We start from the raw sequence: 72,089 nt of genomic DNA, 5'->3' as shown, positions 1-72,089 counted from the left end.
ATGTTATATAATTTTAACTGAAGACAATTTTAACATTTTAAAAAAAATCTGATTTTACACGAAATGTACTCCAAGCATCGTAGAATACCTACCCTATAAATTTCAACCCATTTCGCCATGGATCTTTGTAAATTGTATAATTTGGAAGAAAAATCTAAATAAAAATTGAAATAAATTAAGAGTATTTCAAATGTTCTATATAAAATTGTCTGAAATTTACAGTGTGAGTTAAATGATTTAAAATCTAGAGACGCAATGGATTCCAGATCCCAATACGACATATATATATATCTGAATACCGAAAAAAATATCCGGAACAAAATGACATGATAAAAAAATACCTGACATTACTTATTTATTTTAAAAGTAAACCTTTTCCTAATTAATTTTTTAAATAAGGAATGCAGATTCAATGCTTTTCGGAAATTAAAAAAATGCTTACAAAAGGGGGGAAATTTTTATATTTTACAATGCATTTGATTCCGGGCTTTATATACTTAATGTAAATCAATATTATATTAAATAAAAATATATTTAGAAAGAAATGATTATTTCTCTTTAAAGCAAAAAAATTGGTGTATTTTTTTTGTCTGTTGTATTTTATTCCAAGAACGTTTTTGCCCCGTCCGAGTTTTATTTGTCTTATGTCTTTTTGCCCAAGACATTTTTATCCGGTATTTATTAGAAGAAAAATTTAAGTGGACATGCATTATATGACATCTGGTTAACATGTTTGGATTTCATTTGACTGTGATCTAACCCTCTTATATGCCTTATTAATTTTTTTTTAACTTAAGTTATTGTCTAAAATTTTCGCTAAGGTATTTTTTTTTCCAATAATACTCCATATCGTTTTTTAATTTTAAATATCGTGTTGCTGCTCTGAAGCCTATGTATTACTAATATTCATATTTGTCACAAGATCTAGTTGAGATGTCATATTGACCTTAACTTACCTATTCCTTAAATTAAAGAAATTTAATGACTCATTAGTCAAGTTAATACCAAAAATTGTAGTTCCGCTAATTGATTTTTGCTCTTGAGAAAAATATATATCTCGGGCAATTTAAGTTTGAAGTGTTTCTATAAAATTTGGATAAATTTTGTCGATTGTGACCACACAATTTGTCTGAAAAAATAACTTAAACATGTTTAATTGTTATTTATACCAAATTTTAACTTATTCCAATTTCTCTTGCTTATAATTATGGTTTTGTTATGGTATTTATTTTATTGTTTTACGTTGTCACGGGAATCGTGACGAAAATAAGAGGAATATAAGAATTCATTAATGTCGAATTATTTATTAATAATTATTTTAATTCTTGTATATCTCATAATCGAGGTAAATATTCTTTACTTAATATTCTAATCAGATTTAATTAAATTTAGCATAGTTTTTTTTTTGATATTTAAATATAATTGAATATTATATGGGTAGTAAGAATTTTAGAAGATCGCCTCTAATTTTGAAAACAATGGGCGATGTATGAGTAATTTCAGATTTGAAAATTACTCAACTATCATTATTCCGTCTTATTAGCATTATTTAGAAGAACATTGGTAAATAAAATGAACTTCTAGCACAAGCAGCTCCAAAGCTCAAGAAAATTGAATAATATTTAATCAGAAGCTAGTGACTACAATCCTTTGGCCTAGGGTTAATTTATATTATGTTTACATCAATATAAAAAAGGGATACAATAATATTTTAATTGTTATGTTAAAAAGCGTATTTAGGTCATTAACGAAGTTCAATTATTTCTAGCCTCATGTCTTAATTGGATTAAATTTTAAAATAAATGGATACTCCTTGAATGAGCGAGTTTAGTTTATGCACTTTTATACCACGATATAAGACCAATTGATGTGGAAGAGTTATCAGAAATATCTAATCTAATCAAATGATTAAATTAGCCTGAGATCCCTTATTGTTTTATCATATCAAACGAATTTATTTTTTACAGCTTCATGTTTGTTCACAGAAGTTCAATGAACAAGAAAACTTTATCTTATTGCTTATGTCATAAAAAATTGATTTATATTTATAATACTACTAGAATCCGGGCCATGCATAAACTTTTGGCGACTTCCAAAAAAATATGGTTAAGCCTTTATCAAAATTGTTCCTCTATTTCGATATTTGGAAGAAGTTTTCATGAAAAATACTATGTCCTTAAGATCCCTTTATTTTATTTTATTTTAATTGTTTGTTACACACTGCTATAGATTTTTCCCAGCTTAGGGCATTTTAATATAAAAATAAATATAATGCTATTTCCTATCTTTGACTTTTAATTTTTAAAACAATTTGTAGATACATAATATAGTCGATAGCATAATTCTATTTAAGCCAAGTTGTAAGGAATGGCCAGACTTTAAATATTTTTGGTAAACAATGTATAAAAAAAATATTTATACTAAACAAAGAGGTAAATATTAACTTAAGTCAAAAATAAAATACGTTAAGATAAATTATATTTGTATTAAAAATTTTTTTATATCAAATCAATCTAGCTTTATTTAAAAACTTTAAGTCTTTAGTTATCTTTTGTAATAAAGGGCTTAACTTGGATTTAAAATTTAATGATTGATTTGTTTTATTTAATATAAATTTCCATTTACACACATTTATTAAGGCAATATTATAAGCAAGATATTTTTGATATTTAAATAATAATTTTAAACTTTTGGAGGAAATAAGAGGTGAAAATAAATTATGAAATTTATTGGATATATGCTATAATGGCTAACTTACTAATAAACTTGGTCCTGGGTTTCTAGCTATTATAGGAGATTCGTCAGAGCAATTTAGTTAATACCCCCAGCCCCAGGTGCCGGGCTATACCGCAATCGGTAAAGTGGAAAATAAAAGAGAATAAACTGCAAAACATTAATTTTGATTTTTTCAAGACTATAATTCTATAGATTAAAAGCATTATGAATAACAAGAATCCTAATTATAATATGGCCCAAATATTTGGTCTAATAAAATTTTGTCAATTGTTATTTTTGTTTTTTAATATTGAATAATTATCCAAAAAATATTTTGTGTTTCTTATAAAAATGTATAATACATTTCCCAATAAAACCGAGTTTTTTAAATTTGAAAATAACTCACTAAATGGTTTGAAATAGAGAAATTCCTCTCACAACAAGAGGATTCATAATGGTGGTATTCCATCATGACTTATTATTACTACATGTATACATAAATAAGGGCTAGATAAAATAATAAACCTTTTTTAAAATTCTCAATTTATTTTGTTGGGGAACTTAAAAAGTTATAGAAAATTGATAGATAAAAATGACGGTTATTTTTTACTTTAAAAATTATCAAATGATGGATACAAAAGTTAAATTCAATTCATGAGAAGAATTTATTTTTATTACTTCTCTAAAAAGTATTTTTAATAAATTACTTAAACCATATATAAATCTTGATTAAATTTGCAATTTATTTTATTACTGCTTTCCTTTAAAGAGCTTTCAGTTAATTTATGATAATTAAACATGGGGTAGGTATAATAAACTAAAACAAAAGTGTTTTTATCTACTTTTAAAATTTTTTATGATCATTAATTGATCAGAAATGATTAGATGATATATACTTTGATGTAATAATTATGAGAATTTTTCTTACGATATCAGGAATCAATGAGCCGCGGAATTTTAAAAGCTGATCTTAATAAAATTGAAAAAATAAATTGAACATTATATTTAAAACAGCATATCATAAGTATGATTTTATGAGCGAATTTATTGAATCGTAAAATGTAAAATATAAAAAGAGGTTTTCAAATATATGGTATCAATAATATAGTCATATTTAGTAATTTAAGGGTGAGAGGGGTGAAAATGGGGGTGTTATATGCCCTTCCACACAAATAATATAATTTAAGCCAAAATAAATTTTAAAAGATCATTAAGATATGCAAATGAAATGTATTTCTTTATTCAAATTATTTGTTTATAACCCCCCCCCCCCCTCCTGAAGTAAAGATCTTGAATAGAGTAGGAGAAACTGATCAAGAACGACTATGAATATTTCACCCTTATACCTAATTATATCAAATTTGGTTATGAATGTATTTCTTTTTTTACATATATATATTACAAATAAATTTGGAAGTGGCTATCCAAGTGAAAAGTAAACAAAATATCAATTAGATAGGTACAGTCTTCAATCTTTATAAACCTTTATTTATTGGATAATTTTTATTTGGCTATTATTGTTAAATGATTTAGCCGATTTGACTTAGCCGTGATTCGATTTAACTTTTTGGTCAAAAAATTGATTCAGCTTGAGTTGACTTGATGAATAGTATAATATAGAGTCGCGAATAGACATTTGAACCGGATTTGTGAGTCAGACGATGACAAATTTTTTATTAAAATGTAAAAACTTGCTTGGGGGGGGGGCTCTCAAGTTCCTTGGTTACACAATGTTTGAATAAAAAACATTTAATAATATAACTGACTTAAACCAATTTCTAATTGTGTTCTAAAATTAATAAACAATCGAATATATTAGGATTTAGACTCGTTTTTTTCATCCAAATTGCGGTCCATAGGTATAATCTTGTTAAACGACAAATCTAAGTTGACTAAGCTACTACTCGAATCGAGTTTCTGGTCAAAAACTTTACTCCGGCCTAAGTCTTCTGGGAAATAAAAAATTGATAACTATTTTTTGGCTAAGCTCAACTCTTGTTTCTTAAATTCTCAATTTTATTTGTCTTCAATTAATTATTCGGCTAGCTTATGTCATCGGGCCAGATCGAAACAGGTTAGATCGAATTTGGCTCGGGCTAATACAAAGTAAGACTGCTTCTATTTAATAATATTTGATATTCTTTATTTAATATTAACATACTCTCCTATAATTATAATTCTTTATCTAGTAATTCTCTTCTATAATCCTAATAACAATATTAAATATTCTTTTCTAATGTTTAACCTTCGTCATGCACGATCCCCCCCTCCCTCAGAATCACTTTAAAATTATTGAAAGAAATATTGTAATATATAAGAAAGAGATTTCTTTAAAACTAATTTTAAAAAAAATCTAAACTGTTAGGGTGCGTCCAAAATCAAAATTTTATTTTTAAAAAATTGTTTTTATTTGAAATTTACGAAATCGATTTTAGAGGTGCGCATAATGTATAAATGCGAGAATCACTTATATATTTTTTTAATCTTTTGACCATGGACGTACCCTTAATTATGTTATTATAAACACAGATTTCCCAATTAATTAGGGGAAATTTTTTTTAAATTAGGGAAAAACTGTTAAATTATGAGAAACAGAAATACAATTCCGTTTATTTATCCTTTCTCCTGAAAAAAATCTTTATATTTAAGTTGGTATTATTGAAGTATCAAATAATTAAATTATGGTGAAATATTGAATTTTAAGATTTTATGCACGATAACTTATATTACCTGAATAGTTTTTTTAATCTTAAAAACATTTTAAAATAGATTTTTAAATTTCAAAATTACTTCCTTTTACATAAAATTAAATATTATTTATAATATATCCGACAATTATATTAACACAGTATGATGAGTATATGACTATGAGGTCTTTATTAAAATACTATTAATAATTATTTTTAAAAGAAAAAAATGAATGCTACATTATAATTATTTTTCACGTTAAGATAATATTTTCCCAGGTACTTGTTATTATTGGATGTGGGGATGGAGACTAAACTTAATTTATAATTAAATAAAATAAAAAATTTTAAATTGTAATGTAGCATCATCCGTATTATGGTATAGTTTTTATTTTGCCCTTATGATATTTTAAATATGATTTGTAAAATTTTTTAATTTTTTTTGTAAATTTATATCCTAAATATATTTTATTTGTATTTCATTTGGTAAAAAATTATAAGATTTACTAACTTATAAAGAGGAAACTGAGATTAAATAATAATCACTAAATTATTTATGTGATTTATATTAATAATATTTGACATGGATTTTTTTGAAATTAAATTGTGGTATTTATATGAATATTCTTTATTCATTAAGAATAAAAGAGTGTATAATATGTCGCATTATATATGGAATCCATGGGGATTCGGACTCTCAATTTTAAATTATTGAGGGAGATTCTTAAATTTTAAAATCTAACTTGTCTGGGAAAGTATTTCAGCTAAGAAATGCTATCCACACTGTAAATTTCAGACAATCTTACCATGAAATTTTGAACTAGTCGTAATTTATATTGATTTTTATATATTTTTCATATAAATTAATATATACTCAAAAGTTTAAGGCGAAAATTGTCTTAAATTAATAGGTGGATACTATAAATATGCTGAAATACATTTCCGGTTAAATGGGGTTTTTTAAAAAAAATCTACCGGTAAATGATTTAAAATCAAGAAATAATCAATTTCCATGAATTCCATATTGCAATACGACATATCATAGGCGTAGCGGGAAGGGGGGGGTTGCCTGTTTGCGGAAATATTATTTTAAGCTAGTAAAAATTTTCCTCTACACACCTCTAACCCCCCCCCTCTCCTTTCTATAAATAAGAGTTTCAAGGAAAAATTATTAAAGGTTAACAACTTATAAAATATAGACTATACTTCAAAATTTAAAAAAAAGCATTTTTATGAAGAAGGATCAATACCAAAATTAATTATATAAAAAATAATATAGCTAAAGACCTCCAATAAGTGGACCTAAACATCTCTAAAAAAATTTATGGAGAAAAGTCCATCTAAAAGTGCCCACCCTCTTCGCAAAATTCTAGCTCCGCTGAGTCATATCTTATCCTTATTTCTGGACAAAAAGTGCTGGATAAAAAATGCCTCGATTATTTTTCTTTAAAAAAATTTATATTTTCCTTTTTCTATATTTTTAAATATTTTATTTAAATTCACTATTTTTCTCCAATTACCTTTATTATACAGAAGAAATTAACATTTTTCCCACTTCAATATACATGTCGTTTAAAATTTTCATATAATATTTTTGTATGATATCATACCAATGACTCGAGCCTAGTGTTGTTGAATGGCTCTATTTGAGCCGATTTTTAAAAATGGCTAACTCAATATTCTAGGCAGAAAAATAGTGCATAAGCCTCAAGTTTTTGCAATAGATATCCAAACCTTTGTGCCACCTATGAGAAAAATCTTTAAACTTGATTAATATTTATCCTGATAAAATATTGAGTAAGCCGTTTTAAAAAATGCAAATTGAGGCGTTTAACAACACTACTTGAGTCTAACATCGATATTTGGTATTAACCCTGAAGTGATAATAATGAAAACCTTTTTTCAGCATCATCAACTTTTTTTTTATTGTGAATTTAATCCATGTTTAGCTTAAGTAGTTCATCCTTATTACCTAATACTTCTAACCCCATTAAAAAAAAATTCAAATTATAATCCTTTAAAAAAAATTAAAATAGAATATAAGGTATAAAAGTGGTAATCCTCCCCTTTAATCTCGTATTTCGTTTTATGAGGTGTTGCAAATCATTCACATTTATGAATATAATTTTTAAATCACATTTTATTAATTCTAAAAATAATTAATACCCTTATTAGTTATTACTATTATATTAATATTTATTAATAACAGCAATAAGCTACATTTAATAAATAAAAAATTTATTTTTACTTTTATACTTTATAAAAATCGTCTTTGTAGATTAACTTTAATTACAAAAATTGATGTCATCTCATCTAACATACATAATCATATTGTAATCTTATAGTTTTTTTTTTCAAATGTATTGAGGGGGTGAAGGGGAGGGGTGGGGGATATGAAATTGTTTTATTTTAAAGTTTTATCATCTTATAATTAGTAAAATCTTCCATTATTATTAATATATACTAAAAGTAAAATTAAACCCCCTGTTTTTTTAACAATTTATTTTTACATAACGGCGTTTATAAGTGTTTTTTTTTACATATTAGCGCATTTGGAGAAAAGGGGTGGTGTGGGTAGAACAGTATTTAATTTTTTTAAAAGTTAGCCACATTTAAATGCTAGAGTAAAATGCCTCAAACAAAAAGACAGAAAATGTATACCGGACATAAATATCTCATTAATTATAATTAAAAAAAATCTTTATATATTTTGTTAAAATCAAAGGATTTCTGTTTGATATCTTTTTTCAGTGTTATCTTTATCCGACTACGAGTTTGATATCATGTCGGGCAAAATGTCCCGAAAAGACGGATGGGACAAAAATACTTTTAACAAAATAATACTAGACACAAAACCTTTAATTAAAAACATACATGATAATACACCCAAATTAATTTATTTCAAATATAAATTGACCTTTCCCAACAATTTAAAATCTCTTTGATTCTATTTATCCAATATACTATTTTTAAACGATAATCGAATCAATATTAGTTTTTCATATTTGCAACTCCAACCTCATCTCATAAAAAATTTATTTTTATCAACAATATACCAATGTGTCATATTTTTTTAAAAAAAGATGCTAATGGCAAACGTGTAAATCATACTGGAGACTTTTGCCATTACTATACAATAATTTAATATAATAATTCGAGTCTATTTTTTTATATTCAATTTTCATCAGCTAATTTTATATTGAAGTTGAGATAAATATAATATAGAAATAGATAACAACGCATATAGTTTATTAAATATTCCCTTTATAATATATATTTTAAAATTATTTTTGACATATTATATTCTATTCTATTATAATTTTATTACAGATTCTATTGTTAAAAAATTTATGCTTTACTCAAAAAATAAAAATATATATAATATTAAATTCAGAAGATACAACAATTAAAAAAATGGTCATCAATATATTAAGTTTTCATCAAAATTTATTTTTAAGTTTTGAGTGTATAAAATAAACATTGGTATAAACGTTTAAACCAAATCAAATACCACCATATTAAATAAGTAATGAAATGGTAATACATACATACATGTTTATATAATAAAATTAAAATATTTAAGAAAGATAATAGAAATTGTATTTATTAAAATCTATTCTATTACATGGCAGATTTGTTAAAAGATACTTTTTCAAATGTATCTAGATAAAGATGTAGGCCAAAAAATATATATCCTTAATAGTTAATACCATTTAGATTTATCATTTTCGTCATCCATTGTGTTAAAATATAATTTGTCTTGTTTTAAATTTGATACAAAAAATAGAAATAGATTTAAATATTTTAATATAATAAAAAACGTAAAATAAAATTGTTTCTTTTTTTTATATCTTATAGTAGTTTTGAGACAGCTAAGGATTTATCGTGATACAAATACTTTTTTTATTAATATGTATCTTCGCAAAATTTAGATACAATATTTTTGTGTCCATATATATTCACCAACTCAGATCTATGGTCAGGATAGAAATCCACTATTTTGAGATAAAATATTTAAAATGCGTAGAACTGGGATTTTAAATTGTCAGTTAGGATTGGTCTACTTTTGAAATAAATTAATTAAGATATTTTTGTCCGGTGTATTTTTTGCCCAGCTTCATTATTTAATTAGTTCTGATTTTTTGTTCGATTATTTGCTTCACATTAATCGTGTTTTATTGATATGATCAATTATTATTTATTTTAATAATACAACATATGCAAAGGAATTTTTTAGTTTTTGCATATTCTGTAATTATGAAGAAAATTTTTTGAAGGCGACAAAGAAAGTTAAATAATTCCTAGAGAAAGGTAGGGAAGACCGGGATAAAACTATTGACATTTTGCATTTCTGCCATAAAAATTTAAAACAAATCAAAATAAATTATAGATTTATACATAGCCCAATCCTAAAACTACTGAATAAAAAAAAGTGTAGCTCTTTACCCACAATGCTTTAGGAGATATGATTAAATATTTGGAGTGTGTCATTTGCTAAATTAATCCATACCCAGGAAAATGGTTTAACACCAGTGTAATTGAATATTGGGGCTTATTTAAGATATTCCTTTATTTGATTGTTTTGTAAAGTGGTTATAATAAAATTGAAATCAACTTTATTATTTTACTAAAAAAATGCAATTTTGACATTATTTATTACTTTTAAGCAGAGGTGCGAACCCGACTAAAATTGTATCTAGGCTCGGTTCGTAAAATAAAAATTTTATATTTAAATCATAATTAAAAAACTAGACATAAATTTAAAAATAAAATTTTTATTTTATTTATAGGCAAAATATATTTAAAAATACAAAGCTCACTAATGTATCAATTTTAAAAATTTTATTTAGACGTATTAGCATATCTTCCAAGAGTTGTTTGCTCATCTTCGATCTATGCAGTGAAAGAATGAATTTCAAATGTAAGATCTTTCAACGCTAATCTCTATTAAATATATTAATATGAAAATATAAAATATAAAAAAATTTAACTTGGGTTGCAGGAATAGCAAATAAGATTTTGGATAAAATATATAAATCAGGGTACTGCAGCTTATCAGACTCTCAAAAATGCAAATATTTTTTCTTATCCAATCTTTTAAAATTGCCAAATTCAATAATTATCGTTCCAATACTTTTCTCTGCAATTGTTGGCCCCCTCTTTTATTCTCCTGCCTTTCTTTTAGTTGTATCAATCTCTAAATCTTTCTCAATAACTTCATCCGAACTATTATCATCAGATAAAATGGGCATGCATATGGGTTTAATACTACCCTACAAATTAAAAAGATGCCTTTACAAATCTATTTATCATAACTAAGTAATATCTGTAATATTTAAGGATTTATACTATTTATATTAAAATAAATTGAAAATAATAAAAATCTCATTAAATTATTATTAATATTTGTATTTAGAATTTTACAAATATATGATTTTAAACAGTATTCACTGAACCCGGTTGAAGGTTCTAAAAAATTTCCGAGTTCGGTTCGGGGTTTTGGAAATTTTATAAACGGAGTTAAGGTTCGGTTCGGGTTCAGATTTTTTTTTAAAAACCCGGGTTTTTTCTCAGAGTTCGGGTTCTGTTCAAATCCTTGCTTTTAAGTATAAACTAATCAATACAATAAGGGAATGTAAATAGATTTCACATTTTGAGTGTGCCCATTTTAGACACATCATGCATTTCTTATTATTCCTTAGTTTTGAATGGCTTGATTTAAGCCTATTTTTAAAAACAGCTAACTCAACATTTTAACCAGAAACTATGCTATGAGATTTCGCTAATAAATATTCAAATCTTTCTGCCAACTATGAGCAAATCCTTCAAGCTTGATGTTATTTTTCTGGATATACTGTTGAGTAAGTCGTTTTTAAAAATCGCCTCAAAGCGAGGCGTTTAACAACACTTTTATTCCTCTTTACGGCTTATTTTGTTCCAAATTGCATACAAACTATCTATTAATGTTCCCTTTTGCTCAATATTTTTTAATATGGTGTTGACGTTAATACTGAAAGATTATCGTTTTACAGCTTTTATCAGATCGTACATTTTAACCGTTTTACCCATAAACCCCAAGGTGATAAAGCTATAAACCTCTGATAAACTATATTTTATATTTAAGTAAAATAAACTAGAGAGTGATTTTATAATTTTTGGGTAAAAAATGATTTTTGACAAAATATGTCAAATCAGGAAATTTTTTCAAAAGATGAGCATAGGTAAAAAATTAGTTATAAAGATAAATTTAAATGCTCAAGAGTTAAAATATTCGATTTAATAATGGTATATCGTCAATCGCTTTACCCCGGTCTCCCCTAATCAGACAAAACTGTTTATAGAAATTTTAAAGCTAGAGCTTAGCGTTTGACCTATTTATACAGGTCTGGCTCATAATCCGATAGGTCCAACTTTAAGATACGAGTTCAATCCTGTCAGAAGAACTATTTTAAGAAATTGGTCCAATTCTGTCTGACTTAAAATAAGATCCGATCCCCAAAAAATTAAAGAAGTTATAAAATAAAATTACCATTTTTTTACAAGGAGTGGTAAAATTCTAAGTGCTATTGGAATCCAAAAATTTCCTATTTAAAAATTAAATTATGGATCATGGCTGTTAAAAAATCCGAAGAAAATGTTGATCGGGCAGGTTCGTGTAGGGAACTGAGCTTTTTAGATCCCTAAAATCCAAATACGGGGAGCCCTTCCCCGATCAATAAATAAAAAATAGATACTGATATGTATATTAACCCCCCCCCCCTCCACATTGAGATTTCAAAGACGTCATTTCACTACCTTTCATGTTGGAGATCCTTTTCATATAATATTAATAATATTATAATTTTTATAGCTTAATGTTTAATGAAATAAGAATCTAGCGGAAATCATTTTATTCTTATTAATTAATTTCAATTTATATAAAAATTCGTTTCGGTCATTCATTATGCATAACAAACCAACCATCCCACACATATGCAGTGTTGTGCAGATTTAAAAATAGTTAAAATATATTTAACATTTATATATTCTTATAAATTTTTACAAATTAAATAATTTTATTTACAAACCAATTATAAAATATGGAAATGTTTAATTTAATTCTGCCCAACACTTTAATTTGTTCGATATATGGTATTATCCTGTAACAAAATATCTTTTGATATATTTTTTTTAATATCCCATACTTTATTTAAAACATTATGACCTCATTAAAATGAATTCAACGATTTTTTTAATGATAAATATCAATATTTTCATTGATTTTTTTTCATATTTAATTTAATTAATTTAGATGCTCAATGTGCATAATATGTATAATTATATGATTTTTCCAATCGTGAGGGTTAGTTTATTCATAGAGCTTTTCATTAATGAACACTGTTTTATCTTTAATTTTAATAAAAACTATTTTAAAAAAATATTATATTTATACTGTGATTGTGATTAATAAATTGCATTTAGGTAGCACGCGAGGCTTTAAAGATCATTTCTTATTTGTAGCCAGTTTTAAAAGCATGTTATATAATATCACGTTTTAATATCTTTAAAAAAATTAAAATTTGTGACAACCATACTATAAATAACCTATAATTATTTAAATATTAATGGACACATCTTTGATTAATTAATACTTTAAGTATATATTATAATTCTATTCTCATAGAATTGATAGTTCTATTTGTACACAAACTAAAACTTATACAAATGATAGTTTATCATTTCATCTCTTATAACCAGGGTGTAATTAAAAACTAGCGACTAGTGTATTCTTTCCCCGTTGGAATGGGATCATGTTCGTGAAAAACATGTTGTGGTAGTGATATTTTTATAATTTTATGTGGAATCCTTATCATTATTAATTATGGTAATATTAAACGTTATGCAGAATGCCACTCACTAACTCCATTTGAAGTGAAAATGAATTGAAAAGAAATAATAAAAATGAAATGAGAAATTAAATGAATAGGGGCAACATTTTTAGTATATATTTTTTCTTTGAAAATACAAAAATTAAATAACTAATGTAACGAGTAAAGCTGAAACACGTACTTTAGCCAATCCCCTCTAAACAATCTGTAATTTAAAATTTAAAAAAATTGCAACTATGTTTTATTAATGTTTTAAGTAAAATAATATCCCATAAATTGGATTGATTAGATGTAATGCAATTTACAGTTTATAACAAAACAGTGCTTGCTAATCCTATAAAATTAGGGTTTATTAAATTGATTAATTTATTAGTATAATATATAACGTGTCGTTAAACCCAAATATTGGAATTAAAATGAGAAATAATTAATATTATGAATATAACATTTTATTATTAAATTCCATTTTTTTTGAAAAAATAGAGAAATTTTGACATTTTATATATTTCAAAAATTTAATAATTTTTTTACAATCTACAAATCTGCATATTATTTAAAGGTTGGATTTTTTTTTATACTATACAATTAAATTTACATAATGCAAAAATAATGCAATGGCAAATTTTTGAAACAAAATAACATTAACATAAAATATTAATCTGTCGTAAACTTGCATATTTGTAAATTATGGAATTAATTTTTGTTCAAGATTATATATATTATGGCTTCAATTTAATAAGACTTAAAAGTAATATTTACCCTTTCCTAAATTAAGTTTTTGAATAAGTAATAATAAATTGAAATTACCAGGTATGCGAACCCTCGATCTAAAAAGGGTTCAGGTAATTATAAAATTTAGTTACAGGGCTGAGAACCCGAACCCTTGCAACCCTAGAGATTTTACGGAACCCGAACCCAAACTTGAATTATTCTTATTGAATTTGGTGTTTCGGGTTCAACTAGTTCTTTATTTATTCTTTCAAAGAGGATATTTTGGTAGACAATATGATAATTTCCTTAAATAAAATTTTTAAAATACAAATATATTATTAAAATTTAAATCGTATTTATATTATTATTATGATGATAAACTATTTTTATAGTAAATAATGCAAAATATAGTAAAATAAATTTTAAAAAAACTGATGTTTCTATTATTTTAACTAAATTTTTAAAGTTTGTATTTTTCTGGACTCCGAACTATATTTATAAAATCACCAATAAAATCGAATAATTGCATTATTTGTATTCCATTCGTTCTGTATTATTCCATTCATACAGATATGAGAAAATATTATGAATTGATAGGAATCTATTCACTTTCATGTGCGTTAATTTTCTTCATTTAAAGAGTTACTTTTCAAAATCATCATAATATTGAAAATAAATAAAACAATTTTTGAACCCTAAATTTAAATTGAAAAAGGATTCAGATTCGGGTTCGATAAAAGCTAGAGAACCAGAAAGGTTTCGGGTTCGGTTACTCCTAAAAATTACGATTAAAATACATATTTTGATATAAGTTTGTAACAAATTATAGTAGTCCCTTGATAAATTATATTTTAATAGTAATAACTGGTAGATAGAGAACACAAATCAGGGTCATAACCAGGAATTTTCGGTGGGGAGGGGGGTTGGATATTAAAAATTTCACTATTTAGATAATTGAAAAATCTAAGAAAGAATAAGAAAATCTTCCTCCTGTCATTTGTAGGTGTTCATAAATATCAATTTAAGATAATAATATGTTTATAATAAATAATAAAATAAAATAATAAATATTAAGTATTAATTATCAACAGTTGATTTAATAAAACGTTATTATAAGATTATAAAATTTTGCTTCTGGTGGTAGCAAAAAGAATTTTTACTTGATAATATTTATAGTAATAAAATCCTATTCTAATTCTCCAATTATACCCGCTTTTAGCATTATGACTGTTGGTAGAGAACTGCAGGGACTGTCCGTAATCCGACCCGAGCCTCCATTATAAAATATTTTTCGGATTCGGGCTCGGGTCGGGTTGTAAGAGTTGTCCGACCTGAAACCTAACCCGACCCGAAAAAAATATTTATATAAATTTTCTAAATTATCATTATAATTCATAATGACAATTAGAAAACCATATCATATTTTATTTATTACATTTTATTCTTAAAATATCAATAAGAATAACATATCATTTTCAATTATTATTTTATAATTTATATAACAACCATATCCTAAACTATTTGATGTGATTACATTTTAGTACATTGCATTACATAGTTAGAGATACTATTAAATATTTTACTTTCATCATATTCTATCAAGTTAAATAAAATATAATTTACTAATATCTATTTAATTAAATAGCCTCATATTTTCATATTAAAAATATTATTTCAATGGATGCCAAATTAAAAAAATTTGGTGAAAAGATTAAAAGCAAGGAATATGAAGTAAGGGAAAATGCCAATGGAAAATCTGCGGTCTGGAAAACGTTTTCATTTATATATGATGAAAACAAAGAAAAACTTAATTATGTAAGTTGCATTTGCAACTTATAATTCTATAAAACATACATAAAATATATGATATTTTGAAATTATTTTAAGCATAAATGCGTATTTACAATAGAGAGTAAAATTACTCAATTAACAATTGATAGCCTTTTTGGTACTGATCCCAAAAAACTCAAAAGTTGTGCCAAATTTAAAAAAAAGATCATCTTTTGGGGACATGATTTGAGATCATTTGATGCAATCATGGGGAAGGCTTTGTTTATTGTTGCCAATATTTTGCCAAAATGGGTTCAATATATGGAAATATTGATGTTAAATCATCATTCTAAATCTCACGACAATTCCTAGAAATTTAATAGAAACTGTTGTGGTATACGCAATAAATTATTTCCAAAATTAAACGCATATATGAAAAAGGGTCGATGTACTGAGAACAAATATATGAAAATATGGTTAAATTATTTATAATTTAAAGATTCGTTGTATTTAACTTTTTTATAATATTTTATACAAATTAAATAAAATGCAACTTAATATATATCTTGATTAGATTATGGCGTCAAATAAACTTTTATTTAAGGTGGCGATGATAAATACACATAATTTTTTTTTAATTATAATATTCAAACACAAATTGTAAAATTTTATTCAGGCTCGGGTCTGGTTGGACTAAAAAATGTGTGCTCGGGCAAAAAAGTTTTTCGGGCTCGGACTGCGAAAATATTACCTTGCAGACCTCTAACTATTGGTCCCAATACCTTTTCATATATTTGTTGAAATTTATTTATAGTGAAAACTATTAATTTCATAAAAAGTGGGAATTTTGTCAATATATTTGAATTTGCCACGAGATGAGACAACATGAAATAATATTTAAGGGGTTATGCTGAAAACTTCCTGCGAATATTCGATAACTCTCAAATGCTCTTATAATTCCGATTTAATCATAGAGGAGGGGTGGGGATAATAAGAGAATTATGCAAATTATAATTTGTTAGGAAAATTCTATCCTTTTTTCTAAATTGTAATACTAAAAAATTAATAAAGAATTAGCTTATCAATTAAAATTTATAAAATTAAAGGAACCTATCTATAATAAAATAATTACTATCTTTTAAATTTCCATTCATATAATTAAGTGTTATTATAATTTGGGTTTGTGATGTAGCTCAGATTCAATCTTTCAGATTAGTTTTTGGTTTTAATGTAGTAAATTTGATTTTGAAAAAGGTTTTACTCTTTATTAAAACAGGAGAATTCTCTAATTTGTAGATCACTATATTGCATAGTATACGATGCACAAAAAGGGACAAGGTTGTCCATAAACCTTATCTTAAGGATTTATTTTATCCTTTTCGTGGCTATAGGGTAGGTGGTGTAAAAAGGTAAAGGTCTATAACTTTTTTATCTTTAGTACAAATTGTTTCAAATTTATTAAGAATTTCTTTATATTCTATCTACCATGTATTCATCTAATGGTGGGAGCTCCGCATTCAAAGGCTATCAAATACGCATCGTTTTTAATATATTTAATGTTTATAATGATAATTTCATTATATTAACTAGATGAAGTTAAAATCAGGGATGTGAACCAGAACCCGGACCCTGAACCCTCCTGGACCCTCGTATTTTGGCTGAACCCGGACCCGGACCCTTTTTAAAAGTGTGGGGTCCAAGGGTTCTAGGTGTCATAAAAATTTAAAAAAATAAAAATAATATAAATGTTTTTAAATTTTATTAACTATTTTTGTGGAATCATTTATTTTATCTTCGCCTTTTTCTTTCAATTTTCTTCCTGGACTTCCATTTTATTTAGAGATTGATATCATTAGTGTAGACAATAATATTTTATCATGTGAAACGAAGGAATTTAGTCTGGGGGGGGGATAATAAATTTTTTTAAGAAATATTATTGTTAAAAATATCAAGCATAAATTTATTAGGACTAATAACTATTTCTAATACACAATTTTAAATTATATGAATTATAAAAAAATTATATATATAAACCGGCACATAAAAAACTAAAAAATAAATGTGAATTAAAAAATATAAAGTAAATATAACCACCATATGAATCACTTAAATTACCCAAAATAAAAATTAGAATTTTTTGAGCCTTTAAAATTTATATATAAAGTATAAAAATTTAATGTTGGAAATATAAATATTAATACACAAAAAGTCTCTTAGGAATAATTGTATTTTGTATTATATTTACAATGTAAAATCCACAATCTTCGTTGGGATTGAACTTATTCTTCAATTACTCATCCTTGCTTGGCGTCAAATGCTTATAAATATTTAAAAGATCCAAACCATTCAATCCACTTTCAGAAGTTGTACTTCTTAGGTATGTTTTCAGAGAACTGCAGGCCCAGTTCCCGGGTCGGATCGTATTTTAATTTTTTAAATACACCCGGGCAGGGCCTGATTTTTAAAAAAAAATTATCCGGGCTCGGCTATATATTTTAAAACCAAATATTTGAAATTAGCTATAAAAATCAAAAATAAATATAATTTCTTTAAAAAAAACCCGGGCCGGACCGAAAAAAAATTTTGAAAAAAAATCTAGGCCGTGCCCTGCAAATTGTATCTCTGCAGGGCTCTGTTATTCTTCTTAAAAAAAAATGTTCTCTCATTAGTTTACTAATGGGAAGAGTTGCTAATATATATAATATATATAATCATTTTAATACATTGGGAATAAAATCTAAAATGTGTTTGAAATTAAACAAAGCATCCATAGCATTTTTTGGGACTATATCTTAGTTAATCTTTTAAACATAGTTATTCAGCTAATAAGGCATCAAAAAATATTATTTTTTTTCTATCACCATCTGAAAAAGATTGAGAAGGCTTTTGTGGAAGTACTGCAGATTGGTAAGTGCTGCATGATGAATTAAAAACCATTCATTTATTTGGATTATAGTTTTATAATACTTTTCTACTGATCTTATACTAATGTTTTAACGCTGAGCTTGCCTTGTTGCAAATCGAGTGAGACAAATATTAAACACGTATAGCTCTCCTTTTGACTCAACGATAACATATAAAATTGAAATTCTTCATCAACATTAGCCCTAATTTCCTTGAGTTCTAATAAAATGCTCTCCGCCACATTTTCTTAATTAAGTCAATGTCATGTTTTTGAAAAGTATTACATAAAATAGTTGTTTAATTAAATAATACATTCTAATGAGAAAAAAAATTGATATAAGTATTGAATCTGAGGAAATATTTCTTTCAGGCCATTGTGATATTTCAGTAATAGCATTAATAATCGGTTATTCTAACTCCATAAAAGCTGTTACTGCTTGATGGAGGAGACTCCATCTCGTTGGACAAGCTTGCACTTTCTTTCTCCCTGTTGGACAAGGAGTTCAGAAATAATTATTATTTACTAGAAATTTGAAAATGATGGATAAATATTACGCCACTAGTAATTTGAAAATAATAGGTAAATATAAGGAAAACTTGAAATCAAAATTAATTGATAAAATAACTTAATAGATGAATGTGATAAATAAATGTAATTAAATATATATTTAATATGAGATAGGAATAAATATTAACAAATATAAATTAATATAAACATTAATATTTTTGAAAAATATATCCGGCATCTGCATTTTTTGGCTTTGGGGGTGGGGGGAGGATTTGTCCCCCTGCTTCCCCCCGCTGCGTACGCCAATGTGTGAATTTTTTAATATGCTATGTTATAGAAATACGTTGATTATTTTTAAAGTGAATTGTGTAATAATTTAATTTAAATGATAACGCACAACAAGTTGGTCCTCAATTTGTATGATGCTAGAACGATTATTAAGTTTGAAAAATTTCTGTAATGATTTTATTATAGGAGCATGTGAAGTCATTTTGTCGGAAGATGATTGGTGCCAAATAAAGGACCTTACTAGTGTATTAGTTCCTTTAAAAATAACAATATTAAGATTACAATCAGAACAATTATGCTTATTTGATTTTTATGGCATATGGATTAGATGCCGATCAGATTTAGAAAAATTTACAGTCCTTTTTATATGATTAGAAAACATGAAAATTCGAGAGCAACAATATTTGCAAAATAGTGTTGTATACGCTTCTATATATTTAGACCCTCGATATCAAGTTTTATTGAATTTTGAGCAAAAACAAATGGCTAAAGACCATCTTAAGGATTTATGGCATACGCAAAACTCTATTATTTACAATATATTGGAGGCTACGACAATACCTAGTTGTAGTGATCATAATAATAATGATAGCAACATTGATGATCTTGAAATTTTACTTTTAGATAGAGAAAAAAAATCAAATTATCATCAAATAGAAAGGAAGATCAAAAAATGCCTATTGTATCTTTAATAGAAAAGTTCTCAGAAGTTAAGAGAATAAATAAGGATACCCAATATTTTAAAATTCTTGAAAATTCTTCAATATATCCAGAATTATATATCTTGTCTAGAATCTTCATAGCTGTACCGGCTACGCAAGTACAATAATTTTATAAAGATAACTATTTATTTTAGGTAAGGGTAGAACGTGAATTTTCATCTTTGTAATATATATTGTCTACTTTACGTGGAAATCCCAGGGATGATATTTTAGAAGATATTACGATTGTGCGAAATCATTTAAATATAAATTATTTCATTATAAAGTTTTTCATTTTGTAAATTATGAATATATATAATTGAAGTATAATAATAAATGAATGAAAAAAAATCTTATTTTGAGTCATTATTTTTATGTTCCTTGAACATGAACCCGAACCCTGAACCCGGGTTCTTTTCAAATTTTATTCCTGTACCCGAACCCTAACCTGGATCCTTTTTTTTCGAAGGGTTCACACCCCTGGGTAAAATGAGTGAAAAGATGTATCGATATCAAAGCTAAATGGGGATTGCAATAAAATTGGAGTCATTATTTGCATTTTTTTAAGAGGGAGCATAAATAATATTCTAATTAGGAATTTTTAAATTCAGCTCGAAAATTAGTGCAAATAATATTAAGGACGAAGTAACTAATTTTAATTTTATAGAGGTAGATATTTGGTTTTATTTACGCCGGCATAAACATAATCAAGGCTTTTATCGAAACACTTAAACAAATATAATACAGTTCACTAAATATTTTACCTCGATAACAAAGAGTTTTTGATACTCTTATCCAAAAAAGTAATAAATATGCCCCTCTCTCCAATAATAAAGTTTAAGGGTACGCTTGAATACATGGATACCATTTTGTAGTGTTGGTAAGGTTATTTTTCGTTACAGTTTCTTTTATAAAAATGTAACTAGTTATATTAACCTTACTATTTTGTTTTATCAAAACTTTTCATTTATAATTGCTGAGAAAAAAATTAAGAAATTAGTTTAATATTTAATTGAAATGATTTTTTTATTGATTCCATTACCATCATATCTCGCCGCGAAAATGGTTTAAAATTATATAAAATTGTTTAGATTTTGATTTTCCATTAATAATTTTGCAATTAATTATATTATAATTTAAAACATAATATTTAGTTAGGTTTTGTTTTCTGTTAGAAATACCTTTTATCTTATTACATATATAATTATAAAAAGCAAGGCACATGAAGAATACATAATTAATAAATAATACAATAGCACATCTGTAATATTTACATATCATATTTGTTTAGTGATTCAATGATTTCATTCTGTAATATAAATATTATCAATAGATATCGCGGGGGTCATAAGTTTGATTAAATATTTATATTATAAAAAAATGATTTAAAATTAAATTTTTTGATCATTGTAATACATAAAGCATGAAGCCAAATTATGTCGTTATCTTGATGATTATTGATTCGTAGAAAAATTATAAATGCTTTTCCAGTTTTTGATAAAATATTTTTATCAGATATTAGTGTTGTTAATTGGTTGGTTGTGTAGAGCCCAGACCCGGGGTTTGGGTCGAAAATATCGACTAAACCAGCTCTGAGCACGAACCCCGAGCACAGACCCGGGGTTCAGACCCGGAATCCAGACCTGGGGTTCAGACCCGGGGTTCAGACCTGGGGACCCGGCACAAAAACCCATTTATTTTTAACTTTTTTTTTGAACTTAGTAGAAAAGTAAACATAAGATTTATTCATTAAAAGAACAAGCGTTCCCTATCGGTCTCGATAGGCTAATAGGGCTAGGTGTGTTAATTGTATACTGTAGTCTACTAGTAATCATAATTATTATTCTAGATGGGTGGGTCCAAGAGGTTATCAATATTTTTAACAACATGATGATATAGATATTATGGGCGTCAAATAAAAGGTGTTTTAATTAAATTTTGACTTTAATACTTATTATTAATATTCTAATTAGACGGGTCTACTAGGTCTTATGAGGTCAGAAATATTTTTAACAATGGAAAATATTGATATGGGCGTCAAATAAAAGGGAATTTAATTATATCTTGATTGTAATCTAAATTATTATTCAAAGTGGGCGGGTATAGGAAGGCACAGGAATATTTTTAACAATGCACTATTTATCCGCAATTTGAAAATTTTGACCTGAAAACCCTGTTCACATTATTTAATAAATATATATTTTATTATATCATATTTGATATTCCCGGCACAAAAACCCATTTATTTTTTTCCCCAAAATTATATATAAGATTTATTCATTAGGAGATCAGGCGTTCCCTCTCTACTTTGTACTGTAGGCTAATGTATAGGGCTTAGAAGGGGCAGGAATATTTTTATCCAAAATAATAATATAGGTAGTCCTGGGGAGTCAGGAATATTATTATCAAAGCAAAATATTGACTGACAAAACTGATTATGACTTACGATAAACTCTATTGTGTTTATGAATATATTTTAACATTTTATTTTTAGTAAATTTACCAACCATGGGCATCCTCCTACTATAAATAGTAGGATTTTTTTGATTTCCTTTTAAAAAGTTCTGTTGTTGTAAATTTAACTAGAATATAATTTAAATAATTATAAACAATTAATTCTTTAAAATAATTATTGTTTAAAAAATAAGAATATATTTTTAATATTTCTACTATTAATAACTTTCTTTCACATCCGTTTTTTTGATTTATAAATATTTATCCTTATTAAAAAATAAAACTATATTTCCATTCCCCCTTACATCTGTTTTCTTCCAAAAAATTATTATTTTTCATGATAATAATTTTTTTATTTAAAATCATTTAAGTAAAGATTAAAAATGTCCTCCATGAGATTTCAACATTTATAATTCCAAAGTGCCGATAACTGAGAATTTTGCCGTCGGAAGAAATTAATTAAGTAAGTTATTTTAATGATATACTGGCCATCCGTCAAGATAAAAAAAATAAAACAGATATATTTTGACAAAGTAACCGCTAAGTATTTAGTATCTAGGTGACAATTGACAAACTTAAGAAATTTTGATATATATTTTTGGTTAGGGTACCTTTTCAGGGGCAATTATTTTTGTTATTTTTTAATGTTATTTTTTGTTATTTTTTTATGCGATTTTTTGTTATTTTTTTATGCGATTTTTTTTATGTAATTTTTTTATGAAAACTATTGTTTTTATGTTATTTTTTTATGATTGGTTCATTTTCTTATTGGTTAATTTTTTATTTAAGATATTTTTAAATTAATATATCTTTTTTTATTTAAGATATTTTAAAATAATTTTTTCTAAAATTTAAAATTCGTACAATTATTTAAAGGAAGTGATGGGGGCAAATAAGGGGGAAGGCTAGGGGTAAGATTTTTGGTAGACGAAACTTTCCATTTTTAATTAGACATGGGGATCGGGATAATATTCATGAATATCTTCTTGAATATAGATATTTTCGAAAATATAGATTATTAAATCGTTTTGATGTTTTTATTCATTTTATTAATGATTGTATAAATTTTAATAGTATATTTCAATTTAATGAATAAATTATTTCGATTGTTATGCTTAAATTTTATTTATTTTTAGAATCTTCCTTTAATTATAGTGTTATCACTAAAAAAAATTAAATTCTTTATACAAATTTTAAAAAAATAGAAGGAATCATATTAAGTTTGTATAGAAGGAATCATATTAAGTTTGTATAGAAGGAATCATATTAAGTTTGTATAGAGGGAATCATATTAAGTTTGTATAGAAGGAATCGTATTAAGTTTGTTTAGAAAAAATCATATTAAGTTTGTATAGAAAGAATCAACCAAATAAATTTTAAATAGCGAAGTTTCATCTATCAAAAATTTAACCCCAAACCTACCCGCATTGTACATAATCTAATAATTTTACCCCTTACCCCTAGCCTTCCCCCTTATTTGCCCCCATCACTTCCTTTAAATAATTGTACGAATTTTAAATTTTAGAAAAAATTATTTTAAAATATCTTAAATAAAAAAAGATATATTAATTTAAAAATATCTTAAATAAAAAATTAACCAATAAGAAAATGAACCAATCATAAAAAAATAACATAAAAACAATAGTTTTCATAAAAAAATTACATAAAAAAAATCGCATAAAAAAATAACAAAAAATAATAAAATTTTTCTATACGTATCATTATTAATACATAAAAATGCAATTTAATTTATTATGGCCTAAAAAACCAATGGTTTAGGAAGCCCTTTAAAGTGGTCTGCCTCACCCCGCTATTGGGGCTTGTTGGACAAAATTTTCACTTTTACAAAAAATAAAACTTAAAAAAAAATAATTATATTCTTAAATTTTTTTATAAGGCACCTTTAAAGAGCATAGTTTTAAGTATCTAATCATATAATATTTTTTATATTATCTAAAAAAAACCAGGAGCTATAGCCAATTTTGTAAAATTCGGTTCAACTAACCCCAGTCTCCCCTACTTACATTATTTATATATAGTACATAATTATTTACATCACTCCTAATCGAAAGATTTTTTTAAAAAAAACTAAAAATGGTCCCTCAAAAAACATTTCTTAAGTTAGGCAGCATGCCCTTTTTTTTGGGGGGGGGGGGGGAGCTAAAATAATATTTTTGGTTCCTGGAAAATATTTTTGGATAAATATTTAAAAAATAATTATGTAATAGGAGAGAAATAACTAAGGTTCAAATCACTATCAGTTTTAAAAAAACTATTCATTCATGTCTGCTCAAATTAGTATTGTTAAAAAGCCCGATTTGGTTCGATTTTTAAAAACGGCTTGATTAAGATTTTAGCCAAAATAAAATTATGTAAGCCTCAGGATTGTCAAATATAGGTCCAAACCCTGTTGCCATCTATTGAGCAAAATCTCCAAACTATTACATAATATTTTGGTTAAAATTTTATTCGGGTATAAATCGACCCAATCAGGCTCCTTAACTAATACATAATAGGGCCAACCACACCTTATTTTGCAATGAGGAACAAGGAGAAGGTGTAAATATAGCTAATTTGGTGAATAAACGTGAAAATGATAAAGGTGCCAAGATTCAGAAAAAGGGGAATGAACCTGAGCTTCCGAAAACAAAATGAAAAGGTTAGATAGTTATTATTATTTCAAATATTTTTTAGAACCAACTGATCTAAATCAAGTATTGCCAAATAGGCCAACATTACTCAAAAAGTCAGCTACTAATAATGGAAGGAAATTTCCTTCAAATTCTTATAAATATGAATGTGAGCCGATGCAGTCTTTTGCTTTCCTTGTAGGATCTACAGTGTTGTGCTGATTTAATGGAAAACATTACCATATTTTTTAATTCGTTTGTAAATAAAATTATTTTACTTGCAAAAAATTGTTATTTATTTCCATCAGATCTGGTTAACACTGTATTACTTAAACAAAAATGAATTAATCTATATCAAAATGGGTTTTATGGAAGAAAGTTTCTGAAAAAAGGATTGAAAAATATGATAAGCAGAATACATAGAAGAAAAGTAGACCAAAAGATTTTTCTAATTTTTTTTTGTATAAACAAATTATAAATTTGAAAAAAAATTTAAATCAAGATGACCATTTTAATTCTCTACTTATAAATAAATTAAAGCCATTTTGAAAACAATATTACTGAAGAGAGATTAGTAAATGAAATTGAGGTTGTTAAAAAATTATTTGTTAAAAGTTTAGAAAAAGATTATGTTACATCATATTTTGCAAATTTTTATACCCATACAAAAATGCATATCCAAGTGTTTTTCAAATATTCTGCATTAGTTTAGATCACCCACATCGAGTTGTGAATCAACTTTTTCATCATTTAAGAGAATTGTTAAATAAGATAAACATTCGAATAGTGATATAAGAAAGGGTTGGTTTTACATATACATGAAAAAATACATTGAAACTATTAACTTTGGAAATGTTTTTAAGGCATTTAAAATTAGTCTCAGCCAAAATTATATTGTTAATGCTTTATTTTTATTAGTTTTAGGCTGCATTCAAAGTGGGTTTTTTACATCCGTTCCGTCAAAAGTCAATCTCATAAAAAATTATATATGTATTGATTTTCATTTTTTAAATTATAAGTAACGTTATAACGCTCTATAAAATTTGCCGGATCAAAAAGTCAAAATGTTTTGATTTCAAAATTTGCCGGATCCATTTTTAAAACGGAAGGTATCGGAACGGACGCACTTTGAACATATATATCATTTTTAATGAGATTGACCTTTGACCGAACGGATGTAAAAAACGGATCCGTCTCCACTTTGAATGCAGCCTTAATTTTCTTAATCACATATATTTTATAATTGCATCCCTAAGTATCATACAAACACAATTAAACAATATCAACGTTATTACATAATATTTGTAAAATAATTAAATCAACTTATTTCTTTTCAGCTATAATGTCAATTCTCATTTCCTTTCTAATTTTATAAACACAGTTGATCATATAATTATATTTTTATATGTGACATTTTTCAAATAAAATTATTTTATATTTCAATTTTGTATTCAAATAATTCAAATATTCGTTATATGATGTTAAATAAATTTATTAACTACCCCTCCAGAATTTTTGTCTGCCTTCCACCCTTACACACATATGGATGAAGCTAGTATCGGGCCTGGAAGATAACATATTTTATTTATTTAGCCAGGTCAATCTGTATATATGGGGGAATATTTTAAATAAAAATAGCTAAATTCCTAGATCTGAGTTCCAAGGAAAAGAATAGGATAGAATGTCTGATTATAAATGTTGATATAAATTTCAAGTTAGAAGTAATATGAAGAATGAGAATTTGATATAGGACACAGAGGTAGTTTAATCAAGAATAAGTTATTTATTTTATTGATTATGTTATAAAGTTTATTCATATTAAAGTATGTTAAGTAAATATTATATGAGAAATTTTAAAAGTATAGATAAAAAATGGAAACAAGGAGCTTGATGTTAGAATTAATAAAATTATGGTAAATGATTATAATTATAAAAATAGAATTCTTAAGACACTTAATCATTAATTTGATTTCACCCAACTAGCAGTCTGGGGCGTCACTAGCTTTTACAAATTGAAAGGGCTTCATCAACTAAGAAATTTTTATGAAAGCTACGCCCCCATACTCCTTATTTTTCGGGGCTTATCCAGCTTTTTCCTGGCCTTTGGCCTGGTTTTAAAAAAATATATTATACTTTTTAAATTGTAATATGCAAACTTTTAATAATATTTAAATTTTATATTTTGTCATTTATTCATGATACTAATACTAGCATATAATATAAAGTAAACAATACAAGACATTTCGGTTAGCTAAAGATAATATATTTTAATACAAAATATTTATCTAACAGCATTAAATATTTGCGATTGCAGAATATATATATTATAATTTATAATATCAAAGAGCATTAAATATTGTGATTTCGAATATAAAAAAATTAGCAAGTAAAGAATTATAGTGATAAAAAAATAATCTTTTTTCCTTCATTATCCAATATGTTTTTATATGGATCTACGGATAATCAGGCTATACTATCCTCATCACAATCCTTGCCTATATTTAATTTTATCTTTTAACATTAAAAAATTTAATACCATAAAAGATATCTTCAGATTGAGCCCCACATAAATATCTTATATATGAATTAATTTTTTCTTTTTCTTAAATTTTTTGCTTTCAATGTTTATACTTCTCAGAACTACAATTACTCTTCTTTTATTATCTGAAGTATAGTTTGAAATCGAAATATTTTATTTTAAATGTACTATGTTAAACTCCAACGTTTTAAATGTACTATGTTAAACTCCAACATTTTCAATGCCTCCTCTTCTTTTGTCTAAAATATTATCAATATTGCTTCTATTTCCACTATTTAATTCATCTCAAAATCAATCTCTTCTTTCTTCAGAAAATAAATGAGTAAAAGATGTTTTAATTAGATATACTTAGAGTTTTAACAAAGTTTCGTATACTGGTTTGGATCTTATAAATTTTCTTAGGAAGAGGTAGAGTAAATTAAATTTAAAAATGAGTAATATTGATTAGTCATTTTGAACTCAGCTAACACAGATCACAATATCAAATTGGATTTATTATTTTCAATTAATAAATGAATGATTATATTTATTTAATTAGGGTTATAAAATAATTTAATTTAAATAATAAAAATCAATGAAACTTCAACTGTTAATGCTTGATTGATATTTAGAAATTATTATTGCGAATAGAATAACTTTTTATTTGTTATATAATCTGTCAAATAATAATTCTATAATATTAAAATAGAATGTATAACTCTAAGATAATAATATACATATAAATAATATAATATAAAATCATTATATCCAAGAGTGATATTTTAACACAGAGTTTGATTGCAATTGTTAAGATAGTGAAAATATAATTTATAGTATTAATCTAGTAATTGAAATAGCATTCATTTAATAAAAATCTATACAGTCTTATCTATTTTATAAAGATAATATCAAATCTATATACAATACATAATAAAATTATAAAAAAAATCGTTCAGAGGGCTATTTAAGAAACCATTAAAAAATTTCGTTCAGAGGGCTATTCATATTTTTGAGGGAGCTCAAGTCTATGCACCCCCCTCTCCCCAGTGACGTTACTGCTAACAGCTAATAAACGTTTTTTGTTATTATGTATTCATCTAAAATCATTTCTTTGGTTGTGCCCTTTTAATAACTATAATATTTAAACCTCAGCATGTGCAATCTATAACTGATAGTATTTCTGTTTATCTTATATTATGAAATAGTGTTTTATTTTGTTTATTTTTTTGGTTGGCACAATCAATTGAAAGTAAAGAATTGTTCCCAAAGACACTACATTTTGTGAATTATAAATTTCCATATATAACGAGCAGATCCTCATGAATGATGGGGGAATCTAAATTTTCTCCTTTATTTGATAATATGTTAATCAGAAATTTTTCTATCTTGTGTTATGAGGTGTGAGTCAAAAATTTACTTTTATTTAGATGAGGGTGAATCCGAATTTTTCCATTATTTTTATAAAATATGTTAATGAAATATATATTTAGTACCTTTAATAGGAACAAATAAATTGAAACATATTTGTAGCAGGGTTGTGCATTTGACCGGTCAAATACAATTCGGTCAATTGACCGATATTTGACCGGTCAAATATGGTCAAATTCAAATAAATGTTTTTTACACCAATATTAACTTTATTTTGCATTTATATAATATTATAATAAATCTATGTATAATAATAAATATCATAATATTTTTTAATTCATTCTATAGTCAATGTTTCACCCTCCGTGGCAGAGTCTTGTTCCGATTCATATTCAATATCATTATTTTCTTTAATATTTTTAATCAATCTTAAATTATGATACACTCTTACTAATTTTCCTGCTGTAGAAGCCTTTAATCTATTTCTGTTTTTCGTGTGAATATTGCCCCAAACCGACCAATTTCTTTCAGAAGAAGAAGTCGAACTAGGAAATGTTAGTAAAATATTAGCGACTTCTCTTAATGGGCAAGGTGGGCAAAATGCATTCCACCAACTTGAGGCCGAAATTTGATTGTTTCTTATGGAAGTTACAACTTTCCACATATTATGGCTATTAAATATACCGCTTTTGCTTCTGAAATTTACTATATTACTCAAAATATTTTGATTATCACCACCTTGTAAAATACCCAATTCTTGTATTATATTACATGCTTCATCAAATTCAGTATTAGTAAGATGCTCCCCTTGATATTGGGGGTCCAATAAATAAGCAGCATTGTGAGCACATGTATTTATATCAGTTTTTCTCTTTTCAAACATAACCTTAATTTTTTTTTCTTGAGATGGAGAAAATATAGAATCATGGCATGATTGTATTATGTGTTTTTCCAAATTAAGCATCTCGTTTTTTACTTGGGCCAAAGTACATTTATCCCCTTGCACTTTTAACAATGAGGTAGCTAAAGGTTGGAGTATAGCTAAAAATTTTAAATTTTTCGTCCAAAATTCTTCGTTTAATATATTATTGGTAATTTCTATGGGACAATTATCACAAACAGCTTCTTCAACAACTGATGCTTTTAGAACTTTCTTGCATATTTGAATTTGCTCCATACATTTTATTGACGATGCCCATCTTGTTTGGCTAATTGTACTTAATGTAGATGGTATGCCATGAAGATTCTTATTACGGGAAAATACTGCAGCTGGTATGTGTTTATTCTTGAAAAATTTAACAATTTTTTTAATTATTGAAATATGGTCACTGAAGGCGTCCAATCGTTCAAAATCGTGAAAGAATAACTGCAATGTATGCGCTGCACAACCATAACATTGTATATGATTATAAATAGATTCAGATTTTAGAATTCTCCAGGCTGCTTTCATGTTAGCGGCATTATCAGTAACTAAAGAATATACTTTCACCGGATTCAATTCATGAATTACATTTTTAAATTCCTGGGCAATATAATCTGCCGTATGGCGATTTTCCTCAGTATTTAGAAATTTGTAGAACACTGGAACAGGCGTCATCACCATAAAATTAATAATACTCTCGTTTCTAATGTTGCTCCAGCCATCTGATACAATTGATAAGTAAGGAGCTTTATCTATTATATCTGCAACTCTCACCTCCATATCACCTGACGCTTTGTCTAGAAGATATCCAGCCAGCTGCCTTCTTCTGGGTAATGTGTAAATAGGACGTATTTTTTTAAAAAATTCTTGGATGTAGGGATTTTCAGTGATGTGGAAAGGTAAATTGCTCGCATATACAGCCTTTGCAAACAATTGATCCAGCTCATTTTTTTCTTTGGGATTAATTCTATCTATGAAACCGGTTATACAAGATTGAGATTTATATTTAATCGCCTTGCTTGTAGATTGATTAGAAATAAGGGAATCAAATTCTCCTGAGTCACAAGACAAAATATTGTTTATTTGATAATCATTCTCACTAATTTCACCCAATTCTTCATTAGAGTTAGACTTAGAAGTATTACAAATTACATTTGTGATATTTTTTGTAGAGGTTGATATTTTGGAATTTGAATAAAATTTTTCCTTAATTATAACAGGGCACATAGTACAGCTGCTTAAGAAATGTTTGACCATTCTATCAACGTGGGTGATATAGGACATCTTGCAAAACTTGCACACCGCTTTAACTGATTTACCATCGCGTACTTCTTGAAAATGTTTCCAAACATGATGCTTTGGTTTGACCATAATCCCTAATATATTAAAATTTAACAAAAAATGATTTTGATTATTGTAAAGTTAATCAATCTTAACTATTTTATAATTATCGACCAATTATTCCAATAATTTCTTAATATTATAAATATAATATAATAAACTTTTACCAGAATTGAATAATATTCCGTAAATCTGACCAGAACAATTAAAATGAAAATTAATTTTAAAAACCAAATATAGCAAGTGTAAGTAAAACAAATGAGAATTAATATAATTTATACTCGGCTAAATATTAAATAAAATTTAAATTTATTAAAAAATAAGAATGAAAAAATTATATTATGATTATAATAAATCGGGTATTTTTATTTTTTTTAAGAAAAATGAATTGAAAAAAATAAAGAAGGCGAGAAACGGCAATGATTAGGCAAAAAAATAACTAAAAATATTACTATATTTAGAAAAATTACATATTTATATTTTAATAAAAAAATAATAAGATTGATAAACATGCTTTTAATGCATACTAGTTAATTATATCAAAATATTTATTCGCCATTAATATTTTAGAGTATTTGACCGTATTTGACCAGTCAATTGACCGAATTTGACCGGTCAATTGACCGACATGCCAACCCTGATTTGTAGTACTAAAAAAACAATTTTCCAGATGTTATGAAGTCTATATATTAAAAATTTCCTATTCACCCATCATCAAATAAAAGAGAAAATTCTGCTGTTATTCATGATGAGCAATGTCTAAAAAAATTCATATGCATAATATCTAAGACTAAATTTTTATACATAGGAATTTATAATTTATGGCCTAAAAAAATTATTTTTACTTGTTAATATATTTTTTATATTATCCATGCAGGACAGCAAAACACTTTTCTTCTCCGATTCCTGAGATAAAAAAAATATCCAAAAATTAAAAATTTTTCCATCAAAACTATGTTACCTATGCTTCAAGACTTCTGAATAATATATCAGCTTTCAATGCATTCGCATTTGTAGCCATATAAAAAAAGAAAATAATGTAATAAAATTTAATATGTAATCAATATAAAATTTGATATCAAAAAAATATATTTAAAAAAACATTTATTTTTTAATATTTAAGTATAAAATTTCATTATTCAAAAATGTTTTGGATTCTTTATATTTATTTATGAAATTAAATTTATTATTTCAACAACATGAATCATTAATTTATCATTCATTATCTTCATATCTCCTTTACAAATCTGTCCCTCATGTCATAGTACAAATTAGAAAAGATGGATGCTTACAAGTTCATGGACCTACTTCATTCATATGTCCACATTCTGACTTTGTTCCTTTATCCCTTATCAATCAATCGATTATCCCTCCAGAAAATTCTGTTCCACCTCTTCACAATTCAAATTCCAGTTTCTCAGGTTTTTTTTCTTGTCCATCCCAAACCAAATATGATTTTAAGGATCCCCAAAGGTGCAAGATTGTTAGTTGCTAAATCTTTCGCTGACTGTCTATCCTCCCTATTGCTAAACTTTAGCAATGAGCATGTATGGCTAAAATTCCTATTCTATGGATATAATACCTTCAGGATGCCTGACAAAACGTCACATAATTCCTTTACCCAGCAAATCAAGGATGCTGCTTCGATTAAGACTCCTCATCTTCTTGAATTCAAAATGTTATTGCCTGTCATAAATAAAAGAAAATACTCACCATTTGAGATGAAGGCCAATCTGATTTGCAAGAAAATTGACCATCTCAATATAAAAAGAGCACTCAGATTGATGTCCACACATGACTTTCTGGCTGAGCCTTCCATGGCCACTTATATAAAACTCTGTAAAAAACACTCCACAGCAAACATTATCCCAATTTCCTCTCAACCTCACTCAACTTGTGCTTCTATTTTTACTTCAGAAGGAGTGAGGATTTCCTTTAATCGTGATTCTGCCCATGGCCTTGATGGCATCCGCCTCATTTTTATCCAGGACATCACTTCCCCCTCTACATGCTCACAAACTCCCATTTTTTCTAAATTAACAAACCTCTGCAATAAAATTTTAAAAGGTGAAGCACCAAGCTTTGTTTCTCCTATCCTCTTCGGTGCTAAGCTAATCGCACTTCAAAAGCCCATTGATGATATTAGACCAATTACCATCGGTTCTACCTTTCGTTGCTTAGTTTACAAGATGATATCATCTCGAATAAAGCATGATGCTTCACGTCTCTTAAGCCCCTTCCAACTTGGTGTTGGGATCCCCGGTGGCTGTGAAGCGGTTGTACATATGACTAGATTGCATTTAGAAAATCTACCCTTCAATGAATCTTTATTCAAAATAGACTTCTCTAATGTCCAATACACTCTCCCGGAATTCCTTCCTGAGTTCTTCTCGTACTCTTTTCCCTGGTTACACAAAATTCTTTCATTATTATTATCAACTGCCTTCCACCCTGCAATTTGATACTTATAAAAGTCCTCCCATTCGTGACATACAACAGATCCTCTAGGTTCCCTATTTTTCTAGTTAAATCCATTAACACGACTTGCTCACTATCCTTACATGCTTGGTATATTGATGATGGTATCCTTGGTGGTTTCAAAGATGAGGTCAATAAAGCTGTGAATTTGATCAAGGAGACTGGGTCTGCTATTGGACTCTCTATCAATCTTGATAAATCTGAATTCATCACTATCAATTCAATAGAACCAAATTCTAACAACTTCAAACTAACCACCCTTGATAAACTATATCATTTAGGTGCCTCTGTTGGTGGTAACACTGTAATATCTTCCTTCCTTCAGTCCACACTTGAAACACTTTTTAAGTTAGCTGATTTATTTTCCCTTATCCTCTTGAAATTTTTTTCAATATTCTTCATACTCTTTATGCCCTTCGATCAACTCCCATTTTTAAATTCCCCATTCCTCTCGGAGTTTATAAAAATGGGATTAAAGTCCTAATCGAAAATACTCTAAACCTTAAATTCGATGAAATTGCATGGACACAAGCCTCTTTACCCACTAAGATGTGAGGACTTGGTATCAGATCTCCGTCAAATCTCGCCTTAACAGCCTTCATATCCAGTTTTTTTTAACAAAAAATATAGTAAATTCTCATTTGATAAAACCCGACTCTTCCTATAATGATGCTATCATCGAGTGGAAAGCACGAATTGTTGCTGATCACCCTCTTCCTGAAACAAATAATCAGAAGGACTGGATTAGGCCTATTATCGGAATCTGCGTTGAATCACTCCTTTCCAGAATGCAATTATCTGACCGTCCTTTATTCTCCTAACTGCTTAATGGTTCAGGCCATGAGTTCCTTGAAGCAATTCCCTCAGTTAATTTTCAATTACAACTGAACCAAAACGACGCGATTGGTATTTGTTTAAACTGCCTTATAACCCAATTCCACACATGTTCAGGATGCAGTTCAGCCGTTTTGGGTAATGGAAGACATAGCCTCCACTGCCGTTCGTGTAAAGGTCGTATCGTTGTAATCTATGCAATTCAATCATCCTTAGAGCTTTAAGATCTGCTCAAATTCCCTCTATTCTTGAACCTTCCGATCTTTTCAGATCTGATGGGAAACGGCCTGACGGGATTTCTCAAATTCCTTGGAGCGTGGTCAATTCTTGATCTGGGATTACTCGTGTATTGATCGACTTGCACCATCCAACAAAGCCTTAACATTCTTGAGAATAAGGAGTCACCTAAAATAGCGAAATATTCCGAAAATGCATATTCATTCCCATCATTTCCACTACCCTTACAACTTTTGGGAAAATGTGCTTTATCTTTTTTTAAGGAACTTGGCTCTCACATATGCAAACTTACGGACGAACCTCGCGAAGGCTTCTTAAGACAAAGACTCGCCATAGCGATACACAAGGCTAATTACGTTTGCTTTATAGGCAGCCGCATCCCACAAGATGATTATTTTTAACTTCAATACTTTTTATGCCCCCCTCCCCATCTTTTTTCTCTCTTTGTTTCCTTTTCTTCTTCTTATTACTAATATATGTATATTGTTTATTGTATATTATTTGTAATTTTATATATATTTGTTTTTATAACACTTACCTAAATAATTATTAAAATATTTAATTTGATTTCGAGAACCTTAATAAAAAATATTTGTAAAATTTTATATATACATATACTGTTGTTCCTATTAAACTGATACCTTTTTTGTTTTGTCAATAAATCTGTCAATCAGAAATAATATTAAAAATTTTACTAAAAAAGTGTAAAATAGATATTTCCAAAACTGAGAAATAAGCAAAATTTTTAAGAATTAATCTAAAATTTAGCCGTAAGAATTCCCTATTGCCCAAATAAAGTAATCAAAGACTTAAATTGATTTTGAATTCATAAAAATATCTAGTACTTTTATAAAAGAATATCTCGGGGATATTTTTATTGTATATTTTATTTTAACATAATTCTTGCTTTACACTAGCCTTTTAATTTCCACAAAATGTGACATGGCTTTTATTATATAGCGCAATCCAAAAAAATAGCTTAAAAAACAACATTAAAGATTGTATGAAAGGATATAAGTGAGAAAATATTGTGATCAGTATTGACGCTTATTTAAAAAAATCATCAAAGGAAAGTTTATTCGTTTCCGGTTTCTTTTAGTTTCCAAACCATTTGACTCAAATCAGCCACATAAATATTTTTATCATTAGAATTAGCGATATCTTCTACCGTTAAATCATGGGGTCTTGAAGATATCTATTATAAAATTAATTTTAAAGTGACTTAAAATATATAGAGATTATAGATCTAACATATATAAATATAGAAAGATTTATAAATTATTTAATTATAAATTTATTTTATAAATATAATTAAATGGATCAATAAAAATCTAAGTTGGCTAACAAATATACGCATTTATTTATTACTGGAAATTGGTACCAAGACACTGAATTCAAAGTATCGTCTTGTAATGAGAGCTCGCCACTTAACGCGATAAATGGAGTATTTTCGTTGTCAGATTGGCATAGAACATACATTTTACCATCTAAATAAACATAAAATATTTGGAATAATGCATAATGTATTAGGAATAATTATAATATTGGTTTTTAAGGAATTTTTGTAAACTCTATTTAATTGTCCCAAGTAAAATATTTTACATTTCACTAAAGGCAATTTGACATTAAAGGCTTACTCATATTAATCAATATCAATTTTCTAATTATAATATTGCTTCTCCAAATTATTTTAACATTAAAACTTTACTTAAAGTGTATATTATTTTTTAAATTTGAAAGTATACACAAATTTTTTTGGTTTGATTACTTAATTTAAAATCATTGGTGGAAGGGGGATAAAACAATATACCTTTTGTACAGTAACTAATAGCGTATGGACGGTAATTGTGACCTTTATTGTCAACAATTTTATAACTAAAGCGGGGTAGAAAGTTGGTCAGTCGTGGATTGTTATAAGCAGAATATATGTCCAAATTATCCATATTTAAAACGCCAGCCTTCAAGCACAGGATTCTACTATTTTCTCTATCAGCAACACATATTAAATCCAAATTTTGGATCAATGCCAAACTGTGGGGAGTCATTAAAAAATTTTGCCTTTGAGATCCTAACCAATACGAATCACCTTATACAATAATTCAAATTAATTTTATTCACATATTATTATAATTATTTATTATATATTTAATGCATACTTTTGCCAAATATGCTAATTATGTTGCCATTTGCATCGTATTTAATGATTCTATGATTGCAATACCTGTATAATATTTTTTAAAAAGTTAAATTTAAAATTTATATTCTTTTGCTAAATAATTTTAATAATAAATGGTATAATAATTATGACAGTAGAGGTCCCGCTGCAGATGGGCCCTCCTCTTTTGGGACCCGTTTAAAAACTGTTAGGAGCTTATAAATGAAAAAAATTTTGTTCATCGAAGTTATCATTGATATTATGCAAAAGTAAATAGTTTTTCGATAGATAAATAAATACAAGGAAGTGGGCCTCATTTTTTAATTATCCATACGCGTTGTTCTATTATAGCCATTATATATCATGGTAAAAATATTTCACTATGCTACAATTTGCTTTGAAAATACAAAATGTGCATTTATTGATTATATTTTTCCACAACAAGCTACGCTATGGATAAATGAGTTGTTTTTAAAATTTTAAGGTGGGATGGGGGGGGGGGGATTAAATGTAATTTATCATTTGGTAACATTGCGAATATTTCTCGAAATTTTTGTGGCTTCAAATAATGATCAATTTAGACGAATCAATTAAACAATTTTAAAAAACTCTTATAAATGAGAATTTATCTAGGGGCAATAGCTCCTGAATTAAATACCGTTACTTTGTCTAAAATAATGAAAAATGTATTATCGTTACTCTTTTTAAGAAACTCTTTAAAGTTACATTAATTAGGGATATTATTTATATTTTAAGATTAATTAACAATAAAAACCAGTCTTGTTAACGCTCCTTTTTAAAAGTAGCGACTCCCGCTTCCGCTCCTACCTTCTCAAAAGGAGCGAACTCCCGCTCCCGCTACTACATATTAAAAGGAGCGCTCCCGCTCCAACTAATGGAGTGCCGCTCCATAACCGCTCCTTTGATTTTCATTTTTTTAGAAGGTACACGAAACAAAATCATATTTTTTTATCAAAACGTTTTATTTATATTATATGATATATCAAAATATTTATAATCTTTTATTAGCTTTTAAAAGTAATAAATTTTCTAAATTAGAATCTAACAAACACACACGCTTCTCCCCTAAGACCTGTTTTGCGATATTAAATAGGCGCTCCACAGGAGCACTCGAGGGAAGCGGGGTATTGTATTTAATATAAATATTTTTTAATTCATGGAATTGTTCAAAAATAGTAATTTTGCTATCATTATTTAAAAAATATCTATCCAATATATTATTTTCATGGTAATCGATTTCATGGAATCAAAGAAATCTTCCAAATCCTTACAGGGTTCCCGTGAACTAGTTGTAGCTATTTTTCCTTCGGGTATTTGTTTCCCTAAAAAATTAATTAATCTGGCTTTTAGTTCCATATTTTTTGGATCTTTTATCCATTCCCAATTCAATTTAAATGCAGGATGGACAATCGCTGCAATTATATTATCATCATTATAAATATTTGGAAATCTGCAATAAGGTTATTTAAATAGATATAATTTATGTTTTATTATAAACCTTTTATTAATACCGCTGATGAGAGACTTTACAAGAGGTTGGCAAAACTCTAAATCTGATAATTCATTTAATTTTGAAATGAGTTTAAAAATGGTAGGACTTAGGAAACCCATGTCCATATTAAGCTCCCCTTCAAGGATTTTCAGAGCTTATCTCATAGGTTCCATAACCTAAAATTTATTTATACCACTAAGATAACGATTATATTAATATTTACTTGACTATACTCTTTAATAAATTTACGTTCTTGGGAGTTAAAACGTATAAGCCCATGGTTATCACACAACTCATCAAGGTCCTTTTGTTTTTCATCTAATATTTTATCTAGCAAAACCATAGATTCATAATACGAATTCCACCTAATGGAATTTGGGCATATTAGATACCTACCCAACTTTCTGATAATTTCGTCCGCCATATTTGTAGACATATTTTGTTTATTCCACAAAGATTGACACTTTTGGAATAAACTTTGAGATACTATTTGAAAGCTTCTATCCCCTAAAGCTTTCTCTGCATCAACTGTTGCCACCAAATTAAGATTGTGACAAGCACATCTTGAATGTTGAGGGAGATAATCAAAGCTTTCTGCCCTATTATTTAGGATATCATCAATATCCACAAATTGGAAATCATCATCAATCTCAGAACTTTTATCTTCAAACATTCTAAAAAATAAAAGGAAAGTTATAATTTTAAAATAAATATTTGAGATTACCTGAATGCCTTCACAAAGTTTCTACCATTATCAGTAATGGTTTTTATCACTTTATTCTGAATTTTAAAACTTTTATGTATATCAATTATCATCTTAGCCAAAACATCAAAAGTATGCTTGCCTTGAACACGTCTTAGGGTTAAAGCTGCTGATTTTAGAGAAAGAAATCATTTTGTTGTTAATGCACAATAGGCATTTGGCCTTTAAGTTGACTTTATCATCTGTATCATCTATAAGCTTGAAATATTTTTTGTATGGTGGAAATGGAAATTCGGTTTCTTCTTCTAAAATCTCTAAATCCATAATATCTAAAACTATTTTTTATTATATATCTATAAAATGAATATTAATATGACTTACAAGATTTTTCAAAAAATTTTCAATATAAAAAGGAAAAACTGATGTTTAATGTTTCAAATGATTAGATGAAAAATCAATATAAAACTCGGCTCAACATTTAATAATGAATAAATTTAAATAAAATAAAATTTTATTTTCATTAAATTTTAATTAACAAATATATTATTAATATTTAAAAAAAAGGAGCTACTCCCGCTTCTCATTTTTAAAAAGGAGGGGCGCTCCAGTTTTTTTTGAAAAAATATAGCGGCGCTCCGGAGCGCCGCTCCTTAACAAGACTGATAAAAACCTATTTAGGAAATTTTAATATTTTAGGATGACCAATTGAAATCGTATATTTTTTATCCTTGTTATTCAAATGCTTTAATTCGGATTTTCTTAATATAAATCTTTATTGGTAATGGAATTTATATAGCAGGCAAACAATTTTAACTGTTATAATTTTTTAAATCCTACCACCGTTAAAAAATTAAGGTTGATTTCAATGGATAAAAATATAAAGAAATTTTAGAAAATTAGCTATAATGGAAAGGCAAAATAATCGCTATATATACCTCTAGCTATTTGTTTCCATTAAAATATATTCTCAAGTGATAAAAATAGAATTTGAACTTATCATAACCAAAGAAGCTTAAGATTGTTTGAAACTATATATTAATGTTACAATAATGAAGATAATTCTGATTCACACCTCATAAGATTTTCTTCTTCTTTTTATCATCCAAAATGTACCTTTGATTTTTCATAACGGAACTATAAGATAGAAATTTTGAATAATCTAGAAACTATTGTAAGCATGGCGAAAAAGGAAGGGCCAATATCATTATCGATTTTTAAAAGATCAGTGAATTATTAGTATTTTGATAGACGATAATGCAATAGTGAGTGTTTGGAAATTCTATAGTGAGGCATTAGCAGGTAGTACCTTTATATCCTTTATACAATAGTTCCAGATTCTCGTAAGATTCATCAAATTTTTAAATTGATATGCCTCGTAAAATAAATCACCTCCTCGCCCCCCCCCATTTTTCCCGGGGGAATTAACCTCCGCTTACCCGAAAGATAACACTTATAAAAATCCTCTAAGGATACAAGTGTAGGGCTCTCCAGTTAGTTTTTATTACCAAATAAAATACCTAAAAATACTTGTGGATATTATATAACAACAATTACTGACGGATCAAGATAGGATGAAATATTTTATTTATCATCATAATCATAATATTAAATATACATATATAATGGTGCATATAAACAAAAATCTGTTTTAAAAAAAGGTTGAATATGTCAAGAGTTATAGCAAAAACAAAATTATCATTTTGATATATGGATATAACACATAATAATAATTTAGAAACGAAAACCGGCGTTATTTTTAATTTTGGGTAAATATATCAATAAATTTCGGAATTTTATAAATTTTAATATTATTTTGTTCCTATACATACAAATTATCCTATTTTTATACTATCAATGGTCAAGGTTACAGATGTGCGACGGTTCCGATTTACTATTTAGGATTATTTTTTAGGACAATTTTTTTAGAATTTCTTAAAGACTTATAGTTGGGAATGGTTTAGTTATGGCCACTTCCAACTAAGCAGTAGTTTATAAAAAAATAACTAGAGCTATTTATTAGTCGCACTCGCTGTCTTAAAAAACAAGACTAATAATCATAGTCAATTTAAATAGCTTTGACTAATAATTATTTTTATAATTATTCATTTTCTTTTATCTAATGTTTTTTTTTAAAATATGGGATCATTAGTAATATGGCGATTTAAGGAACAAAAATAAAAAAAATTAGCAGCTAAAGCAGTTTAAAATTGACTCTGATTGATCGTTTGATCGTATCGACTACGACAAATAGTTAGTTATTTTTGTTGGCTAGTCGGCTAAATTTAGTCGTTTTCCTATCTTGACCATTAATGGGTTAATACGTAAGTGAATCATAAAACGAATTTGTATTACCCATCGGATACAAAAAATTGACCATTGGTAGAAGATACTGCAACGTCAGTTGGCTGGCAAAAATGATAATTATCATGACCGGCCTTGAATTTTGTTCCAAGCACAAGCGATGGCTTTGCAAAGTTTCCCATTTCGTATTTAAATACCTTGGGAATTCATAAAATATTTTTCATTTGTTAGGTTTTATCATTTTAAAAAACAAATATTAAAAGAATCGATTAAATAAAGATTTTACCTGATGCATGGCCACATCAGTAATCCAAACATTATCTTCCTGGTCTATTGTCAAACCATGTGGCATGTAAAATCTAAATTTAGATATAAATTATTTTTGGAAATAGAATTTTATTCGGTTATGGAATTAAAGTGGATTCGGAATTTATCAATTCAAAATAATTTCTTGATTATAATCTTTAAATTTAAAATTTTTTATTTAACAGAAAATGAATATCAGTATGCATATGTATGTATTACCCAGACTGTCAATTTCTGATAATTTTGGAATGAACTTTAAGAAGTGCTTTTAAGTTTATATTTTTCGCATAAATTAATATAAACAAAGGTTCATGGCGAAAAATTTCCGAAATATATCAGGTATGCACTCTATACTAGAGATCTGCGATGCCCGGCCCGGTTAACGTCTAAAAATGATTTTATTTCTGCCGGGCCAGGTTGACTGGATTATTAATAAATTCTGATATTAGATAGAAGTGATAATCCATAAAGTGTAGTGTTTTAAATTTAACCACTCTCCACTCTCCAATATTAAATATTTGTTTATTTTGGTGTTCAACCACATGTAATTCGGGTTAGGTCTTGTATTTAATAAAAAACTCAATTGGGCAAAGTAATCTTAGTAAAAAATTGAAAACGGGCCGGATGGGGTAAAGATTTAAGAAAGCCAAGCAAAAGCTAAATTCTAACCTAGACCGGGTCGAACCTAAAAATTTCCCATTTTCTGACCTTTACTCTATATATTTCTAAACAAATCAGAATTCAAATTCAAAAAATGGCTCTCACTAAATAAATGATTTAAAATTGAGAGATTTTGTATCTCCAGAGATTCCATGTTCCTAATATGACTAGTATAGTTATTAGTTATTATTGAATCTGAATTCCGGGTAAAAATTGTCTATAGTAAAAAGATTTTGACACATCTCAGAAAAAGATATCGGAATAAAAATAAATACCCCCTGTTAAAAAATAAACCGTGGAAATCCAAATTTCTTTACCTATTTTTAAAGATAAGTCAACCTTAACTTCAAATCTAATATTTCGTTAAATTTGGTGCAATTTTTATCCAGCATATTTTGATTCTGGTGTCCTTTTATCAAAGTATACCCGGATTTTTTTCCGATTACCAATAAATCTATATATCAACATCTAGTAAATATATCAGACACCCCGGCCCGGGTTTTATATTTTCAGGCCCGGTCCGGATTTTTCTAAAATATAATACATTTATTCTTAATTTTTATAGCTAAGGATGACGATTTTAAATATTCGGTTTTGCTTGGTCTGGGTATTTTAAAAAAATTTTCCTGGCCAGGGTCACGGGCCGGGTCTGTAGGTTTATGAAAAATATTTAAGTCTTTTTTTAAAAACTTTTTAGAAAAATAGGAATCGACAATCTTTCCATCTTTGGGATTTAATTTCAACAAAGTCTTTTCCTTGATAGGGCCATCATTTATATGATTGAAGTGAGAGTGATTGAAAGAACTTTTGAGATTATGAAAGTTTAATAACAAAAATGAAGTTAAATAACGAAATATGATTCTTTAAAATAATTTTGGCTTTAGGGGGAAAAGAATAATTACTAAAAAATTATAAAATTAGCATTCAACTTAGAACTTCACAAGAAATACTTAAATAATGTAATCCCAGATATTTTTGCTTCTTAATTACAAAACTCTTTTTCTTAAAAACTCTAAATGTATTTACAATTGTATATCAACTATACTAACAATTCTCATAATTTAGTTAGAAAATATTTGAAATGCAACAGGGTTAAAAACTATCTCTTAAAAGTAAAAAAAAAATATTTAGAAAATGGTAAGAAGACAACCAATCTTAAAATGGTCTAATATATTCGAACCATATAATAAATGTAAATAAATAGCATAGGACATAAAACTTGATATCCCAAATGCGCTTTCCTCTGTGCAACACGTAAAGATCACCTTTGTTGTCAAAAGATATTCCACTGCATTCACCAAATACATTTTTCCCCACTTTTCCACCTATCACCCATTCTTTTATCAAATGAGATTCACCGTTTTCTAATTCATCACGATTTACTTTATTAAACAATGTAGGTTTAGGGAGTGTATCCTTGAAATATGCATTGTTTTTAAAATAAAATTGATATTAAAAGAAATTCTTACGCGAAAAATGACTATATTCCTTTAAGATTAAATCTATAGATTTTTAGAATGTTTCATGTAATATCTTTAGAGTCCGACAAGTCTGCCCAACAGGGGCCCCTACAACGGGGTGGGGGGGGGTCCGAAGCAACTGCTTCAGTAAATTTGAGTGGGGGTACTTTTTTTTTACATCCATCATGATCATGTGATTTCTGGTTTATAAATGTAACAATAAGACCCCCCCCCCCCACTTAATTTTTAATTTAATATATTGACGGAAATTTTGGTCGATGTTTAGTAAATTTGTTATCCGAAATTTCTTGTCATAAATTATTTTTCCAATTTTAAAATATGCCAAAAAATATTAACCAATATTGACAATAGCAAAATTCCTAGAAATTGGATTACTTATAGTATTAAAATGTATAAAGTTTTTTGCTTAACATGTCTCTTATTTGGTGGTCCACACGCAAATTCAAAATGGACATGTGAAGGTCTAGATAAATGGCAAAATATTAATTGTGATATTATTCTGCATGAATCTTCACAGGGACATATGATGGCCGATTATGGAAGGCTTTCTCATAATAAAAATTCGATATTAAAATTTAAAACACCTCAGAAAGAATGTGTAGATAATAACCGTTCTATTATAAGAATGATAATAAGATGTTTAGATTATTTAATATCTCGTAACCAAGCCTTCTGGGGGAACAGGCAACAAGGCAATATGATGGCCCTTATTAAGCTTATTGCAGATTTCTGAACCTATACTAAAAATGTATACACAGCAAAATGAAGAAAGAAAAAGGGATAAAAAAAATAAAGGATTAAAAACGAAATTATATTCAAACCTATTATCATATAATAACATAAACATTCTCATTGAAACCATGAAAAATATGGTTATAAAAAAAATTTAAAATGAGATTATATTTAACAGGTGCTTTTCAATCATAGTTGATGGCACATGCGATGTTTCGAAATCAGAAGCAATAGCTTTGATAGTAAGATATGATGAAAATAGTGAGACGTCGAAGCCTGTTGAAAGACTGATTGACATATATTGTACGGAAAATACCACAGGTCTCGATATAAAGCATAATATAATATTCAAACTTGGCTCGATGAATTTACCCCTTGAATATCTAGTTGGGCAAAGTTATGATGGAGCCTCAAACATGAGTGGAAGAATCAATGGTGTGCAAGCCTTGATTAGAGCAGAGGCGCCAAAGGCAGCTTTTATTTGGTGTTATTATCGATTAAATTTAATCGTTGTTCAATTATGCCAATCAATTAAAGAACTTCGAAATGTTATAGGAATACTAGATGAGATTTATGTCTATTTTAATGGTGTAAAAAGATATGAGGTACTCAAAAAATTTCAGTGTAATGATCTGAAAAAATCGCAACGATTTCTACGCGTCAAGAATACCACTCGGTAATAGTTCCTTATTTATTTAAATTTTAAATGTTTTTTTTATTTAGAAGCTGGCTATCGTCATATAAAGCTATTGTAGATTTTTTTCAACTTTATGATGCCTTGAGGGCAGCTTTAACAAATTTAAAGGATTCTGAAGATCATGCCACTTCCACTATGGCTAGTGCTATAGTCTTTAGAATATAAAAATTTGATTTTATCTTATCACTTTGTGTTTTGGATAAAATATTGTTGATAACAAGTTTGGCTTATACAAAATTGCAAACCATTTCGAAGGATATAGGGTATGCAATAAATCAAATTCAATTGACAAAAGATTGCTTGATTAATTTGAGAAGTATAATATAAATTATTGTCTTAATTATTTTTTAATCTAATCGATAATAACATAACACTGAATTTTTGGATGTTTTTTTAAAGGCGCAAGATTTTATGAAGGAGAGAAATCTAAATTTTGATTTTGAAAGTTCTAGACTTCAAACATTACAATCCAAAAAGGAGAGGTATATATACTTTCATCATTAAATATATAAATTTTTTTTAGCTTTAAAATAGGTGTGTTTTATGCTGCACTCGATTTAATTATTATGCAGTTTAACGAAAGATTTAATGATGATTTCATGAAATTTTTACATCAAACATCATTTTTTACGCCAAAGGGAATGGCAGAAAAATCAATTATTAAAGAAGATATCGAGGATATCTGTGAATTTTACAATTTAAATTCAAGTCAAATTTTCGAAGAAATGTTGAAGTTTATAAATATTTATAAGATGGCCAAAATGGGGAATGTAATTATTACTCATGACCTAGAGGTTCAAGAATCTAAAGATTTGTCAGATTCTGAGAATTGTAAATTTATTTAATTAAAATATTTTTACCAATACATTATTTAGCTTCTTCTGATGATGATGATAATTCAGGGACTTACGATTCAGATTGGAAAAACTATTCATTTATTTTACCTTATCGTTTACTTTTAAATTTTTCTGCTTTCCCTAATTTAAGAATTTTATATAAATATTTATTAACCATTCCCACAACCTCATGTACTGCCGAAAGAGTTATGAGTAAAATTAAATTAATTAAAACAAGACTGCGCAGTATCATGAAAGATTCTTTTCTCAATAATTTAACCATATTATCAATGGAAAAATTTTATTTAAACAATTAAATACTGATGAAATTATAAATTCTTTCCCCTAATTTATCTAAATTATAAATTTAAAAATAATATTTATAAAGTTATAAAAATGAATTTTAGATAGAGATAGATACTTGTATCTTTTACTTAATTAGAGTATCTTAAATAAATTAGAATAGCTTATAAAATACAGTTTTTACTATTTATTTGTGAAGAACATAACATACACATTAATAAGAATGAATATTTACAATAATTAATAAAACATTTAAAGATGAGTTAATTATAATAATCAGGCATTTTAATATGTATTAGCCCATCCTTAGCATAAAATGAGAAGAGAGACTCGTATTTTTAATGGGAGTTGAAATATTAATTTGCAAAATATTTAAAATACATTTATTATAAAAATCAAATCTTTGAAATAATTTATCATTAGACCTTTGACATTTCGGCATATTTAAAATTGTACCAAAACTAAATAACCTTAATTGGAGCTGATAAAAGTATTAAAATGTATAAAAAATTTCCTTAATGGAAGAATAATAATTAAGTATTTATAATATATTTCGACTTAATATAATTTAAAACGTCCAGCTCAATGCTATTTGTATTACTGAACTTAGCACCATTTGTTTCACCAAAAGAAAAATAAACATCATTTTCTATATTAGATGTTAATTTATTGGTTTTATAGTTTGAACTTGATTATATACTCTGGTACTACATTTAGGGCTTCTTTTATTATTATTTTTTTTAAATTATTTTTTTATTATCCAACTCATTCCATAAGTCCTTAAAATATGGATGTGATATTGATGTCAAAAAAGCCACATTATATTCAAATCATAGGAAAATATTTTCTTAAAATCTTTTGCCTATAACATCTTGGGCAGCTTTTAAAAAAGGTAGACAATATTGTAAACTTGAATATTTAAGATAACCTATGTCCCTTTTAACTACACATAAATAATATACTTTATAATGTTTAACAAAATTGTGTTTAACCCTTTATCATTTTTTTGTTTATACAGGTTTTACATCTAGCCTGTAAATTGTCTTTTGTAAGTTTTATTTTAAAAAAAATTTCCATATAAATTTTAGATTGGGATATAATTCAGGGGAACTTATTTCTTTAAATTAAATTTCACTACAATGATTGTTAATCATCCTACAAATTATTAATATTACATAAAATTGGTAATGATATTCTATCGAGTTACATTTATATATAACATATAATATATACTTATTTCGTTTTGGTGTTGTTATTTTTTTTTCTACCTTAATATGAGGAAAAAAAATAAGGAAACAAATACAAGATTCTCGAAGAAAATAAAATATATACTGTGATGTGTAAAATTTTAAACATGAATATTAAAAAGAATCTGTATCTGTATCTTTTGTCAAGAAAATAAAAATGAAAAAGATTCAAGATTCTTTAGAGAATAAAGAATCTTAGATACAGATACTAGTATCATACAGATACTAGTATTACAGATACTAGTATCTTATTAGAAATATCAAAAAGATACTGACTACGTGATACAAAAGGATCTTGTATCTTAGATACAAGTATTCGCGGTACTGCCCAACTCTGGTTACGCCAATGTTTCATATAGTAGACGAGCCGAATGTGTGAAAACTACGGTCAGATTATGGGAATCGCCATTAAAATCTTAGAAAGAGACAGCACACTTTAAACTTTACTCACATACAATTCTAGTGTCTAAATTAAAGCGACGGTATCGATCTTGTACAAACTCAAATAGGCAGGTCATTCCTGAAAAACCACAAGCCAACAGGGAAATTCTTTCTGCTATACTATTAAAAAAATTATAAGCAGAAGTATTAATAATTTTTTTTTCAAAATTATTAACAGAAATAATATAATAACTCGACTAAAGGCCTGTAAAAAGCATAATACTTTTCAATACAATTTATGGAAGGGGGGTCACCTCAAATGATTAGTCAATATGTTCTTAATTGGACACAGATATTTTTTAAATGATTTTTATTTATAAATAATTTAAATTTTATGAAAATTTTGAAGAGTTTGCATACCCGACTGTTAGTGATAATGCCAAACCTCGAGGCTTACAAAATATTATTTTGGCTAAAATCTCAATCGAGTCGTTTATAAAAATTGGGCATTTTAATAAAACTAGTCGGAAAAAAGCTTGCCAATTTAAATTAAAGGAGATTTCTTTAGCTATTTAGATTTGAACTGAAAATATATAATAAAATATTTTCCAAATTAATTTGAATAGCATTTTAAAAAGATATAATAATTTATAAACACAAAAATATAAGTATATTTTAAAAGAATTTGAAAATCTAAAGTTTACTTATTATTTCAAAGTGATATACAACCATTTTTTATTTATTAAGAGGATTACGCAATTTCTCATAATTGGATCTATGTTGGAAGATTCTCGACTCTTTTATAAGCAGCTTAGGATCAGGGCCACCCGATATTTGGTTATATATAATTTTAGTTTCACAAAATAAGAAAGATTAAATGCTTTTTAGTATGTCTCTCCTATTCAAATTTCACTTTTTATCAAACGCTCACATATGCCCACTTTATGATTCCTATTTTTGAACATCATCAGTATGTATACACATATTTACACTAATAGAACCCAATTATTTATAAGTAATTAATTTATAAATCATCGAATACATGAGGCTGATACAAGTATTATAAAATTAAAATTACATTGCTAAATTCCAATGTTAAAAATATTATAAGAATTGGCCCATAATTTTACATAACTTCACGTTATATTCATTTTTTAATACTTAATCAGGTTGAGTACTTGTTGAATAATATTACAATTATTATCATACAATAACTTTCCTCCTGTATTACATCCTTAATATTAGATATAAGTACCCGACGTTTAGATTAATTTGAAAATAATTAGGATAATTTTTTGACCATAACATTTTTACTTAAATAAATTAATAGATAAGAATAAATATAAAACTTCAAAATGAGATAGAATAAAAACACTATAAATGATAATGAATATAAAATTTTACCTTGTAATCATATGAATCCACGAGTGCTGGATATTCATAGTTCCAACTATAAGTAATTTGTAAGCAAGATGATAATATTAGTAGCAAGGTAATTAAATTGAATATATTTAGAAATGAATGCTCAATTTTTGGCATTATTTCATGATAAAAGTTTTTTTAAACATTTCAAACAAACATTTTTTTCAAATACCATATTTGGTTAATATTAAAGAGAAAAATAGATGTCTTATCTATGGCCGAATTAAATTAAATTTTTTAAAAAAATATATTTTTTTATAATTTATCGATTATTTTGTTACCAGTTTTCATTAACTGAAAGCGGAAGAGGCTCACAAATAAATAAAAAATAATCAATAATTTACCTTTTTAATGTCGGATTTGTATATTACAAAGTATAAATGGATTTAAAAAACGCGATATTTATATACAATAGGAAATTAAATTAATTTTTTTTTCAGTTGCTGTTTAACGGATTCATATTTAACCGAAAAAATTTTAATTAAACTGGTATACACCAAAATATTGTCCTTCATTGATTTTTTAAAATAATCGGTAGAGCAGATAGCTAATTGCTTGGATAAGTGTCGTCAGGGCATTGATTTAACCATAAAAATGTTGTTACAAGTGAGAAATTGTTCTTCATTACCTTCACTGTGTGAGACCGAGGTAAAGTGATTGATGGATTAATATTTTAAAGGGAATAACTTTCTAATCCTTGAATAAAAAGACGTTATTTGGTGAGCGTGAAGAGGTATAATTTCACCTATGATCTTTTGGGAAAATTTTCTTGCATGATATATTTTGCCAAAAATTTTTAGATTACACAGATAACAAAAATTACGTCATAGGAATTTTTTATTTAGCAAATTATATTTTAAAAATTTAATTTTTTTACTAGATGTCAAGCAATAGAAACTTATATAATAATTATTACCCTGAGGTAAAGCGGATATGCGTAAAACGTTAAAATGTTTCGTCTCATATAAGCTGTAAAAAAGAATTCAAAAATATTAACCTCTACTCCATATGAAAAAATTATTGAGCAAAATGGAAAATTAATAAGAATTTCATGTTATAATATACAATTAAAATAGTCGTAAAGGTGATGAAATATTAGAATGTACATGCCAAAAATGGACACATTCAAAATTATAAAATTGCATATCTTGTTTCAGAAGTTATGCGCAATATTTTAACTATTTTACCACTGCTTAGCCACCTTACCATGAGCGCAGGTTAGATACACTTCATATAACTGTTCATAGCTACACTTTTTTAATTTGCATGCGGTGAGATACACATTGATTTCTTACTTAATTTGTTGGATTAAATTTTTATGATAAAATATAAAGCATTGACCTTTTTACCCTGGTTTCCCTATCAGTAGCATAGTTTAGTGGGCTTAAGCTTCTGAAAACCCCGGAGAGCTACTAGCTAAATATATTTTTTTTATATGTATGATGGATTTATTTTTATGCAAATTTTTAGATAGAATTGCCTTTTTTTTCTACCAAATAGAATTTCCCTTTTAACTTATTTCAGATAAAAAAAAATAGAGCCCATTCAAGGTGAAAAGCTAGCAACACCAGTGTAGATGAATTTTAGATATTTCAATTCAATCTTATTATATGAAAGGTGAATCCATCCTCTACTATAAAATTTTAAACTCTATATCCATAATTAAAAATATAATCATTTTATGATATCCTGGATTTTAATTACTTTTTTAATTCAATTTAAGGAAAAAGAGTGGGCTATTGGTTAGAAGTAATAAATAGCGAATTTATATATTATATATCTAAAAGTTTCTTTTACGGCGCTTGATTTATTAAAAGAGTATCTGGAAACATAGAACCGCATCTTGTATTATTTAGTTACTAAAAAATGCATTTTTCAAATTATGATAATATTCAAACAAAAATAATGTTTTATTAAAATTATTACGCCCTAGATTATTTAAATGAGATGACGCGTGATAATTGTAGATATTTCATACTTTAAGTTTAACAATTGGAGTTGTTCACTTTTTTTTTCGCATATAATTTTCTTTTTTTATTAACTTTTTCTTATATTTTTTTACTTTCTTTTAATATTTCTCTTATAATTTTTTACTTTTATTTGATAATTAGTATTTATAGTTTATGGTTATGAATAAAACTTTAAAATCTTGAAATGTTTAAATTTTGTTTTTAATTATACTAATTTGTTTCTTCCTTTTATTTTAGATTTTCTCAATTACCACAATAATAGGTGTATTGAATTAAGGATAATTTACCAAAAAAATTTAAGACGGACTATAATTGAAAAAGATACTAGAATTCATCGATATCGTTTACAAGCCCCAAATTTCTCAGTTACATCAGCTATAATATCTCAAACATAACTGACTAACTTATCTAATATAAAATAATTTTATTTTTTAATCTATTTCAATTTTCAGTCCAAAAAATTTAACCACCATATAAATTATTTTTTGATAAAAAGTCCTGCGGTATGACGTGTGCCCCAAACCTCACTCATCACAAAATATTTTTTAAAAAAGTTAATCTTATGTTAGCAGACAATAGATAGAATAGAGTTTACGCTTTGGTATATTAATTTTTTTATCGAAGTGTACATATTTTCATTCTCTATCATAGGAATAAATTTAAAACATAGACCTAATTAATTTTTAAATTCCTTGACCCGATGTGACTCGTTCCTCTAATGTGTTACTAATTAAAATACATCAAGTATAATCTTAATTTGATATTATTTTAATTAAAATCGATAAATATATATAAATATAAAATGATGATTTAATAATAATAAACTAAAAACAATATTCCGTCAATTTTTTCTACTATTATAATTTTTCCAAATGTTTTGAAGTATAAAAACACTAATGTACTAATAGCCGGGATTTCATGTTTTTTAGCCAACTCAGATAATCTTTAATTCCGTCCAGCTTAATAAAAAAAAATCAAAATCTTTAGCTCAAACCTAGCCCAAGCCCATAGAAAAATTAAATTCGAAATCCAGCTTGGATGGGAGGACAGGCTAATGTGACCCACAAACCAACATTATAAACTTTTCTTTGTAAAATGGGGAAGAAAATACTTCTTTTCCAATCTGTGGAAATGCTGCATTTATTAACAGTCAATCAGCATTTAAGCTACAAGTTATTTCGCTATAGAAAGGTAACTTTGCCAGGCCCCTCAGAATATTTTGTACACTAAAAAAAGGCGTGTTATGCAAATAAAAATAAATTTTCATGAAAAAATTGATGTTATTTACTATAATTTGTTTTTTAAATACACTAACTGGGTCAACTATATTATTCTTAATAACTGATTCATCATCACAATCTAATGCAGCACTAATGATTACAAATGGAACTATTGAACGAAAGAATTTAATAAGATGGCCACAGGAAGAAATTATAACTAAGAAAAGTGAGAAAATATTGACCAAGTTGAAGCGAAATCAAAGTTATATGATTTTGATATTCACAATACTCGACTTGCACCGAAGCAAACACATCATTCCAATATTAGAGTTGCATCAATTAAATTTCTACCAAAAGTCGAAAACATGTTACATATTTGCAATCATCATTCTTACAACTAGTAAACGCTAGCTCAGCCTATTCAGACTAATATTTGCATAACAGTATTTGTAAGAAAGATATGTTGCACATTTGTACTTTACACTAATCAACCATACATTATAATCTCAGCGCATCAATTATTTCGTTAGAGCTTTTTGTCACGTTCTCAACGTTTAACTTTACAAAATACAGATTCTACTACACGCTTTTTACTACTAAACCAGTTTCACAACTCAAGGTATAAGTTTGGCATAAAATGAGTTTCCTATGAACTTTAACTCAAAAATGTCCTTCTAAAATGTATAAATTAAATAACTTTCGATTTATTGAGGGTTATAATTTTTATTTTAGAAAAATATCAAATAAAAATTAAAGATAATTCGATTAAAATAAAACAAGCAGATTTCCATTTCCAATTAATTTCGATAATTAATGGGTGTCCATTCTAATTTCGTCTTCATCTACAATGTCCAATTTAAATTTATGAACAACTTGGTTCAAAATAGCGGTGGTTCCCTTCTTAAACGTGTAATTCCCTTCTCTAAAATATAATATAAAAAATGATTAATATAAAATAAGTATAAGAATTTTTTAAATAATATATTCCGATTTTACATTTAAAAAAAACATGATAATTTTATAAAAAGTTGAGAGCTTTTAATTTTTAAATCTATTGCATAGGCATTATAATGCTGATAATGCTACTAATGGCAAATTATATTTTAAATCTCATATAAATATTAGAGACCTACAGAAGAACCAATTGCACAGCTGGGGTTTGTAAATTTATTTTTTTTTGGCCCAGCCCAAATTATTTAAAATTATTAGTTTTGGGCCTGGGTTTTAAATTTTCAGGCTTGTGTCCAGGTTTTAAAATGATGTGGCTTTTTTATACTGTAGTTTATTTTCTTCTAATGATTAAGAATTTAATAATCTCTATAAAAAAACTACGAATATTAGATGGATTTGGTTATTATATTGTATTGTTTATCTTTTTTGTAGTTTAGGTATAAATTAAATTACTATATCTAAATTTTTGAAAGGCCCAGGTGCATAGAAAAAATTAATTTTTTGACTAAGTCTAAGTTGATCTAAAAATGTTTTCTGGCCAGCTTGACCCAGGTTAAAAAAATTTATATGGCCCCGCATACCTTGGCTGGGCTTTGATCGGGGCCTGCAGGTCTCTAGTAAATATTAACACAATACCTCTTTCCCTTTTCTGATATAACTTTGTATGGTCTAAGAAGTTCCGATTTATCCTTAGTTATGATGCATAGATCAACTTGAGTTCCTGAAAAGAGATCATTTAAAATACCGGATGTTATGGCATCGCATAACAACTTTTTCCCGTCTTCAAGCTGCAATACATTATGATAAAAAAAAATTTTTTTAAAAAACTAAAAGAAAATTTTTGATAATTTTAGTTTTATAACCAATTACTAAAATAGTGTTCCAATTGTTCTATTACATATTTTAAAAAAAGCAAAATAAAAATATGATCAGAATTTTTAATAGGGGAATCCTTTGTGAGTATTATTTATAATACATACCTAATTTTGAACATAATCATAATATATAAATATATATATGTAAAGTTATAATCTATTTATACATTCATATCAGGCCTCCATCGGTCCTCCAAAACTGAAAGAGCAGCAAATGTTCCAGATCCTGGGATCAAAATATATTTGGCAAAATAAATAAATAAATATTCTTTGTGTACCATTATAAATAAACAAGATTAAAAAATGTTTTTGTTTAATAATAAATTAAATAATAGTTATCTTTTCATTGTGAAACAAGTGCAATAAAACAAGTATTCCAAGAAATAGTAACATAAACCTAAATAAATGTATAAATAATCAAACCAGATGCCATAAAAGGTAATTTATCAGTTGATCCATGGGGTGCAACACTATATAAATGAGAACCAGTTAAGTCTACTCCACCAATTATAAAACCCACTCCTAAATGTCCTCCATGTCTATATAATATATTATAAATTTTATTTAAATTATGCATAAATAAAAAAATTAAAGTAACATAAATAATTTATGTATAGTATTAAAATAAAATTTAAGATTAAATGAAGAAATGCCAGAATAATGGAATACTTAACATGTAAATATGATGAGGCCAATGAATCAAATTTGTGAATTAAGATATTTAAGCATATATTTTGGCATTAATGCATTAATATCAAGCAATATATATCAATGAACTCAGGAAAGGCAAAACTACAATGAATATTCATAAAAATCTTTTTAAGTAATGTTTGGACAAAATTATCACAACTTAATTTTATTAATTTGGGTAGTGAGAATAAAACACCAATAGTGAACCATAAAACTATTTTATTTGACAAAAGAATCAAACATGGACTTCATCCTTTAAAGCAGAATATTTCCCAACCCAGTTCTGGAAACGTGTCCTTTCCAGAATAATCTTAAAGATGGTCCCACATTTTTAAAAAATTCATATAGGATGAAAAAACCAGTTCAATGCAAAGCTTTAATGCATATGTGTATGTCTTACTTCTACTTATACATTGTTATAATTTACTCAAATTCAGAGAAATCTAAATTTTACCACTAAGTCTAACTCAGATTTTTTTAAAAAAATCCTAGATAATTTCAGAGAATTCTAAAAAAATTTTGTCCAAATCCAGCCTTATTTATTTAAAGATGTCCAAGTCTGTTTGGCGAGGAAATTAAAATAATAATTAGGTCTGACTAGTATTGTTAAAAAGCCCAATTTGAGTCGATTTTTATAAACGGTCCGATCAAGATTTTAGCGAAAATAATATTATGCAAGCCTCGAGATTTGGCAAATAGATATCTATACCTTTCTGCCACCTATGAGCAAAATTTCAAGGCTTACGTAATATTATTTTGGTTATTATCTTTGTTGTAATTATTCTTTTATTTCAAAATTTATAACCAAATTACAACAAAATATTAAATTTATTACAAGAATATTAAAACAATAAAATTTATTTCCCAAGAATTAAAAAAGTGAAAGTTTTATCAATCTAATAATCATAATTTTTAAAAAAATGTATGATTGACATATTATTTAAAAAAAAATATATAATTATTTTTAAATAATTACAACATGTTCACCCTATTGGGCCGAGGACATAAGTAATCAAAAAATATATGTATGTACTATCTAGAATCAAAGAATCATTTGGTTGCTAATGAACCTAGGTATGGATTATTTTTTTATTGAAGCATAGCTACTTCTTCTATTTCACTAATATTTGTTATCATTGTATTTTGGCTTATATCTTCTGAGTATTCATTCGTTTCATTATTATTTTTCTTTTCTCCATCTCCTTGATGATTCATTGGAAACCCTATTCGGTTATCATATCTTCTTATGGTTGAATTTCTTGATCAAAATTTCTTAGATCCATGTTATAATTGTTTGCACCCACTGGCCTCATTTTCTTCTTCTGAATCTGACATATTGGTTGTTGATGATTTAATGCATAAGATGGTATATCACATATCATTAGATTTGAAATGATTGGCATTGATGCAATGTCGTACATTAGATGGTGGACCTTGCAAGGCTTATTTGGTATTCTTTTTACTAGGGCTGTGCCGATCCATATATTTTTCACCTATCCAATCCGATATTTTCCTACATTGCTTCAAAACCTATACTGATTTTTTACCACCCTCCTTTGAACCAAATATAATTAAAAAATCAATATTTTTTATGCAAAAAATCGAATTATGCATTTAATTTAAAAATATATATATTTAATATATAAAATTATAATATTTTTTAAAATAAATAAGAGAGCCTCTATATTTATGGCAATAAGCTTCTAAGATATAGACTATCTATATCCCCTGCCGTACTGAAGGCAGACTCAGATGACTCCGCAGATAACGCATTTTGCAAATTTATCTTTGTCTTTTGTAAAATATATCCATAATTCAGATACCATATTTAAAAAGTTCTTTTATTTAAAGTATAAATAATAAAATTGGCGTTATTATTTATAAAGATTTAAAATAAATAAAACTTTGGGAGTTCCTTTCTATGTTTATAAAAAAAACTTTTAAATAAAATTTAGCGGGTGTTGTGCATTTGCATTGTTTAAAAAAAATTATTTAGAAAATATTATAACAATGTAAAATAAATATACATAACAAAAAAAGAAAAGTAAAAAAATCGGATCGAACGGGTTTTTACAGATATCGACCCGATCCGATATTTTTGGAAAACGCTAAATATCGGTGTTGATTTGATTCGATATTTAATATCGGCACAGCCTTACTTTTTACTATTATTATTTTTTTCTTTGTCATTCCCAATATATTTGCAACTTTTTTTGGATTTAATTGAATAATGATCATTTGTAAATAAAAAGGTCCGAAATTTACTAATGGTAAATCGTTATTATACATACTTAGTTTTATAAAATATTTTTTTTATGATATCAGAATATTATTTCAATTCTTTCTTAGGAAATATTTTAATCTATTAATGTGATAAGAGAATGATTTGAAAATAGTTTTAATTTTAATTTCTCATTGATTTTCTCAATCGGAGAAGATTTAACATGTGTGTAATTAATTGTGAAGTTTTTATTGTAAGTTAAAATTTAATTTGCTATACTTCAATTTCTCAATGATTCTTTAGAAGAAAAGAAAGAGACAAGTATGAAATAAAATATTTTATATGATTATCTATTGTGGATAACTTTTGTGAGTCAAACCATCAAAGGAATAAAGAAATAAAATCTTAAGAATGTGTTAACATAATGTGTCTCATTTTTAATTTATTTAATTTTTCGATATGCACATTTGGTGATAGTATACACATGTGTGAAATTGTTTATTAATGTTTTGCAGTTTGAACTTATTTAATTTTTGATATGCATATTTTTGATGATATATACAAAAGTGTGAAAGTTTATATTAATTAATATCATTATGATTTCTGGAAAATTATAAAAATTAACAAATTAAAATCATAACATTTTATTTGTATTGTAAAAAAAATCTTTTTTTATGAAATTAATTAATTTAATTTAGTAAATTATAATTTTTTTTATAAATAATTAATTTAATATCGTAAAAAACGTACGTAAAATAAAGATTTACCATTAGTAGATTGCGGACCTTTTTATTTACGAGTGATCATTATACCAAAACCAAAAAAAGTTGTAAATATAATGGGAATGACAAAGAAAAAAAAAATAATAATAGTAAAAGCATACCAAATATGCTATGCAAGGTCTAACATCTTCTAATGCACGACAATGTTTTCGATGCCATTCATTTCAACATCTAATGATGGATTGTGATGTACCATCTTATGCGTTAAATCATCAACAACCATTATGTCAGATTCAGAAGAAGGAATGAGATGGGTGCAAACAATTATAATATGGATCTAAGAAATTCCGAATTAAGAAATTCAACCATAAGACGATATGATAATCGAATAGGGTTTCTAATGAATCATCAAAGAAATGGAGAAAAGAAAAATAATAATGAAACGAATGAATACTCAGAAGAGAAAAGCCAAAATACAATGATAACAAATATTAGTGAAATGGAAGAAGCAGCTATGCTTCAATGAAAAATAATCTAGGGCTGTGCTGATATTAAATATCGGATCGGATCGTTATAGATATTTAGCGTTTTTCGAAAATATCGGATCGGACCGATACCTGCAAAAACCCGATCCGATCTTTTAAATTTTCTTTTTTTGTTATTTTTTGTTATTTTATGTTATGTATATTTATTTTACATTATTATAATATTTTCTAAATAATTTTTTTAAATTATATTTCTTTTTAAAATAGATTTATAGTATTTAAAAGTTTTTTTTATAAAAATAGAAAGGAACACCCAAAGTTTTATTTATTTAAATCTTTTTAAATAACGTCAATTTTTTTATTTATACTTTAAATAAAAGAATTTTTTTAAAATATGGTATCTGAATTATGGAAATATTTTACAAAAGGCAAAGATTATTTTGCAAAATGCGTTATCTGCGGAATCATCTGAGTCTGCCTTCAGTACGGCACGAGATATAGATAGTCCATTTCGTAGAAGCTTATTCGCAAAAAATCTAGAGGCTCTCATATTTATTAAAAAAAATTTATATATTAAATATTACAATTTTATAATTCTAACATAAAATGGATATATTATTAAATATATATTTTTTTTATTATAGTCTTAATTGTAGAAATAAAAAAATTAAATTAAATTCATAATTCGATGATTTCTTAATTACATTTTGTTTAAACGGGGGTGATTAAAAATCAGTAAAAATATCGGATCGGCTTAGAAGCAATATCGGAAAATATCGAATCGGTGAAAAATATGTGGATCAGCACAGCCCTAAAATAATCCATACCTATCTTAGATTCTAGATAGTACAAATATATATATTTTTTGATTATTTCGAAGATATATGTCCTTGGCCCGTTAGGGGTGGACATATTGTAGTTATTTAAAAATAATTATATACATATTTTATAAAATATATTAATCATATATTTTTTATAAAATTATGATTATTAGATTTATAATATTACTTTTTTAATTCTTGGGATATAAATTTAATTATATTTTAATATTCTAATAAATTAAATATTTTGTTGTAATTTGGATATAAATTTTGAAATAAGAGAAATAAATTGAAAAAAAATAATCTGAACTTAAACAATCTTAATAGGGCCGTTTTTAATCGACTACTAGGTCTGACTCTGCCTACCTTTTTGGGGGAATAGGAAGCAAACAAGTATTAAATCATTTTATTAATAGTGTTATTAATATATTTTCTATAATATTATTTTTTTCAATTAATATTTTATTATAAAAAATTTTATAATAATACATTTTTTCATAAATGACTAAAAGTAAATTTTGGAGAATTTAAAAAAAATGATACTTTCTAATAAAATATTATTTAATTAAAAGGGTGAGGTTTAGCAAAAAATATTGTTGAAAATAAAAAAAGTAATTTTGTAAATTTTTAAAAAATTAATAATTCCCAATAGATAATTTTTCTATCATAAGAGTATCTTGGATAATTATTTTAAAAATATTATAAAATCATAAAAAAATGTTTAAAATTGAAGGTTAGCTTTTAGAAATCAGACAATTTTTTTAAAGAGTCTTTGCCAGGTTTAAATATTTTAAAAAATTAAGCCCAGGTCATAAGGCCAAACTGAAGTCAGACTGGACCTGACCATAAAGGGCTATAATACCTTAAATCCCACTAATCAAGTAAAGATTTTACAAGTCTGATCATGTTAAAAAATAAATTATTATTTAATTTTGAACTAATTTCCTTTTCTAGTAAAAAATTTACATATCCCCCATAAAGTGTGAAGGAATGCACCACTTATAAAATAAAAATGTTCTTTTATACTTTTTAATGATAGAAGTAAATAATATTAATAAACTAATATAAAAATTTACTCAAAATTTTTGCTATGTACTTTTAATTATCAATGGTTTATATTCCATTTTTTTAATTAAGAAAGAACTTATAGTAAATAAAAATCATGTAATTTTAAATTATTAGCTTTGGTATAATTTTATTTTAATATATATTATTTTTTAAATCTGTCAATTTTTTTTATTAAGTCAAAAATATGCAATTTAAATTTTATTCTCTTATCTTTATAGATACAAATATCCAATATTATAATTTAAATAATTTTATATTTTATTAATTGATATTTAATTTGTTTTTACTTTTTATTCAAATAAAGATATTAAAAAGAAAATTTGATATGAATATACATAGTGTGCTAGCATTTAATATTGCACTTGTTTTTATTATGGCTAAAAATAGAAAATTCTGATCATCATTAAAAAAAATATGGAACTAAGGATATGAATATTCTTTAGGCTATTACTTAATAAAATTAGACAATATTTATCATATATCTTATAAATATAAACCTTTATATACAAATTTAAAGAATAATATATTTTTAGAATTTTAAAGTTTTGAGGCTTTTCTTGATTTTGAAGAGAAAAGATAAGTAAATATTCTTATTAAAATGCTTTTTTAAAAAAAATGTATTCACAATTTTTCATTATTCCATTATTTTGTATTATATAAAATAATAATAAAAAAAATCAATGTAAATATTGGTATCAGTGCTGTTTGAAATATATATCAGTAAATATCAAATCAGGTTGGTAGTAAATCAGTATATCCCTTAACAAAATTAGAGGTTGGGGGGGGGGGGGTGGTACATTTCATTTGTCCTTAATAAAGCATATATATGTCTAATCATATAAAAAAAGATAGGGCAGACATTTGAACATCACCCCCCCCCCTTGATTTATGACCATAAATTGGCTTAATGAATGCAACAAGGCAATTAGTGCCTCAGTACCATGCAAATTATTACCCCGATTAAATTATTTTCATGCTGTTTATTCTGAAAAATTATACTGTTTACTTCTAAGGTTATAAAAATTTTACAAATTTAATATTAAGATAACTCAATATTTAGTTAAATATTCCAGAATTAAAGTAAATTAAAAAAAATTTTGATTAATTATTGGGAATATATATTCATATAAAGTAAAAGATATAAATAATAGTTATTTTAAAAAAATTAATATTATAAATTTACCTAAAAAGAAGCTGTTTAAAAATACGATTAACAGTTACAACCCTAATTTGTCTATCATCCATGTTCATTCTTAATAATTCCAATCTTGCAGATATCATCAAGGTTAAATGGTGTAAATCGGCAGCAACCCCACAACCAGCAGCACTATATAAAATTTATTTAAATAATATAGTTTTAAAAATTTACTATATATTTGGAGCCAAGTAATGTAATTTTTGGCATTCCTTTTCCGCTATTATATCACCTTCTGTAGCTCTTGTATCAGATGCTAGTATAACACCATCCTAAAGAAATATTAATTTAATATATAGCAGTTGTCATAACCTTAAATATTGCTCCAGCAATTGTTGTACCCGTTTTAATAAATTTTGACTTTATGGCATTATTATTTAGTAAATGTATGTTTCTAAGATCCACATAAGCAATAATATTTAATAAATAATAAACCTTTTGCAATTGTCAAAATTAAATCCTGGAATGGACTCGTTCAAAGCTAGCATCGTGAATATAAAAACCGAGCTTACAAAAGTTATTTAGATAATTTTATTGTTGTTAAAAAGTCCGATCTGGGTCAATTTTTAAAAACCGCCCGATTAAGATTTTAGTCAAAATAAAATTGCGTAAGCCTCAAGATTTTGCAAGTAAAAGCCCAAGCTTACACAATATTATTTTTGTTATAATCTTAATCGGACCGTTTTATAAAGTAAACCGGAATCGAGCTTTTTAACTATACTAGCAGAGTGATATTACTATATATGAGCAATATGCTAAACATAAAGCGATGAAAATAAAAATCTACGTAGATCAGTAATGTATATGTAAAGGGAAAAAAACGTAATCCCATGTTTAAATTCTGTGACCCCCCCCCCCCCCCGCTTTAATATATAGTGTTTCTAAATTGAGGCATAATATGGGTACCCCAACTATTCTCTCGCATGATTTTTTTCACCTGCGCAATTAAATTTTCATTTTTCCTCCTATCAATTTACAGCCTTATTTCTAATTTTCATTCCCTTTTGAAAAAGTTATGGCATTTTTCGAAGAAGAGAGCAGGGTAATAATTATATATAATTACAAACATTTGAACAAATTAGAAAAATTTTTAAACCTTCTTTTATCCATGAATGTTTTTTTAACTTATTTTATTTCATTGTACAGTGTCTTAGAGTTTACTTTCTTTTCTTTCAGATTTATGATTCTTTTAACAGTATTGGAATCAATACCTATACAAATTTTAAATGGATTCATCGTAAAGACACAAATACATTTTCCCCCAAAGTTTTCCATAAGCTACACAGAATCATTAATAATTTTAGCTACTTTTTTGGAAATGATTTATTAATAATTAACAATATATCTATATTAAAAATAGCAGTGCACATTTTTATGATATAAATATTTACTTATGCAAATTAGAATTATTACGATATTGCTTAATTTCATATTACAGACTATGTAAATGAGGATTATTTGAGATTTTGTAAATATACTTCAGTTTTCAATTTTTGGTATATTCTTTATATTTTTATTTTAGCTTTTTAATTTATACATCTTATTATTTTACAATTACGTTGGATCCAATGACATATAGTAATGTAATACCTAAACTTACTATGCATTCATTAAAAATGTACATCAATAAAAACAGCTATGGACGCCATTTTGGTTACACATATCATTATTAAAAATTTTAAACCAGTGGCCAATTAATTCCTATATCTGACGTAAACTTTATTAAAGAATTGCCTGATCATCGAGATAATAAGGAAGCAAGTTAGCAATTTAATATTAGTTTCTAACATGAGGATAATTACTATACTGGTTACCAAAATGGCGGATCCAGCTGATTTGCATTCAACGACGCTTTCAAATGCATTATTATGAATACATCGTCAGTCTAGGTACATTAGTCATGCAATAAAGTGATAGTAAATTATTTATTCATATTTTTATATATATACATGATTATTTTTAGCAACCTTATAATTATAGGTTACAGGGTCTTTAACCTTAACTTATTAAAGTTTCTTACTACTTGTCAAAATATATTTAGAAAAAAAATAAAATTTAAAAGACGTATATATTTTTATAATTTTGAAATAAAATTTACTTTGGATAAAAAAAATATTTAGAGTTATTTAAATCAAATTTTAAAGACGTATATTGAAAAAGAATAAAATTATTAAACGGTAGCTCAGTTAGATCTCATGTAGAATTCATAGTAGATAAGATATAAAGAAGTTTTATTATAGTTATTAGGCGATAATTTAAGTTATTGGTAAACTTAGAAACCAACGGAATTTAACAGAATCTTATCGAGACTATAAGATATTTTAGATTTTAGAATTATTATATGTTATTAAATAATTGATCACTAGAGATAACTGTGACAAATAAAAAGTAATATAAATTGTGGAGATTAAATAATTTCAAGATGTGCAAAAAGAAACTATAATTGAAAATATGCGGAGATTAAGATAAAAGATTGAAATGAATGCAAATAGTTTGGTTAAAAAAGATTCTAAGAAGAAGAATAGAGACTAAAACGAATATAAAATTATTGTTAGAAAATATGTTGATGTTATAATTAATTCTTATTAACATTTAACTTTTATTTTAAGGGTTGTGATAGATAAAACAGCCTCAATGATCTGATAGGTGAATAAGATACGTCAAAGTTGATAATATTTAGTAAAATATTAGGTTGCTGATTAACTAAAGTCTTCGTAAAGTAAAACGGCTTTCATCATTAAAAAATTCATGCCGCAATCTAGCTCAATTAGAGATCCGGAATTTTATTTTGGATCATTGATAAGATTTTATATCAATTATGCAACATTAAGAGCAGAAAGAAAAACATGCATTAGAAATATATATGTCAGTTGCTTTTCAACAATAGGTGTGCAAAAAACTATAATTAGATTTCATTGGTTGTTCAAAAACGTGGGTGTGAAAACTAAAGTTCAGTGGTTGTTTAACAACGTGGGTGCGAAAAATATAATGATTCGATTTCATTGTCTTTTTATCAACCTATGTGCAAAAAGAGATATTTATATTTCAGTAGTTTTTTTAAAAAAAAAGGATGTGAGCTTTGTAGAGGACAAGAAAATAAGAAATAAACGCGAAATGATAAAAAGAAGATAATTAGATATATATTTTAGAATTAAAAGATTTTTAGGTATAAATTAATAAAGGAATTTTAGATATAGCATTAGACATGGTTGACAAGAAAATGATCAATAGCTAAAGACGATTGTAGGCAGATGGAGCAATGAGATATAAGGATAGGCTACTTTGAGGGTAAAGGGATGGTAGAATACATAATTATACTGCCATAATTTGAATTTCAATTTTTTGAGTAAAAATGACTAATTGGAGACCAATATATTGGCAGGAAATAATAATTGAATATGAAATATGACCATTGATTTATATACATACCCTGTCTTGCCATTTTACTAGTAATAGCAAAAATGTCACTCAAAAAAAAGCGAAATACTTTGTTTCGAAAAAAAACAGTAAAATATCCTTGACCAAAAATTGCTCTTTATTTTGCAAAAATATACTTATTGATTTTCACAAAAATCTTCCTTCACCAAAATGTCAAATTCTATTTTTATTACCAAAAAAACACATGTGAATAAATTTATTCTTCTATTAATTATGTTTTTAAATTTCCCAATCCAATCTTTGAATGTCTATGAATATATGCAAAATCAAGCCGCCTTATGATTTGGCACTGATGTCTCCAATAAAGGCAACACATTTCAGATAGTTTACAGTTTAGAAAAAAGCCCTGAATATTTTTCAACCTGGCCAATAATAATTTTGCCCAGCCGATAAATAGTTATGTAAAAATATTCTGGCCCAACCGTAAAATATTTTACATAAAGGAGTACCGATTTTTATACGCCTCATTAGCAGTTAGCGCGAATTCAGGGATAAGTATACAAAAATACAGAGTACTTAGTATACTTCGCTTCAAATTTTTGCATTGATTGCTGGGTATCCCCTCTTTCAGTTTAAGCGAATTCGCAGGAAGGGGAATATAAAAATTCGTTAATGAGGAGGCAAGATATATCCAATCTAGGAGAATATGAGGGAAAATAGTTTAAATTGATTATTTCTTCAAAATATATTTCCGAAATTATTAATAAATTGGCTCGACTGGGGACACTAAATTTAATCTTATTTTAAATCAACTACATGAGAAAACCTCAATTTATTATTTCAATTCACGCCTTTTTATTTTAGATATATTCAATACCATCTAGTTTGCTTTTGGTATTATTTTTTGAAATCATATATTTCTTGATCTTCATTCCCCTCAAACATAAACATCAATCCGCTAACTCGAGTAGTAATAAAACGGATCAATAAATACAAAAATCTTAACTTAGTTTTTATTCCAATAGTCACATAACCAAACGGCCATTTCTTGCCATTAACTTATAAGTTTTTTAAAATAACAAAATTCAGTATTTTACCAACGAAGCCAAAGAATTTTTTATATAATCGTCAAAAATTTCAAATAGAAATCTTTCGATGCATTATGGTTCCGTTTTGGGAACACAATAACGAAATTGTATTCTATTTTAGTGTTTTAATTTTATGTGTTTTGATGAAATTTTTAACAAATTAAAATTTAAAAAATATAATAATATTCTTATTATATATTGATGTGGCAACGACAAGCTAACATAACAAAATTACTTATTCTTATAATCAAAAATGTATATGTAATTCGAAAATATAACCCTAAATCTTATTATTGTAGAATTTGCGCATAAGATCTTAAATTTGTAATATATTAATTTTTTCATATATAAATTTTAATGCTTTCTTACTATTCGTTTTAAATTTATGTGAAAAATCGAACGTGTTCAACGTTCATTGACAAAAATAGAACGCGTTCACGTTCACTTTCAAAAAAAGGAAGCGTTCATGTTCAAAATTTTATGATAAATTTTTTTTAAATTTAATTTAATATAAATAAATGTCTTATATTTTTTTTAACACAATATATTAGCCATGTTAAAAAATAATATAGTTTTATTTTGATAATTTATAAATGCAATATAATATAACGAATAAAGAGATATTTTTATTTATGAAAATTTTTTCTTATTAATTTTTAATTACAATTGTTTTTCAAAATTTTCATCTGATGGACAGGAACGCTTGGCAGTTAATACGGTATAAGCTGTACTAAAAACGCGCTCTACAGAGGCAGATAAGGGGAATGCGGTATTATACTTAATAAACAACTCTTTTAATGTGGGGAATTTATTAAAAACATTTATTGTTTTATCCATTGCTTCAAAAAAAGATAAGCTATCCTCCTCTAATCCACCCTTTACTTCTTCGTCAAAAAAGATATCTCAAAATTAACAGTTCTTGCATTATCATTTCTAAGGCTTTCAATGCATTTTTTCAATAATGCTTTAAGTTTATTTTTTATAGGTTCGTTCTGTGGAAGTTTTATCTATGGCCATTGAGGCTTGAATACTGGATGTATAATTGCATAAAGAACATATTGTTCTTCATATATATGCATATCTTTAAAAAAATAAATATATGTAATTAATTTGATAGTGATAGGTTTAATACTTTTTATTAATCCCATTTAATACTAAGTAAGGGTTGACCATATTTTAGGACACTAATTTTTTTTAATTTTAAAATAACTATTGTTATTGTTGGGTCAAATAGCCCAAATGCATTTTTTCTTCACTTTCATAAATAGTTTATTAACAAACATTTTGCAAATGCATATTTGATTCAATTTTAATATTTACTATACTATAATATTTGCAGATTAGATTCTAATTTTAAAAAATGGCATTAAAAATAAATTCTAAATCATTTTCTATCTATGTGTATAATATATAAAATTTAATGATTTACTTAGAACAATCTAAAATAAATTATTAACTGACTACTTAGTTATATTATATAAAATTAAATATTTATATTACAATCAAATGTCGTTTTAAATTGGAACTTGAAGATTTTGGGACTGATATAATAGTTTATGGGCATATTTTACATTTGGTAAGTATTGAATTAGTTCCTTCAATAAAGGATGTTACTGTAAAATATTTATCATATTTGGGCCATGGTAATGTTAATTCATCTGATTTTAAATTTTCAGAATCAGATGATGAAATCATAGTATCCATGCTTATGCTAATCTTTTAAATTAGAATATAAACAATGATATTCAAATTAATAAACTATAATAATGGCCTATTAAAAAAATTTATGTGAAAAAGGAAAAACAGCTGATTACAAATATTTTTCTTAAAAAAATTCTGATTTATATTAAATTTTTCAAATAAATGAAAATAAAAAGTGTATTTAAAATTGAACGAACGTTAAATTCGAATGCATTCATCAAAAAAGGGAATGCGTTCAAATTCAAAATTTGCAAAATTTTTTCCAAAAAAACTCTTTGTTCACGAACGATTGCGTAACACATTTATGTTTTATAGTATGTTGTAATTATTAGCTAATTAGGTTATTCTAAACGGAGCCTAATATTTTATTAAAAAGTGGTTAAAATGGTTGCCATGGAGTGAATTAAAATTTGCAGAATTTAAATTAATAATTATTCTTATTAATTGGGAATATTTTATTAACTTCAAAATTCCAGAATTTAAGGTTACCAGGGATATTATTACACTGTACATAAGAACCAATTTAAAACATTGATTAAAATTTTTTTATTGTGATATTTCAAAAAAAATTGAACCAAAATAAAAAACTAAGAGTATATTAATTAAAAACAATTTCAGTGTTTTTCTTCATAATATCTGATTCTTTAGCTAGCAAACCTTACAACCATGTTTATGTGTGTATCCATAAGGACAATAACGAGCATCTCACCAAAGGGCATACTAAACAAAATGAAATAATAGTCATATAATATTTGTTGTTTATATTGATTTAGTAATAAATGCTAATTGTTTTTTTTTCATTATAAATCTGATGAAAACAATAATTTAATAATATAGATGTTATCATATATATTAAAACTTACTATAAGTCATGCTGAAAACGTAGATTAAGAAATCTGGGTTTTTTTAGCTTTAGTTTCAAATCTAGATAATTTAAGAATCAATTCAGTTTTAGATTATATTTAGTCAGTTCTGATATTGAATCGATTACAAATTATTAGATCAAGTAACTAGTAATTTACTTGTACTTCTAACAGTAAAACTATAACTTTAATTTAAGTAGTTTCACTATAAGATACAACAACAATGCAATATCGTAGGACAAGCTCTATTTTTACCTGCCTGGACTTAAGATCAGAATCATAGATTTGGTGCCTAGATGGACAGTATTCTATCTGTTGACACAGAAAATATTTATAAAATTTCAAATATAATTAAAAGTTTGGAACATTGCAGTGGTCACACTTTAAACCTATCCAAACTTGAGATCACTTACCTACGTCTACAATTAATATCGTTTCATTACCAGAGCTAGAGAATTATTAACATTTATCCTCACCAACTGAATGTTATTCTCATTAATTCACAAAATTTAATCAATTTTTTTGCCTTTAAATAAGGTTCTTTCTTTTTTTAAATATTTCTATCCTGTCCCGCTTTTTAAAAAAAAAAATAAACTTCCTATCAACTCATAAAGTTACATATGATTTTGGCTAATTTTTTTAAAATGTTATTAATAAGTCTAGCATGGTGAGTATCTTCCATATCAAGTTGTAGATATATAATGAAATAAAGCACCAAAATTATAAATGATATTATAAATTTAGATTTCAATTTGCGCTTTTAAATTTAAATTATAGAAAATACATGAAAAAAAATTATTTAATGATTAATTTAAGACTATATAAAGAAAAATCTATTAGAGATTTAAAATTAAATATATTAAATATTAATTCAATTTGAAATTTAAACATATTATAAATAATAAAATTAAAATCTCAATATAATAAAGATTGACGAGCCCGAACCGAATTCATTTATAAATTTTTAAGTTAGATTTCAGAAATAATTCAAATAATTAAAAGGGTTTGGGTATAAGTTCGGTTAGCCAAAAGACGGGTTTGACTAAGTTCGGAGTTCAATCTATGATTCAAGATATTATTATTTCTAAGATATAATTTTTTAGATCCATGGTAAGTATATTGAACAATATTCATTTAAAATAACTACAAAAACATAAATTAAAAAAAACAGCAATTTTGGAATATATCAAAACCAAATCAAGCATTAAAGAATAATTTTTGAATTTCTAAACAAAGCTGCGTTTTTTGTCTTTGTTTATCCAATTCAATCCTACCAAACAGTATATGGCGGAAAATTTCATTTATGAATATTTTATAAAATACAAAATTTTAATTTTCGGTATTAAATATCCTTGAATAAAAAAATATCTTTAACAATTAGTTGTAAAATGATATTTTCATATTTCAAAATTCTCAAGACTGCTGATAAACAGAGTTAAATTAATATTAATTACTGTTCATTCTGTAATTAGACGAAACTGGAGGGAAAATGAAATAATTAGAATAAGTAATCTACCACTAAAATTATCCGAAAAATGTGAACTTTAAAAAAGATCAGTAATATTCTTAAACTATATGAGAGTGATTGAAATATTACAAACTGATAAATCATATTAACTTGGTTAAATTTAAAAACATGGAATTAATCAAATATAATATACCCTTTTTAGGTATTAATTTATTACTAGTTATCTTTAATATGATATTATAAATAGTCATTGTCCATATATTGAAATAAAATAGTTTTTTACAATTATTTAATATTATATTTACAAATAAGCTAAATAAATTTCGTAATCAAAGTTTTCACAAATATTTATCAACCAATCGTAATAATAAATATTAAAATTATATGAATATGTTGGTATAACACACGAAAGTTGTTGCGATGAAGGATTGAGTATGCGAGATTGTCTATATTTATTCTTTGCTATAATAAAAATAATATTATAGTAGATAATTAACATGGTAATTCTAATTTGTATTTTTATGAAATTCTTAATAGATTTATATTTTTAAATAACTTTTTAAATAAAAAATACCTTTATATAATTGGCACCCTTGTACCATCTGTATATATGTAAGCATTAATGTGTTTTTTCCAGCAATGTGTTATTTTTTCAACTTTAAATCATTTTTTGAGCTCATTTTTTAAAATTTAAAAATCTGATCTTACCAGAAATGAATTCCGGCATGTTTAGAATACCTATCTTATGAATATCAGACAATTTTGCCATTAACTTTTGAGTCATTTATAATTTATATGAAAAATTTATGGGAAAACGAATATTATAATAAGCTCAAAGGTTCATGACAAAATATTCTTAAATTCACAGGGTAGGTATTCCAAACATAATGGAACACTATTCCAGTAAAATCATTTTTAAATTTAAAAAAACTCGCTCAAAAAATGATTTAAATTAAAAAATAACACATTGCCGGGAAAAAAACATTACCGCTAACATAAATAAAATCGTGATAGCTTAGTTTTTGATAAAATTTTTATGTAAAACCAAAAACCGTTAATATACATGAAAACCTATCATATATAACTCACAATTCCTTATGGGGTTAAAATACATTCAGTCGATAATATTATTACTTCCTTTTTACTTGATCTTCAGTCGGTTTTTTCTTTTATACCTTTATTATTCTATAAATTTTTTTTAAAAATTATTAACATTGTAATTTGTGGTAGATAACATGAATTTACTAAACAAAAATTTACTTCAATTGGAGTTTTAACACATCCCGGCAATGGTAACCCATCACTTCCAATAGGGCATGGGAAATCTAATCCTGGCAAACCCTAACAAAATTATAAATAATTCATAATCCAAAATATTTAGACTATATGTTTTGTAAAAAGATTGAATTTTACTTGTTCTCCTTTTGGTCCTATTTTGCCTCTTCTTCCTTTGTCGCCCTTTAAATATATAAAGGAAAAATTGTCAATTATTTTCGAACAAAGCCAAGTTTGTTTGATTAATTAAAAAAATATACTATGTAAAAAAGTAAGAAAAGTATAATAGTAATTATTAGAGCCTTTCACAGGAAACTCGTTGAATGTGGTGATGGAAGAGCCACCCCAATAAATATTATTGTATTTAATCTCACTAAAGAACAATTTCTATCCCCTATTAACATACATTAAGCACCAAAAAACAAAA

At 26.2% G+C, this 72,089-nt stretch overlaps 3 protein-coding genes across 3 annotated transcripts; all 3 read right to left on the bottom strand.

The window, feature by feature from the left end:
• Nucleotides 1-29,459: 29,459 nt before the first annotated feature.
• On the bottom strand, nt 29,460-31,415 carry LOC135924394 (uncharacterized). The gene has a single exon (XM_065459451.1). The coding sequence runs from the start codon at nt 31,413-31,415 to the stop codon at nt 29,460-29,462; it is 1,956 nt and encodes a 651-aa protein (XP_065315523.1).
• A 4,486-nt stretch (nt 31,416-35,901) lies between these two features.
• Nucleotides 35,902-49,845, bottom strand: LOC135923980 (peptidyl-alpha-hydroxyglycine alpha-amidating lyase 2-like). Its single transcript, XM_065459018.1, has 9 exons — nt 49,654-49,845; nt 43,792-43,988; nt 43,263-43,376; nt 41,893-41,965; nt 41,658-41,803; nt 37,091-37,155; nt 36,745-37,020; nt 36,303-36,421; nt 35,902-36,129 (listed from the first exon to the last, which is right to left on the bottom strand). Exons 1-9 carry the CDS (start codon nt 49,786-49,788, stop codon nt 36,010-36,012), a joined length of 1,245 nt encoding a protein of 414 aa, XP_065315090.1. The 5' UTR covers nt 49,789-49,845; the 3' UTR covers nt 35,902-36,009.
• Nucleotides 49,846-53,569: 3,724 nt separating this feature from the next.
• Nucleotides 53,570-62,402, bottom strand: LOC135923958 (proteasome subunit beta type-7-like). The gene is made up of 8 exons (XM_065458990.1): nt 62,325-62,402; nt 62,202-62,283; nt 62,064-62,161; nt 61,878-62,021; nt 55,111-55,226; nt 54,855-54,913; nt 54,449-54,600; nt 53,570-53,783 (listed from the first exon to the last, which is right to left on the bottom strand). The coding sequence occupies exons 1-8, from the start codon at nt 62,375-62,377 to the stop codon at nt 53,672-53,674; spliced, it is 816 nt and encodes a 271-aa protein (XP_065315062.1). The 5' UTR covers nt 62,378-62,402; the 3' UTR covers nt 53,570-53,671.
• Nucleotides 62,403-72,089: the final 9,687 nt, after the last annotated feature.

The sequence above is a fragment of the Gordionus sp. m RMFG-2023 genome, chromosome 2 (genome assembly GCF_954871325.1).
Source record: "Gordionus sp. m RMFG-2023 chromosome 2, tfGorSpeb1-WG-v2, whole genome shotgun sequence".
In the NCBI taxonomy this organism is placed as follows: domain Eukaryota; kingdom Metazoa; phylum Nematomorpha; class Gordioida; order Chordodea; family Parachordodidae; genus Gordionus; species Gordionus sp. m RMFG-2023.
This window is presented reverse-complemented; position numbering and strand designations above follow the sequence as displayed.

What these genes read in the sequence shown, in the direction of transcription:
- LOC135924394 (XM_065459451.1), bottom strand. Translation starts at nt 31,415, where the DNA reads ATGGTCAAACCAAAGCATCATGTTTGGAAACATTTTCAAGAAGTACGC.
- LOC135923980 (XM_065459018.1), bottom strand. Translation starts at nt 49,788, where the DNA reads ATGCCAAAAATTGAGCATTCATTTCTAAATATATTCAATTTAATTACC. An exon ending in CTGATGTGGCCATGCATCAG is followed by an intron (nt 41,804 to 41,892) that starts GTAAAATCTTTA and finishes TGAATTCCCAAG; the next exon opens with GTATTTAAATACGAAATGGG. An exon ending in CAATTTTTTGTATCCGATGG is followed by an intron (nt 37,156 to 41,657) that starts GTAATACAAATT and finishes AATATTATACAG; the next exon opens with GTATTGCAATCATAGAATCA.
- LOC135923958 (XM_065458990.1), bottom strand. Translation starts at nt 62,377, where the DNA reads ATGCTAGCTTTGAACGAGTCCATTCCAGGATTTAATTTTGACAATTGC. An exon ending in GATGGAGGCCTGATATGAAT is followed by an intron (nt 54,601 to 54,854) that starts GTATAAATAGAT and finishes AATGTATTGCAG; the next exon opens with CTTGAAGACGGGAAAAAGTT. An exon ending in ATATCAGAAAAGGGAAAGAG is followed by an intron (nt 53,784 to 54,448) that starts GTATTGTGTTAA and finishes ATTATATTTTAG; the next exon opens with AGAAGGGAATTACACGTTTA.